The following is a 72,089-nucleotide window of genomic DNA, read 5'->3' on the forward strand; positions in this document are numbered from 1 at the left end:
TGTAGTGCTTCACTGCAGCACAGAACAGGCCTTTCAGAGTACAAAGAGCATTAAAAAAAATTCCTAATGTCATTTTTAATTGAACAAAAGAAATCTGCACCAATTTGTGACAACTTTGGTGGAGAAAGAGAGGGACTTTCAAGTTAAGGAGCAGTTTCTATAATAGCAGTATGGATGGATAGCAGGCTTGTGTTAGGAATTAGCAGTCAATTTAAGAGCAGAATATTACTGAGCTGATTGAAAGGAAAATAATTTCTTTCCATTAAACTAAATGTCAGTGAAGTTTTGAGTGCATGTAGCGCACAACTATTTTGCATAAGGGATGCTGAGCAAGGCACTAAAGGCATGTGATTTATTATCAGACCTTGGAACTCATCCATTTTGGGGTGATATCACAGGAGGCTGTTTAGGTTGCAGTCCTTCTGGTCAAGATGAGCCATAGTTGCATTGCTTTCACTTACATGGTGTTCCATGTTTTTCCTGCAATTAAATATCTGTCTATATGCAAATAAAGTAACTTTTAAGAGGCAGCATGTGTGATAGAACTGGAATATAAGTTAGTATCATCTGGCCTGAGTTTACAGGTTTTACCAAGTCATGTTACAAATGAAATTGCCTGCTAGCTGTTTCCTCTCTGTAATAGAGGGTCCATGCTGCTGATGTGCAAACGAAACTTGAGTCCATACACAGTAGTTAATGATGCTAAGCCAATTACACCTTGTGAGGACACTTTTTTGTGTTACACTGAAATTTTTATTTTATTGAGCAAGAATTCACTGTGATACAAGTTCTACCCAGTGTATCATTTGATCCTAATCCATCTTTAATTACTGATTAGATACTATTCCGGTTGTCCTATAAATGATGAATAGCTATAAAATCCCTACAAATGGTTATGCCTGAAACACTAACTTTTCAAGATTACTGCATAATTCTCTCCAGGTATGCCACCCACTACAACGTTTATCTTTTCTGATTCTTTGTGAGTTTCTTTTAGCCCTTATGCCACTGTCTCAATTTGTTTAAAACATATAAACATCTTTCTTACACTCTGACTTGCCTAAGCCATTGACTACATGATTACAGCTGACAAACTAGTCTCAGATTGTGGGTGAACAATTAGGTCAGCTGATCACCACCTCAGGTACCTTTAATTGCCTTTTGATTATGCTGTTTTGTGCTAGAAAATTAACATAAGATTTAATTGCCTTGTGTTCTCTTAGCAGCTTCTATTACCCTAAAGCTGGGGGTTTTCAACCTGCTTTTGTTCATCTAAACCCCACTTTCTTTGCTTAGGTATCTGCACACAGTCTTTCTCTCATTTTTATGTTTCAAGCCACACAAACCCTGGCATTTTGGCCAAATAAAAGAAGGTAGTAATTACTACTAGGCTCAGGATCCTTGTTTGTGAAAACTGGCCTGGTTCTTCTTAAGTTGCTGGATATCTGGCAATTTTACATGCACTGAAGATCAGCCATTTAATCTGTCAGATGGAATAATGTAGGATAGGTTTGATGGATAGTTTGCAGAACACATATTATCCCTGTTTCAGGGCTAGCTGAGATGTCTGATAATCATACATTATACCATGCTTTGCCTCATTTTTATGTGTTCAGATAGGTAGTTCATTATTTTTAACACTTCTCATCATGCCCGAATGGTGACAATAATAGCTTCAGTATTGCTTTCTATTTGTAAGAATGTGATGCTAAGAACTGGAGTAAGTTACATCTGTCTTGATCCTTTCTTTCCTTGGAAAGCATGACGCCGCTTCCTTTTCTCACCTCTTTAATCATCTGTTGGGCCTTGTTGTCATGAGCTATGTCAACACGCTTCAGAGAAGTGGCATAGCTAAGGCTTGTCTAAACTGTCTTGAGAACTTACTGTGGCCACAAGAGATGAACAAGAGCACTTAACACTGCTCCTCCTGCTGTCCTCTTCTGATCCATTAACAGCACCCTGCACTTCAGGAGCTCTTTGTTTTCTTTTCTTACCTATTCTTTAATTCTGGGGGGTGGTTTGTGGTTTGTTTGGGTTTTTTTTTCCTTTAAGCTAGAAGCTTGCCTGTCTCCTTTTATGAGCTAATAATTCTTGACTTTCCATGTCTTCTATATGGGACATCTAGACCTGTGGTTAACTTTTGTGGCTGGTCTGATTTGATCATAGGTGTTAATCAACTTGCTTTTACCGCAAAGAAAGTTACAGAACCGTACGCAGACACTTCATAAAACCATCTTTCCAGGGCATCTCTACTGATCAGTGACAGTACACATGGATGGAAGACAATCAATGCCAATTACTCTGTGAAAAAGCCTCTACTATTCTCAGATGGTAACTCCTATCACCTCTATAATAAAGGCCTGCTACTAGCTCTGTTACAAATCCCTGTTCTTCCAAAATATATAACAGTTCTCAAAGTATACTCTGAGATAAAGCTTGGTATAATAAACCTAATATCCAAGAGCAAGTGTGAAATTACCCACTCACTTTTCAGTAGGCAATAAAATAGGGCAGTTAAAGCAGTTATGTGCTATATATAAATGACAGGAAATTGTAGGCTAGTACAAATCTATACCTCTGGTCAAACAGGGGATTCAGTTTCTGTCTCCAACAGACAGCCTGCATCCACCTGAGTGCTTTCCCTGCAAAACCTGTCTTGCTTCTGCTTCTTCCTTTTGGACTGTGCATGTAGAAAGGCAGAATGAGTGAAGAGGGTGACCTGCCACTGCCTTGGGCTGGCGGGTGGGAGGTTTGAGCTCTTTCACTCAGCCTTCCACAGCAGGTCTTAACGGGGTTCTTCCACCAGCATCAGCTCAGCCACTTCTCTTAAAGGTCTGCATATCTGCTTATGAAGTTATTTAGTAACTGTCAGGACATAGACATACTGAAGTTATTCAAGGCAGACAACGAGCTTGCAAAAAGCTTTATCTTCTTCATGAACTCTAGTGAAATGCTTTGTGTGTGCGCACATATTTTTTTGTTCTATATTGTGGCCAGCAACTGAGTGCTCACCAGCCACTCGCTCACACCCCCACCCACCTCCATCCCCCAGGACATGGGGGAGAGAATGGGAAGAGCAAAAGTGAGAAAAATTTGTGGTTCAAGATAAAGACGGTTTCATAATCTGTTTCATAATAATGATGAGCTGATGTCTGAAAATGTATTGAATTGAAATGGGAAACAGCTAGCAAGGAAATATTTATAGCTCAGCTCTGCCATTTTGAAGCCATTAACATCAGTGGACATATTTTGGATGAAAATAAAAGCAAAGGTAAAGTAGGATGTAATTGCACCTGATGAACCAATAGCATCTGACTCTTCTTAGCTATATTCATGTTTTTATCAAAAGCTAGGTAGATTAACACATAGAAAACTTGACTTTATTGTAAGTGACATTTTATAAACTCTGCTTCAAGATGAGACTGAAGACTTATTTTGGCATGAGGAAAGTTAAGAATAGGCTGTATTGATGACAGGGAAAAGAACCTGCTACTCTGAGCTTTAATTTGCATTCATGAGATTTTATTGCTCTTGAGTGTTTTTTAACAAAACTATTTATATAACAGGACTAAAACCTTATTTTGTTTGTATGTCATATGGAACAGCAACTAACCAATCTGAGTGCCATCTGCCTGTTACAGACTATTTCCCTGAAAGAAAAGTCATTCTGAAGAGCTTCTTGCTCTGCTTGCACTCAATTCAGAACAATGTGACTCCTCTCTGTAAAAAAAAAAAGATTTTAAAAAAAGATTTCTAATATTTTTTAAATAATAAGCATGTACATCCTTACTAAAGGTAGACATGTTTAAAAGTTCTTTAAAGATACCCTTTTCAAATAAATCAGCTGATGTTCTTGGCCAAGTCTGTAGACTTATTTGAAAGCAACGAAAATGTTATGATGTACAGACATATTTATTTGATGGGGAAGAAAAGGTAAGTAGCTTGCTGCTTCTAAACTAGACAGACAACAAGAGTAACCATCCTATTTGGAATAGCTACAGCTAATGACACAAAACATAATGCAATGCATAACATAGACTGTTCCATATAAAAGAGTGAGTTAGGAACTGGGGCTAATGATCCCCTCAGGTTTCGGTGATGAGATCTTCCCTGGAGAATTATTTCTGATGTCTTGTATTTATGCTTTATTTTTGGTGACTGTATAAGCATTAAATCTATTTCATTGATCTTATACACCGACCTGATTGGTAAAAATATCCTGATTTCCAAAAACATTTCAGACTGGAGGCTTTTTTCAGTCACCAGGTACACTGAGTAAATTGGGACCACCTTCAGCATTAGTATTATCTGAGGATTACATGACCAGGAGTAATCTCCTGAGACATAGTCTCCCATCTCCTCATCCCAGTGTCAATTATGTCATACAACTCTGTTCATAAACTGATTAGGATCCATCTTTTACTGCGGCAGATGATCAGCAGCATCTCCTTTTACCAAAAGTAACAGTAACTGTTCCATTTGCTAGCAACCTTTTCCTAGATTTGAGTGTGATCTTAATTGAGACTAATTTATGAAATCTTGGGTTCCATACCCATTGAAATGATTCTTTTAGTATTTTGAATATTTAAATCATAATTCCATTCAATTTTGAAACAGTGCTAATAATTTTATATGCAACATTTTTCTGTAAATAAATGCCACAATGTAAATGATACCTATAGAAGTCTTGTTTATTCTTGTTCTTCTTTATACTTGTTCTCCTTCATTTCCCGGTACTTTAATTCATAAATATAGGGTTAATACAAAAAATCTGACATTCTTGATGAAAACACAGCCTCAATAATTTTCAGTAAGAAGACTCTAGAATCACCTAATCTTTAGAAACACCTATTCTCTAAGCTGCCAAAAAGCAGAAAAGATTCTTCTAAGACCCTGCTGTTCACTCAGTATATTAAAAGCAAGGACTTGTCCAAGGTTTCAGAACCCTTAATCATGCTAGCTTAGCTTCCGTTGTACATTTTTAGCATGTAGTTAGACCAATATAATTACTACTTTATGCAGCTGTGAGAAAATGTATGTACCATTGTAGCTGCTTAACTGCAGTGTGCCAAAACAACACGTAGTCTTGCAAGGATTGGAGCAACATCTGCTCTCATAAATTTGCTATAATAAGACTCCCTAGGCTGGGGCTGTTGGATGCCTGACCCTAGCTTTGTCAGGATGGTCAAATGCAGTGTAGCATTCAGCCAACTGTCTTGGCTTTGTTGGATGAATGAGTTTACAGGCATGTAGAGTGTTGCTGCACAGAGGTAAGATAAATGGAAAAGGCATTTCAGTAACAGTAATGCAGGTATTAAAATAATGTTATATCAGAATAAAGTAGTAGCTCGGCAAATATTTTTTCTGCAGTACCTGTCACGTCCCAATTTCTCAGGACAATGACTCAGGTTTGCCGATTCCCAGGTCAGGATTAAGGTGAAATGACACCAGGGATCCTTTAACTCAAAAAATTTCAATTTTTATTTGCTCACAACAAGAATTGGCATGCTCACCACCAGGATTGGTATGCTCACAACAAAAATTGGTGTGAAACTATGTCAGTAAACTGTGTAACATGTGCTAACCCTACATCACCAAACGTATACTACAGGCCTTGCTTATTTGGGAATCAGTTCAGGGAAGACAAAAAGGAGAGATCCCTCCTGCTGGGTCAGGAGGTTCAGAGAAGACCTCCTTGTTTTCCAGACTCCTTCTCAGAGAGGAGCCCAGGGGTGGCTGGATCTGCTCCTAGTCCCAGACTTGGTCAACGGTTTATGTCTAAAGGGATGAGGTGTAGGGATTAGGGAAAAGGAAAAGAAAGAGGAAGATTTCACCAGTGCTGGATCCAGCATTGGTTCAGTCAGCCAAGAGGTCCAGTTCCAGTGGACTTACTCACAGGGGGCTTCAGTCCGTGTCCTTTTATCCTCCTTGCCCCTCCTTCGGGCAGGCACTCAAACTCATTAAGCTAATTAGGTAGCCTTTGGGCCGTGGGCTTGGGGGTTGTTTGGGGAGCAGCTTCCCCTTCCCTGCAGATGTGATCTGTCACCATACCTGGTGAGCTGCTCTGCTCAGCACCAGAAGAGCACGCCAGAACTGGGAGCTGTGCACCCTCCAGCACAACCTCACCCTCCTGTTGCTGATGGGTGCTCATGGGCTTCTTTTCACCTGTGGTTCCTTGCTAGGCAGAGTTTGGTTTTATGCAAAGTTAGTCGTTAAGCAGAACTTGCCCCACCACAATGTTTGAGACATTAACTCCTTCAGTCTCTCACAGTACCTCAATTATTTATCTTTATGTGGTATCTTGGACTGCTGCTGTGTGCAGTATCAATTTCTGGACTTTACAATACGTGTCAAAAGTGGGAACTGTTGCTTTGAATTTTCTCATGTGTTTCTCTTAAAACTCTTTGAAAGGAAGCCCACTGAATAAAGCTTTATTTTTAGCAGATTTCTCAAAGTAATTTAATTTTTCTGAAAGGGCAACAGTCAGAATATTGGCTACTCAATACTAAAATACTAGATATTTTAGTGTAAAATATCCAGCATTTTAGAGAAATTCCAAAATGCATAAAGTTAGCTGTTTCTTAAAAGATTTACTCTGTTTCCTATCTTCCTTATTTCTTCGCAAAAGTACCTATTCACCTGTTACTTATTTGATTTTGCATGTTTAAGTAATTAAGTTCTAAGGTTCCACTCCGCCAGCCACTTATTATTTGCTCTTTAGTAAAATTTACAACACTAATTCACTTGTCTTGCTAGTACAAAAGTACCTGTCTCCTGTTGGATGAAAGAATAGGTTGAAGGATGCCTTCTGTTCATCCCTGTCTGATATTATTGAACTCCAGCTGGCAAAAGAGTTGATTTAATCAATGTTTTCCTGGCTTACACTGTGCATATCACACTCTACCCTACACAGCCAGGCTGTCAAGGAGGCCACGCTTTTCCAAGCAACATATACTCTCGTTGCCAAAGAAAAAGCAGATGTTTCATACCTGAGCTGCTTTCACTCCACTTCTTCCAAACTCCTCCAGCACTTTCTCTTCCTGAGAGGCGCTAGTACTACCACAATTTGGAAGGGCTCAGACCTACCTGACCCTATTTGCAAGCCTTTCTGTCCGCCCTTTGCTTTCACTTTTCTTTTACAACTCTAAATGCACTTTTTCTGCTCCCTGACTGAAGAGGCTGGGCCAGCCATCCCTTACTGCCTGCTTTCAGGACCAAGTCGACTTTAGGATTGTGCTGCAGGGTTGGAGAAAACCAGAGTTCCCCAGTCCAGAGCCCTGGGGCCAGTGCCCTTGGCTCAGTGGAGGTTTCCACCTGCTTCCACAACCTAGACTCAAAAATAAAGACAGTGTGGTCTCCCTGATTTCGAGTTTTAGTTTGACACTTACTGTGGCAGCTTTAACATGTTGACTGTTAAGAAGGTGACAGGGAGGGTACCTCTGACTTTATGTTTATTCTGTTTTCTGCTCATTTAGTGTACTGAAGGAGTCTGCACCATTAGACGGGAAGCTGATGCAGTGACAGCACTTTTGGGATCTTCCACGTGCATGTGGAGGAGGACACTGGAAATGTCAACCTCTCATTTAAGGTAAGCTTTTCTATGGCAAATACCTGAGCAGTCCCGCTGTGCTCATCTTGCGTGCAGGCAGGTTTGAATCCGATTTCAGTCTGTGCTTCAGAACCTTATGCTGAAATATAAACAAAGTTTGAGCACTGTACAAAATACCCAGAACATAACAAACATCTGATCAAGTTTTCACCACTCTAGGATGTGTGCCCTGCAGTTTTACTCTATTTTTTTTTTTTCTTACCAGAAATTTTCAGGTGCACATAGAACACCAGGAGTGTGCTCTTGTAAGGCTATGCTTGGGTGAGAGTTAAAATTTTGAGGAATTTGCTTCTCCATGTTGTTCGTTCATGTCGGGGCAATGCTATTCAGCTGCACGAGCAGCGATTTTAGTAAGGAAGAGAACTGAGAGATTCCTCCTGTCGGAAGTTGAATTCCCATTTTACAACATTATATAACTCTAATCCTGGTTTCAGCACTTCAGCAGGATGAAAGTGGCAGGTATTTGGCTCTTTTCCTGTCACATCACCATAGTGTAATGGTGGATTTAGCAGGGTGAAATGAGGATTTTCATCTCTTACTACCTCTTATGTCTCTCTCTGAAGCCAGTAATAGCCATGCTCCCTGTGGGTGTTCAGAACTGCTTTTCAGGGAGTGAAAGACTGTTCCTTCTTCTGGATAGTGAATTGAATTAAAAGTGAAGCTGCAAGTAGTTTGTCCTTGGATGAGGGAGGAAATCTTTGGTTTAGTGCTGAACTTGGTGGTCAGGAAATTGCATATACTGAATACCTAAGTTTCTGGCAGATCCTGTGTTTCTACCAGGTTTGGAGAAGGAATGGGGGTTTGAGAGTATAACTTTGAACCATTGTGCTCAGAATTTAAAGTAGATGCATTGTGGCAGCAGTGCTATCTCAACTCTCTTTGCAACTCTCTCTCACTTTTTACTGCACTTTTAATTTGGCTCGTCATGCACTATGTGTTTCACAAAGGGAGTAAAATACAAACTGATTCATTTGCAGATTTGGCTTCTGAGAATGTCTGCTCTGTAGTAAAAACCAAAGTGTTATGTCAGGTTCTGAAGACAGAAGCAAAAAGAGTTTTAGATATTTTCAGACCATTTATGTCCTGAAACAAAAAGGAGTGATATACTAAGCAAATGACAGAATTAGGGACATATTCCATACTCCTGTTACATTGATCATTAAAACTAAGAAGCTTTAGGTCAAGCATAAAGAGCAACTGGTCTCATAGTAGGCTTCTGCTTTCCAGGAGTCTTTTACACTGAACAACCACTGGATAAAGCATAGCTTAGTAGGTTCTTCTTAAACTAAAAAAAATAAAAATATAGGCAGGAACTAAGATAAAACAGATAAAACTTAACCAGGCTTCTTATTTAAGGATTCTCAACTTGTGAAGTGAAAAAGTAGAGATAGGAAAAGCTTTAAAGATATTTGTTAGCAAAATGATGACATTTTTGTTTCGGTGAATATAGTTGCTGTGGCCAGCTATGTCATTAAGATTGTTAACATAATTGCTCCAAGTCATTTTCTGAGAGGAGAAAAACAATTCCTAAATTAGAAGAAATGTTGAAATCACTCAAAAACCTTCTAATAACTTTGACAGATGAAAAACTGCTGTCTTTTGTTTTGTTATTCTTCGATTCAGTAGATGTAGTTTGTAAAAGAGCATGAGCACGCTGCAGTTGAACTGTTAGATTTTTAGCTCATGCATTAAACAGTCTCTTCAAATGGGTGTTATAAGTGACATATAGCAGCGTTATCATCATTATGTGCCTGAAACTGAGCAGATGTCCAATCAAATTGCCAGAAGTACCAGTGGTTCCCTAAGGTGACTTTTCTGCCAATAGGTAGAAATGCATGAAACCCAGCCTTTCAACACTGTTCTGTGGGAAAGCACGACTGCCTTAAGGCCAGAAGTACAGGCATCTGAAATGCCACCAGTGTCAGCCTTTACAGTCAAACTTTTTGCAGGTAAAATTAAGCTTGTAAGAAGCTAGCTTCCCTTACTCTCAAAGTGCAGTGGCACAGTAATCGAACGTGTAAGGTAGGGTCTCACGCAAGCTTGCAGTACAGTCTCCAGGTGTGTTAAGCCTCTGTCTGTGATTTGGGTTGCACTTCACTTACTTATTAAAATGGCATCCACGATTGATTGGCATCCATCTTAAGGCATTCAATAATTCAAGCAAGGTTATTAGGCAGTACAGACTAGGCAACGTGAATATTCTGTCTGAAAGAAGATCCTCCTTCGTTCCCTTTCTTTGTTGCTACTCTTACCCTCCTTACCGAACTCACAAGCACCATGCAGGCAGTGACATGGGTCAATACACTGTACATTGTTCAGTGGAAGCTGTAGCATCCCTGCAGCAGAAGGCAGCTCTTCTGCACCCCTCCCAAGGACGGAGCGAGTGGAGCGGGAGGGAACCTCATCCCTGAGATGCCAAGGGATAAAGTCAGGTGTCAGATCTGCATGCGCTATTTCTGACCCCGGCATGGTTTCACTGCAGCTCTGAGACAAATCTCTTTCTGTGCTGCAGCTTCTTATCTGAAATACAAGGAAGTGTTTTGTAAAACGTGGACTTTTTACATCACTGATGTGAAATTAAAATGAAAGAAGCTTTCTGTTCTTCTGCTGGTACTGTGTGGAAGACACATTGGTGGCATCAGATAGCACAGCCACAGTGAAGACGCATTCATTAGCGCAAATAGTTGGCCTGCAGTCCAGTGCTTTCATTTTAACGCAGCAAATTACACGCTATGGCTGCCAGATGGTTTAGTATCATCTTATACAGCTGGTCGAAAAAAAAAAACCAGAATTAATTTTCATAAAATTGAGAAGTTTTCTGCTATTTAAAAGTGTACTAAATTGGAAACTGCCCACTAAGTAAAATTTCTGCTAGTTCTTCTAATGGAATGGCACACGCTGAAGTCTTGTAAGCACACTTTGTGATTTTAATCTTTCTCCATAAAAGTTCGGAAGGAGCTAGAAGAAGTTAAAGCCTTGCGGTGTTTAAAAGTATAGTTTCATTTGTTGCACACGGTTTGTTTCCCTCCATTGTACTGGGGGGAGCTTCACTACAAGCCATGGTCCTTAGTAAAGATGCCCTGACTGAGTGACCAGGACATGACTTTCCCGACCCCAGCGCTTTAGAAATCTTCATCACTGATGTGCATTTGCTTTTATTGTCATTGAACTTCTCAGAGTTCTGCTGTAGTTTTTTGCCAGACGTAAGCTATCAAGAGAACAGCTTGCCTGCACGCCCGTAGGGGATCTTACATCTATGTTTACAGTATGGGAACCTACAGCTGCCTGATTGTATTCACTCAGAATTAGAGTAACTTCCACTAGAAAAGGTAATTAAAAAAAAAAAAAGCTTTCTAAATAGGGGGAATATCCTGCTCTCTTAAGTACTTCTGACATATAGATGCAGGCAGAGTTCCTATTTCACTGGAAACTGCAGCGACACCGACTGGCACATAGGTATGTGAGGACGTTACAGAATTGGTATCAAGGCGCGCATCGGCACAATTTTTCCAATGAGTTTTGTAAGGGAAGCGACTGGCCTCGCCTGTTTCTCAGTGCGGGCTGTGTCTGCTTTTGTCCCCATCCTGAGCGGCACTGAAATTTTGGTTGGAGCAACGTACCCGGTGCAGGTGCCCAGGCGCTGGCAGGGGGCTGCAGGGTGGCCCCTGTGAGGAGCGGCCGGGGCTGCCCCCAGCCGGACACAGCCGGTTCCAGCCGGTTCCGGTCGAGCCCCAGAGCCGAGCTTGTGGTGCCTCAGGAAAAACGTGTTGTCATGGTTTAACCCCAGCCAGCAACTAAGCACCACGCAGCCGCTCACTCACTCCCCCCCCATCCAGTGGGATGGGGGAGAGAATCAGAAGGAAAAAAGTGAAACTCGTGGGTTGAGATAAGAACAGTTTAATAGAACAGAAAGAAAGAAACTAGTAACAATGATAATAACAATAATAAAATGAAAATACTAATAAAAGGATTGGAATATACAAAACAAGTGATGCACAATGCAATTGCTCACCACTCGCCGACCGATGCCCAGTTAGGGCCTGAGCAGCGATCCAGCCCCCAGGCCAACTCCCCCCAGTTTATATACTGGGCATGACGTCCCATGGTCTGGAATACCCCTTTGGCCAGTTTGGGTCAGCTGTCCTGGCTGTCTCCCGTCCCAACTCCTTGTGCCCCTCCAGCTTTCTCGCTGGCTGGGCATCAGAAGCTGAAAAATCCTTGACTTTAGTCTAAACACTACTTAGCAACAACTGAAAACATCAGTGTTATCAACATCTCATACCTAACTCAAAACGTAACACCACACCAGCTACAAGAAAGAAAATTAATTCTATCCCAGCCGAACCCAGGACGTATGTGTAAGAAAGGGCAAAATGTTGCACAGTCAGTGAGGAGTGAGAGAGGAGCATGAGAAATGGCCCTGCAGAGACCAAAGTCAGAGGAGGAGGAGGAGGTGAGGACATTCTCCAGGCACTCAAGCAGAGATTATCCTGCAGCCCCTGGAGAAGAGCACGCTGGAGCAGGTATTCCCACTGCAGCCCGTGGATGGGACAACAGTGGAGCAGGTGGACATGCCCTGAAGGAGCTGCAGCCCATGGAGAGCCCACGCTGGAGCAGGTTTATCCTGAAGGACTGCAGCCCATGGGAAGGAGCCACCCTGGAGAAGGGGAAAAGAGTGCAGAGGAAGGAGAGGCAGAGAGGAGCTGTTATGGACTTTATCACAGCCCCCATTCCCCATCCTGCGCTGCTCAGGGGGAGGAGGTAGAGGAGTCAGGAGTGAGAGGGTGAAGTTGAGCATGGAAAACAGGGGGGCTGTGGGGACGGTGTTGTTTTTATTTGTCTTTCTTGCTCAGCATGGTATTCTATTTTAATTGGGAATAAATTAAATTCATTTTCTCCAAGTCAAGTCTGTTTTGCTCATGACAGTAACTCTTAAGCGATCTTCCTGTCTTTATCACAACCCGTGAGCTTTTTCATCTTATTCTCCCCCCCACCCTGCTGAGGAGGTGGAATGAGGGAGAGGCAGCGTGAGCATCTGGCAGCTGGCCACAGTCAACGTGCAACGATCATTTATAACAGAAAATGGTACCCTTTAGGAGTCACTCCTGGTAAGTACAGCTACTCAGCTTGATTATTTCTACCTGTCCATGTTACACATGCTTAGCTGCTATGTTTTGTCTCTGTGGACAAATTGTTACATACATTTGCAGATGTATGATGAACTCAGAAGATAGGACTACAGTACCATTCGGAGAAGCTGCAGCTCACCCTGTCCCTGTTAATAAGCTGCTTTCCTCCAGCTTCTGCGTACTGCTAATTCAATTTATAAAGAGAACAGCTTCCAGACACCTTTAAGGTGAAAGGCAAAGATGAGATATTTTCATGCGAAGTTTGAACTGCTTCCCCATCAAGGACACAAGAAGTATATAGATTTTTATTGGAGATCTTTTTATATTTTGTCCTGTGCTGTCTTGCAGCATCAGGAAAGTTTACGACCTATGCATGTTTACTGGGGGCTTCTGTTACTAGAATATGCCAGCAGTTGGTTGTCCAAAGTGCACATTCACATTCTCTGAGGTTTGTTGCAGCAAAAAACTTCAGTTTTTCACACTTTTCCAGCAACTGATGTACAGAATTAAACAGCCTGTTATGGTTCTTGCAGTAAGCTTAATTTTAGATCAAAGGATTTGACACTCATATTAGTATCAGAGGGCAGGTTTATCAGTTGTCCTGACCTTTTTCTCCAGTACTGCAGACTTCTTATTTTTAAATACTCCAATGTCACCTTTAAGGCAAAGGAGGATAACACAGCTGTGAAAAAGTCATTATTCACCAGCTGATGGTAAAGTGTGCTCATCTAGGGCTTCCACACCCTCCTGAACTTAATTAGTATTCTCTCTCTATTTACTTTTGTTCAGCTGTTCCTTTACAAACTTCTCTTGACTCCTTTTATACACACATATAATACTCACCTCCTGAATGTAAATGCTAATTATTTTTCCTTCTAAATAAGAACAACCAGAGATTCCTCCTGAACAATTAAAGAAGTCAGAATCATGCTGCCTCCAGGTAAAAAGTATTATCTAAAATTCATTTCTATGTCAAGGTGGTGTGCCACTAGATAGGTGTAATTATTCTTCGTGGATGCTACTTTCCTAGGAAAACAGCATTCTTTGATTTATATTCCTGAATTTATTAACAGAAGTATGTTTAATACTCCAGAAAGCCTTCTTAAATAATGTGAAGTAGACAAAAACGTTAAGCCTAATTCAAAAAACCTGAGCACAGCTTTAGCTTTTAGTTATTGTTGCAAAATACTGTGGCAGTCAAGACAATCAAAAGATTAATACAGAAAGAATTTAGTTCACTTAAATGCTTTTTGTGAAATTTTTGGGGTGTTGTGAATACATTCATTGCTTTGATAACAGGCTGGAAAATTTGGTCTCAAACTTATTAGTGCAAAACCAGGGTGGTTATTCTCAAGTAAATCTTCAGCTTTAGAGGAATTGCTCTAGGAGGTGTATTTTGTGTCTTAGACAAATCACATCAACGTGGTAAGAACTGTGAGAGAAGCAATATTAGTCTATTAAAGGTCAGTTTTCCAGGCTCATGCAAATAACACTTGCTGTCAAGAATAGTTCACATATTTCACTGTGATGTGCTTTTCAAGGATGAGGTCTGGTTTAGTAAGTAAATGAACGTGGAGTACTTAGAATATTTTTCCTCTTTTGTATCTGCTACAGAAAAGAATTTGTTAAAATCTTCATGCTTTCTGTTGAATGGTGAACTTGTGATTTTTAAGGAATGAGAATTTTTTTTGTGTCATCTCGTTTCTTCCTGGGACTTTCTACCAGTTCAGTGGATATTGTAGTCTCCAAGGAAATGGAAGTTTGGAACAGATTAGAGATTTTCTTAGAATACCAGCTCATGACGTTGGAAGATCAGTTGAGGTCTCTACTTCCACCTAAGTATAATGGCTGAGAGGAACCTACTTGGTTTCACAAACGGAATATGTAACCTCCACTTCTTAAGCTAGAGAGCACTTCTCTTTTCATGAAATTGAACCTTTAAACAGCTTTGGAACACCAATCACTTTTTTTCCCCTTTTGTTTCTTTTCAAATTTTGATTGCAAGTCTGAATCCAATTGTTCACAGCTAAGAGTTCAAGTGGTTTACTCTTAACAGTGAATGCTGATATGCTAACCTATTACATGATGCCCCAACATAATCTGTAATACATCAGCAAAATTTTCTGGAAACAGTGATCTTTACTTTCTAATCTCTACCAGATTTCCTGTGCGTTTATTTTAATTGCATGTGCTGATTAAGCACATACATTCCTCTTCTAAAAGCACCGAAGTTGTGCCTTCCTACTCATAGAGTGCAACTTCTTAGTGAAGAGTAAATTCTCCAACATGTATTTTCGTCAGTTTTTCAGACTGAAAAACAGAGCAATACTCTTTGTCAATACTCAGTGAAAAAAACCACTTGAATAAATGTTGTGCCTACTGATATTTTTTCATATCTTAACATTTGTCAAGAATTGTAGCAGTCAGGAACTATCTTTGAGATTGCTGTGGTGGTGTGAGACAACTTTGCAGCACAGTCAGTGCTGCATAGCACAGTGGTGATGAAATTCCTCTTGAGGAATATAAAGTCTCAAAAGATTTTCCTACATCTTTCTTTTAAATTAAATTCCATGCTGGTTTTATTTTTGTGTATTGCCTCTCAGGAGATAATACCAAATGCTGATAGTAAGATAAAAAAGATATCAGTTTCCTTTTTGTTTTCTTTGTCCTATTCTATTAACAGATCTTGCTCTCAACTATTTGGGGCCCTTCTGACAGAAAAACAGGAGGGAGAAAACAAAACTTACAAGTTTTTTCAGTCTGACCTCAGTAAGGTAAAAAAAGTGGCATTGTGGCTGTCAACAGGCTGGCAAAGGTTCAGATAAAACTTTTGAGATATGCTATAAAGTAAGTTACTGTAATCAGTCCATTCTGCATCAGTTGCTGTTGACCAGACATGAACCATGGATGTACCTTACAGGCCATTGTTTGTGTGTCCTCTGTCATTAACCATGATGGGTTATTAGCTAGTAATTCTCTACATGCAGATGAATATTTATAGCAGTTCTTAGTAGAAATATATTTTAAAAGGAGTGCAGGGTTGCCTTTATCCAGGATATAAACCAAAACAGTCTCTTTAGATTTGAAAGACTATTTAATTCCATTTAAAAAAAAAAAAAGAGACAAAAATCCTGTCCCTCGCTTGCCGCATCTACAAAGCAGAGTATGCTAGCAAACTGCAGCAAAGCTGTGAGCTGCAAACACAGCTGTTCAATGAAAACTTAGTAGCCTGAGGGGAAAGATGGCAGAATTACTAAAGCGCCTTCACAGGGTAAATTACATTTAAAGTTTTTCTTCTTTTGTTCAATAACTAGAAATATATGGCCTGTCCTGGGCTTCCAGAGTTAGTTGCATGTCCATCTATAAGCATAGATGTATATAGATGGCCATCTATGGATTATTTGTAGCCTGGGAATCATGCCCTGGTGCACTGGAGCTGAATCTGTTCCCATTTCCCACCGAGTCCCTCTGCACCCATGTGCTCAGAGGGAACGTGATTCTTTGTGTGCTATGAATTCCTGTGCCTGTTCACTAATCTTGCTGCTTAGATAATCCCAGACTCTACCCCAGCAAGGACTGACAGATTAGATGCAATTACTACTGTCAAATCAAATTGTGACTTACTTACTAAATGTAAGGTTTCTTTTCAAGGCTAGTGGTGTTAAGCAGGTTATGTATGTTCTTCAACTTCAGGTTGTATAATCACTTTTCAACTATTAATTGTTAAATTGTTTCATTAATACCTTTTGGTGAATTTTATGATATTTAGTATCCTTCTGAAGGAGGAATAACTTTTATTTATCCTATCTCTTTTTCCACTTAAGCTGGGGGGAAGGGGATGGTTGCTTTTTGTTTGTTTGTTCATTTGTTTGGTTTTTAAGATAAAATAGTGTCTGTGTTGTATAAGAGTCCCAGAAAGACAATTATGTCACCTTAATACTTTTATAAAGGGCTTTAGTAGCATTAGAATATTACTTAAGTAATCTTACCAACAATTTAGAAACAACTTAAAAACTAGTTTTAAGAGGCATCTAATAAAGGTTATGAGAACCACCGCAAATTAATTATTAATAATAATAATAAAAACAATAGAAAAGGAAGAATTACAGGTTAATTGCCATCTAGTCATCCCCTCAGTGTAGGCTATCACAATACTTCCTGACTTTTGTTCTCTTATTAGCTGATATCAGTAGAACACTGTTTTGTCCCTATATGCATCATGACTTTGGTACCAGACAGGTTTCTGCATATGTACTGTTTTGTCACTTAGGAAAACAGATATAGGACATAACACAATAATAAGCCACTAATTTACAGGTTTATTACTGTGTATTCAGTTGCATATTTTCACATACAAGCACACTGAGAAGCTTACAGGCAAATTAAAACAGAAATGGTCCTAATAAGGAAGCACTAAGCCTGTGTGAAAAAATGATGGCAAGATGTAAATAAAAACTGTACAGAAAAAATAATTTACATCAATGCTTTTATGATAAATGTGCAAATTACAAATAAACTGGGTTTGTCTGCATTATACCCAGACATCCATCTAAGATGGGACATTCGAAATAGCATCATTTTTTCCAAAATGATTGTTCTTCATTCATTCAGCCTGACCACCAGCTGGATAGAGATAAGCCAATTAGACACTCTTTGGATCACGTCCGGTATATAAAAATAGCTATACTTCACTAGTCAGGTCAAAAGTACTTCTGGTCCACTTTCCTGGCAATAGCCAGGAGCATGTGCCTAGGAAAGAGATACCCCTTAGTCACCCTGTCTGCTGCCAGCAGCATGTGGCCACTCAATCAAATAACAAGTTCAATAAACAGGTTTAATGGGCTTTTTCTCCATGAAATTGTCTAATTGCTTTTTGAACTCGTATTTACTTTTAGCCTCCATCCCACCTTGTGGTAATCAGTTCCACAGTATAATTAGACAAATATTCTTTTTTCTTTTTTAAAGAAATCTGAGTGATCCTTTCTCAAATTATTTTGCAGAAATATTTCAAAGAATTCCAGAAAGGCTATCTTGAGGTTAAAGGAAAATAAGACTTTTTAGTTCGGTGAGCTGCAATTTTTATGGCCACAGTTAAGATTGATGTCCGTCACCTTAGCAAAAGGGTCAGATAAAAATTCTAAACGGCACTGTCTTCCTACGTCCTTAAAGTCCAAGCATCTTATTCCTGTGGATTGCAGAAACTGATGGTGCTAATATATAATGCTGAGAGAGACTTAATGAGAATTTTGCTAGGGGAAAAAAGCTGGGGTCAGAGTTTAGTACCTTGAAGCTTCTCCATAAAATAGCTGTTAATTTCTCTGTCCTGATACTGTTGTCCTCATTGTCTGCAATTTTTATGTTTCAAATGCTTCATTACGTCTTCCCCTATATTTCATAACATCATGCACAGAGAACTTGAAATTTCCTAGTTTATCAGAGCCTCAAGGGCCTTTATTTCATAAGCAGTGTTACTAGCCTTGAGTCACCTCCATTACATACGAAGGTCTAAGTGCAGGTGCCATCTGGTACAGTGCTGAGAGGCTCCTGGTCACCCAGCTTTTTTTTCCAATCGTGTTCAGAGGAAAGTAAGCACATGGTATATATTTGATACGGGCACTACTCAGGCAATAGGTTTCTGTGTACGACTGTTGATGCTGGATTTAAGTCTTTGGAATTAAATTCTGGTTTTCACTCTGATGCACAAGTTCAGCTGCTTCTTTCCAAGCCTCACACTTCTTTTATGGCAGAATTTTATGGGAGTTTTTTCTCATCCTTTCCTGAAGTACCTTACATTCTCACAGTCCTGTCAATGTCTCTGTTATGTGTTTATTTTCCTCTCCTAGCTGCTTTCCCTCCCCTTTATATTATAATGCCTGCAGACCTACAATGCAAGTTCTTCACTACTTCTGCATTCTCTTTCTTTCTACTTCTGGACTTTGCATGTAGGGTCATACACGTGAAGAAATATAATTCCCAACCTGGATGTGCAGATATGATAAGTCTGAGAAAATTGTGCTTTAATTAGAGAAGTCTCTTTTCCTCAGAGTGAAAGCGAGGATGGTATTAAATTGCTAAAAAGAACAGGGTTGCCAGCATAGCCCTTCTAATCTGCCTGTACTTCATCACTATAATCCCCCAGTAAAGCTATCCTAACGGGAATGTGGCCTACAAGAACTCCTTAAAAGCAGCTTCTTCTACTTGCACTTAATTCTAGCTTCCATGTTTCCACTTTATTCTGGGCTAGTGCACTGCTTCTTCAAGTCTTCTCGGTTTTCTCTCTTCTTTCTTTCTTAATTATGACCTTTGCTGATAAGCATGTCACGTTTGTTCATATGCTTATTTTGTCAAATGCTGCAGTGTAAAATTTAAATTTCAGATTCCTCAAATAGATGATTTGGAACAGCTTGATTATTATCTTGAAGAGTTACTTAAATAAAATGTGGATTTCTCTAGCGTTTTAATGTTGTCTTCTGTAAGGACAAAGACAACAGAGTTAGATTCTTCCATGCTGTATGAAAGAAATATGCATGTTTTCAAGGACTGAGATGGCTTAGTCTCTGATACTCACATTTATGCCATCACATTTTTCAGAAGCACATTTGAAAATGAAAATGTACAAAAAATGATTGTAGACTCCTGTATTTACAAAAAAACCTAATTGTCTATGGCTTCTGAAATTTGAAACCTTTGATTTTTTTTTCCTTTGAATGTTGCTGTTATTTCGGGGAGGGGGGCAGGGAGGGAGAAAAAAAGAAAAGGAAGTCTGAGTAATGTTTGAGTTTTAAAACACTTCCTTTTTTTTGTTGAACAAGAAATTTGCTAGGTATACACTTGGAAAATTCTGTGACGGCATTTCCAGTTACTAGCTATTGAAAATTTAGATTTGATGAACAAAGATAAAAGACTGAAGAGTGCTACTTCAAGCTACCTTTCTTTTGCTTGCTGTTCTTGGTTACTGCAAATACAGCATTCTTTGCCTGCTAGTGATGTTTTGAAGTGGAGTATTTCCAAATACCACTTCACATGTTTCAGATTTATTCTGGTTTTATTCAGTATTTTACATAGGTAATCCCTGCTGCTTCTCAGTATTGAAGGCCTTGATCCTCCAACTGACAGCATGCTAGCAGACAGCTATTGTTGCTTTGGGGAGACTGTTAAAAGATGTGCAAGCAAAGACTAGAGATTAGAAAAATCACCTTTTAATGATAGCTACAGTATATGTCGCTATTGAAGTCCTCCAGGCATCCAGCTGCGCTTTTTTTCCCCTTCCTTCCCTCCTCAGCAGCATTGCCCTGACTGGCTGCAGACTCTGTTTTATGCAGTGTAGTTATAAATATATGCTGAAAGCCTGTTCCAATCACAGCCCAGCTTGTTGCAGTCCTGTCACCTTTTACAGTGAAGGCTTATATCTATTTCTGAGAAATATTTTTACAATTCTGATCTTACAGGATTGGTGTGTCCCAGCTCTTTATTTGCCTAAAGAATTAAACAGAGCTCAAAATACTGGATGCCCACGTGAGCCCGTGTGCTGTGACATATAGCCTGCCCTAAACCTTCTGCTGCAGCTTGCCCCAGTTCGGTGACACCACCCTCACTGTGCAACACCAACAGATACCCCACCACCCATCCCTCGTGCCACCTGAAAACCAGGTTGCGTGACGTGTCCAACAGTAGCATTCAGCTTCTTTGCAGTTTTGAGATCAAATCTGTCTCTCGTGGCTGTTGATACCACTTTTGCAAGCCTAAACCTTGGCCCAGAGGAAAATTCAGCTCATGCAGCTGCACAGCGCGCCAGGGGCAGCTGGACTGCGTTCTGCTCTGCAGAGGGAAGCAGAAATGCTGCTCGGGTAGTGCTCACCTCTCCTCTTATGAGACACCACCGGAGTGCCATTGATGGGACAACACCTTTATGGTAGGCTTAAGTGTAAAAATTGTATTTTTACATTCCACCAGTTTAGTCTTTAACTACTGCCTGCCATAGCATATGCTGTAAGGTTTAAAAACTCTAAACTGCTATGTACAGCTATACGGATATTATGACATTACAAGTTTCCACAATTTGAATCAGCAGAAGCAGCAGTCCTGCACCCCCTGTACTGCTGGCCACCCTTTTCCATCCCCACTTAATCTGTTCTCTTGTACAACCCAATGTTTTGTGAGACCAGGCAATGCAAAATTCAAATAACATTGTCTAAAGCTAACTATATTTATTAGTGTTCAATTTTATTGCAAGCTTTTGCCTGCATCTTTTCTTACAGTTGTTCCCAAGTGCAACCACAAACAATCATGGTGACCTAAGGGAAGGGAAAGCATGGGGTTGAATGAGCAGTGGCAGTGGGGGACCAGTTTTTAGGACAATATTGGCTTATGCAAGACCCAGATGCTTGTAGAACTGCTGTCTAAAGAGAAAAGCAAGTTTTTTTGTGCTTAGTGTATAGCTGCTTTCAGTTTTTTCAGGTTATCCAAGTCAAATCATGTTGCAGTTCTGGCCTATAAGATAAGATTTGGGCCACAATATATACAAAAGTAATAAAAATGAAGTCAGTTGCTACAAGGCAGCTGCACAAAAGGTATCCAAATATTAAAATGGGGCTGAAGGTTTAGTTAAAATCCTTGTGAATTATTAAAACAAAGGTTTAGAAACTGCTCTCAAAGTCCCCGTGTGTTGCTTATTCAATATTCATCCAGTTTACATAGCTTTAGCACCACAGATGCCAACGCAAGATGAGAATCAGCATAATCAGTCCTCATGCCCTGCTGAGGCTCTGCAAGCTGACTGCACAAAGACTTTAATCAGCTGATAAAACCATGGTGCACTAAAACTGGTAGCCAGTAATCTTGCTAGGGTGCTATATTTACTTAGTCTATATTGGTAGTGATCTGTAAGAGGTTTAAAGTAGCTCTCAAAGGCAGAGCTGATGTTTGAATGATTGTTGTTGGGAAGCAAGAGTGAACATTTGGATGAAGAAGTACTGAAAAAGGTTACCTGGTATGCTTGATGCTATGGGTGCTGCTGGATCAGCAGATGACATTAATGCTATGGAAATTCACCATTGGTACACAAAATTTATGAAGGAGTGCCCATCTGGACAACTTTGTCTGCATGAATTTAAACACGTCCTGGATCTACACGGACTTACTCCAGAAGCTAACAACTATGTTGAACAAGTATTTCACACATTTGACATGAATAAGGTAAGAATTCATTCTTCCTGGCTTTCTTATGGCTGTATCATCTGATGCACTCAGCAACATGTCTCATAGGGCTGGCAATGCTGACTAGTCAGAGGTAATGGAAGTGATTCAGAGGTGATTCAATAGAAAACTACAGGCAAATAAACATGAGTGGCAGGCAAACAATTTTGAATGCTCTGTTCCCAGTACATTTTGCCATTTTGAAAATTGCATACAGTCATTCTAATACATGTTGAATAATTGCTCACCTTTGAAACCCAGATTTTTATCATTATTTTCAGTGTCTGTTAACAATTGGAAGTTTTATTTATATAACTCTGCTTGAAAAATCTTTTTTAAAGCAGTAAGTGTTTGGCTGGATCCATGAGTATTAATGCTTTAAGAATATGCAACATAGACACATTCCGAGCACCTTCTGTGGCTTACTTTGGTATCAGTCAATCCCCCTTTTCCAAAGATCATCTGTCTGGTTTTGATCCACCTTCCCAATTATACTGCTTAACATCCTAGGTCATCCCAAAGGCATCCTGCGGCTGTTAGTTGCATTGCTGTTTCATGTTCTTCCAACCTGGTGTTCATACAGGTTCCTTCTAGCCATGAGACCCATCCAGAAGACTGTGCCTTGTTATTTTCCCCTTAAACCAAAATAACACTTTCTATCAAATGCTACAAAAGAAGTGGAGAGTCATCTGTAACTCCTACAAAAGAGTTTGTCCTTGACTGAAATAAGGTTTAGGCTGAATTGTCAATATTACACAATCAAAGTCTGCTTCCGGCTAATAGAACAGATGGGCCCATCATGGTATAAAAACTTTTTTTTTTTTTTTTTTTTTTAAAAAGGCATTAGTGTTCTTCATCCATGCCATCGATCTCAATGAATTCAGAGATGTAATGAAAAATGTGTTACTACATTACATGAATTACTTTAGTGGCAGGTTAAAACTGGTCCAAATAGTAGCCAGAACTACTCCAGACAGTTTCAATTTCCAGAAATGGCCTTTCTCTTCTTTATTATGAACTGAATTACATTTGTTTCAGAAAATGCTGAGAGTATAAGGTACCTTGTGTGTTTTTACATCCAATCTTTCTTGTATGGTGTCCAGCAGACTAAGAATTCCCAGAGTCAGTACCTTTGTTACACCATTTTCTTGCTATGTGTATTTCCACACACACCACCACCTCCAATTCAGCTTGCTTTTTTGGTATTATGTAACTCTTTCTTGCGTTATCTTCAAGTACTGTTCCTGTAAAATCATGCTCTTCGCATGCTCTTTTCTTCCCCCTGCCAATTACCAGATGGTTAAATATACTAGAATTTGATTAAGTAGCATCACTTAACTCAATAAATGTGCTAATTACAGATTATGAGCGAATTTCTAGTCCATAAACATGGAATCTGACTGGCAGAGACTGTCAACTTACTGTGTTCTTTTCCATTAATAAATCGAGGCATTATGTTCCCAGTAAAGCATCGTCAATGCTAACTTTCTTGGGTAACACGAACGGACAGTGTATGAGCTCATCTACGAGCTTTTTCAGTTGAGCTTTAATGTGTACTGCAAAAAGTCCTTGACGTTTCAGTGCTCTTGAAAAATATTTGGAAGTATTTCCAAAATTTATTTTAGAAAAATACTTTCAAAGCAACTAGTGACTTGAGGATGTTTCAGAAAGTTGAGCCTGCAGCTAGTTTTAGTTACTTTCAGAAAACTGGAAGGTGAAATAAACACTTACTGAAAATCAGGCTTCTGTCAAGATGATAGTATGCTGGTGCAGGACCAACCACAGGCATAGGGAAATTCAGTGTTTGCCATGAGATAACTGAGGGTGAGGAGAGGGAAGAAGGAAGTACCCTTCAAATAGTTTTGCACCAACAGAAATGCCTAGAACTTGCCACTACTACTGATATTGGTCTATATGTTTGAAAATATCTATTGTACTCAGTAAATGGTGCATCCAGTACAGGCAGACAGTGCAGTATAAATTAAATACAAACTTTCAGGGCACAGTTGCTCTTTACCACCTTACTCCATTCAGGTTTCTCTACTATTTATAGTTTTTGTCATCAAAACTGTAACAGTTTTCTTCATGTGTTTGTATCTCTTATTAGTATTGAGAATGTGCATATAGATGCTAGCATTTGTTTTAATATACTTCAAGCATTACAATCCAACATGTTACAGTTGTGAAGAATACTTTTCTATATCTAAGTTGAGTACCTTTCTGTAAGGAAAAAATATTTTTGAAATGTAGCTAGTCACTCTGTATGAAGGCAAGTCTTAGGTGAACCTGGAACCTGTCTAAATAGGGAAAGAGCTCTAAACCGGGGAGATTTTGGGGGGGTGGGGCTTGGAGTGGGGGGATGACTTTTGGTTGCTTGGTTTTTTACACGTTACTAATTGCAAGGCCTCCTTCCCTGTACAAATAGCTTAGCACCCAGGGAGTAGCTTGCTCAAGTTACCTGATGAATATTAAGACATATGCCTTAAACTTGTCAGGTTTACATGCATCAGAGTTTGACTGTTACATAGTCCTATCCATCAATCTCTGAACCTCTTCCCCTGTTTCCCCATCACTTTTTAATCAATTGGCATATTTCAATGAAATTTCACAGAGCAGGCATTTCAGCTAATTAGTTCCTAAACTTTTCATAAAAATTTGCAGCTGGGTAGCAGGGACACACCCAGAGTGAATGCCCCACTCATGCAGAATTCAGCTTTTATTCATTGTTTAAGGCAACAGCTGGCTGGCAAAATAATCAGGCACTTGTTTCCTTTTGCGTGATGAGGATACAGGGTGGAGCTGGGGTACCAGGATGCAGAGATTTAGGGGACAAAAGACAGAGTCTGTACAAATCTAGGCTTTTGTTTTGCTGTTCCCAAAAGAGCTTGTTTAATTAATGTTCCATGTTAGACTGGAAAGATGTTTCAATGTTTCATCCGTTTGGAAGTCTTCCCCCCATTTTAATGAAATTAAACAATGACTTTGCTTTTAGGGCTTCATAAAATCCACTATAAAACTGCTTATGCTAGGCTTATAACTTCATTATTTAATAATGAGCTCCCACTAAAGATCTGATATTTATTTCCAGTTCTGTTGTAACAATCCTCCATTAGCTACTGTAATCTGAGGCACAGATTTTATTGTATATTTTCTTAATTGAGCTGTTGCAACAATAGACCCAGGAAAAGTTATTTAGAAGGCTGGACTGGAATAGCACATTTAGAATAGTCGTAGAGCTGGGATTGTATGGTCTGCATCCTTTTGCAGCTGGAAATAATATGAAGAACATGGCATCTACTCCCAGGTAAAATGCTGGCAAGTTTTTCTCCTTGTCCAAGCTATTTGTATAATTTAGTGACTGGAAAGGCTTAAACACTTAAAAAAATAAATCAAATTAACCAGAATGTTTTACCTGAATGTTTTGCTTTTTCCTTTTTAATAATAGAAGAAAAGTCTATTTTTTATGAAATAGCAACAGTATAATTTTAATGAAATGGCAACAGTAAAACTACAAGATTCAGATACAACACATAGCATCTAGGTGAGCTGTAGCTCACTCTTATTTTTCTCTTGCCTTGAATAAAGCCTTGTGAGAGCCTCACTGAAAAGCCTGTGGCAAACGAGGACCAGGACCTCTCAAGCCACATGCCAGGATTTCATAAGCTTCCTCTTTGGGATTCACACCATGTCTGTTTAGTTTGATACGATGTGTATATTTATCTGTTGTAACGTATGTTTCCTGTGAAGTCATTCTGTGGGGCTTCAGGCTGGCATAGGGAACCAATTTATGTAAGAAGAAGAATGAGTTGTTGGCATACCAGCTTGCCAAGAGTAATACATATGGGATTTTTATGGCTTGGTACGGGCTTTCTCAGTAACAGTATCCTCATACCGTTCTTGATCACTCTGACTTTATCAACACTTCTCTAACAAGAGCATAACTTATCTGTAGTACAATCAAAAAGCATTTGTCTTCTGCATTCTGGTCTTAATACATAAATCCAGCTCAATACTCCTTTCCATGCTTAGCAGAGCCAAAGGATGTTATTTCAAGATGACTCAGCTCTTCACAAGTTAGATGAACCAAATCACTCTGCCCTCCCTTATACTTCAGTAGAATAACAACCTACCTGATTTGGTCTGTGAAAAGTATTTAACTCATTTTTAACCAATAAGACATTTTTAGTCAGTTTGTGAAAGAAACTATGCATAAGTCAAGGTTCTGAAGTGGCATAACATTTAGAGATGCAAAAAGTCATTATTGTTCAGACTGTCTTGCCCACTGCAGTGCAATTATATTTCGAAGTTGAATATTGCAGGGTAAGTTTTCTTTCTTTTTTTTTTTTTTTTTCCCCTGAAATCTATATGTTATTTTTCTTCTGTTGGAGGATCAGATTTTGTCTATTGCCATGATGGTAAAAATCACCGCCAGACCTTCGACATTACTGGATGAGGAAAAGAATTTGGGATCTAATCTCTTGCAGCACATATTTGGCATTTAGGAAGTGAGATTCCGAGCAAACAAAAGACTGGTGTGTTGCAAGCTTCTCCCTGAACCTGAAATTGCTGAAGGTGCCTCTATCAGCTTCCAGCTTCTACGAAACTGAAAGTGCCATGCTTTAAATATTCAAATTTCTATCACTGTATTATCTGAAAACCAATCACTAAGACTGTGTGAACAGAACGTGTGTGTTAAGTAGATTATGCAAATGAAGCAATATGATTACTTTTTAGTGCCTCCACACACTCTTACTGTTTCATAATGATATACATAAGGACATGTTCCTAGTTCTTTTTACCTTAAGTTTATATGAAAAGTATTTATCACATGTTTGGCTTAGATGGGATGTTAAGTCAAAGTGAAAGTATGTTCTTTTAATTGGAGAGTCATGAAGAGTCTGCCTTCAGTTAAGAAGTTCCCTTCCTGAATTTCACTAGCTCTGATTTATAACCTTTCTTCAGGTTCTGATGTGTGGATTTCACCAGGTTTTGTACTTAAATAACCTGATGTTTCCTGTGAGAGGTTATCAGAACATTTGTTTTCAATGCTAGTATTATGATGCTGTATGGTCTGTCTATGTATTATCTTCCTTCAGCTGAATGAACGCTTACTGGCACACACCAGAGTCACCATACACATCATTAGTATTTTGCAGGATTTATGATTCTCCCTGTTTTCCAAGGGGCTGAATGCAAAGCCTTCCAAACAAAGCACAGCAACTCCACTTCACAGTTTGGGAAGAATTCAAAGCCATCTTAGCCAGGGCATTTTTAGTGCAAAGCACTGTAAGTTTAGCAAGAGTACTGAGGCTGCACACCTGACACAGGATCTTGCACAACACAACCACAAATGTCATGTTTTGTCTTCAAGAGAGCCCCTGCAGAAGCAGGCTGAGCCCTGGGAACACATCGAGGTAGCCACAGAGAAGGACCCACCCATTGACAAGCCTGCTTGCATTCAAACAGGTCACGAAGGATTATCACATGGAATTTCCAATTTTACCTAATCCAGATCTGCAGGGATCTTTAAGAGGTTTATCGTAGTTTTGCAGCTCCTAGTTTGTGGTTGAATTCTAGCTGGAGGTGAGCCAGGGAACAGAGGAGCACTGCGCAAAGGCAAACAGTGCAGTGTGGACGGAGAGGAAGGGCGGACGGTGCTATGGGTGCTGGGGAATCAGCTGATGATTTTGCTGCAATAGAAAACAGTCAGTGGTACAAGAAATTTATGAAGCAATGCCCCTCCGGGCAACTTACTCTCCATGAGTTTAAGAAAATACTGGGTTTACAGGATATGAACCCTCAGGCAAACATGTATGTTGAGCAGGTGTTTCACATCTTTGACATGAATCAGGTAAGAAATTTTCTTGGACTATTTTCATCACGAAATGTATGTGTTAGCATGAACAGTAGAGGACTTTGGCCTAGTGATATCAAATAAGAAACAGTAGGTAAGTGGGAGTTGTTTTTTTCTTCTCATTAATTTTCAGCAGCTGTGCAGCATTACTTAAAGTGAGAAAACTGGATTTGTTGGACTCTTTTCAATGTCATCTAGGTTGTTTAAAAGAAGAGCTCTTCAAAAATCTACTAAAGTTTAATTCCTTGTAAGTGGGGCAGGACGAGAGTCTTAAAACCCTCATGTTCCTCCCCGTTCACTACTGGAAGGTTGTGTGAATATTTTTGTCTTCACTCTCCTTTTTTAAACATTATTTTCCCCATCATTTCCAAAGCAAAGTCTGTTCAGATCTGTTGAGCTGCATTTTTGGACAGTTACAATTAATCTATCCTTTTTTTTCTTTATTTTATTATCACCATTTTTATTCTTATTTGGAAAGTTTGTAAAAGAGTAATATAGATGTTTTATTTCCTTACCCACCCCTTAAAAAAAGCAACTTTTAAAGCTGAGCAGTGGAAGGAAGGTAGACTTGAGTTATTGCATAGATCAGAAATCAGAAGACCATGCTACTACTTCTAAAAGATAAATGGAAAGAATGAAGAAATGCAGTGGAAAAAGTACAGTCAAAAAACAGGAATAGGCAGCAATAAGGTAAGTAGATACCAGCTCTCCAGGAAAGGACAGAAATAAGTGAAATGTAAAACAAACAAATAAAAAATAAAATTCACAAAATTAAGGCACAAGTATAAAGAGATGGAAATAAATGTTCAAAGAGTAGAAGGAGGAAATAGTGTCTCATTCCTTCTTCACATGTTAATTGAAACCCTTGTGGAACTGCAATGCAAGCTGTGGGGAAAAAGTGTTGAAAAGGTAGCTAAAATCTTAGCGAGAGATTCATTCTCCATCAGAAACAGAGCTGATACTTGGACAAAAACAACGTACGGGAATAAATGTGGTTGGTTGCTCAGCTGCAGTAAGAGGTAGAAGAGGCTGGCAATGGCAGCCACAAGATCCAGCCCCTCAGGGTGCCTTTCCACAGGGCCTGTCTTTCCACTGGCCCAGAAAAGCAGAAAAAGGGATTACTAGACAGAAATACTGCCGTGCTCTTTAGCAACTGCAACAAACCCTTGCCTTGCTAACTGGAGCCGCAAGGAGATGCAAGTTGCTCAGTGTCTGCTCGGTTTGGGAAAGACTTCAGACACCAAGAAGGAGAACATCTCCAATCAAAACAACGGTACCTAATTAGGGAAGACAGCCTCTCTTCCTAATTAAATGTTTACTGATGTCTCTTTCTATTGGCTTGGTTCTCCCTTCTCCAAAATGCTTAACTCGGTGGATTTTATTGCTGGTGCAGGGGGAAAAAAAAAAAAAAAGAAAAAAAAAAAAAAAAAAAGAAAAATAGTGCTTTAATATCCAAAGTTCTTCCAAATAGCTGTGCTGCGTAGGCAGATAAAAACAGGAAGCTGGGATTTAGAGTTGTTTAAGGATCTATATGTAACGTTATTAACTGGAAAAAATCCAATTTGTCTAAGACGAAATCCTTCAAGAAAACAGCCTGTGGCATCAAAATGTCATTGGGGTGGGGGTTAATTCAGAGATATTACCCTTAACACAAAGATTTGAGGGACTTGAAACAAGAAGTTATTAACTTAAATTACTTTTTATAAATTTAAACTAATGGGGGTTTTTTGCCCCCCCCCCCCTTCCTCCCCAGATTATCAGCATGCAAAAATTCATGGATTTCTTTTCTTTCTATTTCTCCCAGTTGGAGCCAGGACATTTCATTGGCCTCTCAGATTTCCCCTGGATGAGAGGACTCTTTCCCTTCATTTCTAATAAGACCACTTAAAAGTAACAGCTTAACAGTCATTAACTGCCTCTCTGTCCTTAATCAGAGGTTGTTAGTCCCACTTGCAGTTCCCTGATGCCCACAAGGCAAGGCACAGCCCAAGCTCTTGCCAACCCTAATTTCAGGAAAATCAGTGAATTTGTAATAGCTACAAAAAGAAAGTATTCCTGACTTATCTTCCTGACAAAGGAGGATGCATCTCTTTGGCAACTAGAAAGCTTGATGAAAATAACAGCTTCAGGAGTGGGCCTCCATTGTGTTAAGTCTTTAACTCCAAATGGAAAATGTAAAGTCGGTATCTCAGAGCACTTCCCATAATCATTAAACTGAAAACAACTGCACTACAAATGGTTCTGTGGGAAGTATAAGACTTGTTATTTCATTATGCACGGTCTGCTGGTTATTTATAGATACTGGAGCACCGTAGTACGTGTGGCTAACAACACCCACGAAATCATGTCCGTAAATGGTTAGTTTAATGACCAAAAAAAAAAGCCTAAGCTAGACTGTGTGCAACTAAGATAAGCACAATTGCTTATCTCATCACCAGGACGTGTATCATTGTGCTACACTCATAATCTCCATGAAAGAAATAATGAAGCAGTAGTACAAAAAGGAATCGGACATAATAGGCTTCTATAGATGTATTTTCAAATGGTCACTGCCTTCTGTTTCAGTTTTAAATCCATACACAAACCCAAGGATTTCATTGTTTGTAGAAATATAGTAGCAGGCACACAAGGAATGTGACTGTGAGCTAAGAAAGTTGTGCCTGTGCTTGATCAGTGTTTTCAATGACAGAATAATTAAGCAATTGTGTGTATATTCCCACACACTTTGCTAATAATTAAGCAAATGTGTGCATATACCCACATGCTATGACTAAAATACCATAGAAAGTAGTGATGACCTCTCTTTTCCTCATCCCCATGCTTGAGTTAGCAAGAATTTGGTGAGTACTCTCCTCTCAGGCAGAGAGATTAGAGGTTGTGTCCCACTAGAAACTTGCCTCATCAGGGCAAAAGCTTTCTGGTTTTGAGGAAGAGGAAAACAATCCTTGAAAGTAAGCTACCATTCTGATGAAGATACAGGAGAAGGAAAGGTTAGCTTGGTCCTCCTCCTTGTAACATGCACAGGAGGAGGAAGGCAGAATTTAGAAGCTAAACACTTATTCAAAGAGTCAAAAAAGTGTAGGGTGGGCCATAGGGAGAAGATGGTGATGCTTGGGACCTTACAGTTTGGGACTTCAAAAAAAAAAAAAAAAAAAAAAAAGTTAAAGCCTTCATGGGGTAAATTTTCCGACCAGGATACCAGCCCTTCCTGGAGAGATAACTTTCTCTTTCAACAGTTTTGTATCTTTGTCCTGATGACTCTCATTTGGGCAGCCTAGGTTGTCCCTCTGAAAACACGTCACCCAGCTCTGCTTGAGCTGGGAGGTAGCTTGCATCTACCTTCAGAAATGGGAATGGACTCTGAAGCTGGCTGGAGATGAGGAGTAGCTCTGTGCCTGTGGGGAGCTGGCAATGAAGTTAATAGAGGGAGATGGCAGGGTAGGAGGAAGGAAACGACGCTTTTAAGTCAGCTGGTTAGGCAGGGACGTGGGAATCCCCACAGTAGTGCTTTCTCTGGTCCTGCCCACGCAGCTCCCCCCTGCAACTGAACTGAGCGGTGGCAGATCTCTGTACGCACTCAGCACCGGTAGGATCCAGCATCTGATAGCAGTGGAGTGCAGGGAGGAAAGGGGACGGAAGAAGGGAGAGGTGGGGCAAAATCCCGAAGCACAAGCTGATTCACGCAGGAGAGAGAAATGGCATTTTTTCAGAGAAAATTACTGAGGAAGGAATAAAAGGAGTGGGGCTGGAGTGAGCCAGAGTGGATTCAAAAATCGAGAGGAAAAGACAGAAAGTTAATTGGCAAAGATAACACAAATTTAGATAAAAATCTGTAGATAAGCATTTTATTCAAATGCATTTAAAACTTGGCATTTGCCACTTCAAGCACTAGCAGCTGGGTTTTTTGTCTTACACTTAAAACAGGTACCATTCAGCTGAATCTATCAGAGTTGAAAGATATGTGACCTCCTTGTTTCACAACACAGGGGTTTAGTATCTGCTGCCTACAGCTGAGTTACCGCTGCTTTCACAACACCCAAGAGAAAGAGAATGTCATCTTTATTATTTTACTTTTCTGCCATTTTTTATATCAAGGTAGCTCCTGATCACCCTGCTGTGAAGTTTGGGGTTTTTTTACCAAAAAAAAAAAAAAAAAAAGGCATCAACCTCTATGTTCAAACTCTGGCAAAAGACTACCTCCACTTCACTTGTAAAGAAATCTAAATTACATCATCTTTTCCAAAACTGATGAGGTTTTATATCATTTTCAGAGCAGGACTAATGAACCTGGGTTTTTTTTCTCCTGTTTCCCTGCAGAGACAGTTTGGCTTTACCTGCAGTATGCATTTTCTGTGTGCCCCATGTTCTTGCAGTTTAGCAACAGTCTGTCCTTGAACCAGCAATCTTCTTTATTACAGGACTGTCGTTTTCAGTGCAAGTACATAGTCCCACTGTTGCCTGTTTGTATCTTTTTCTTAATTCCCAGAATATTGTACAGACTCCAGAAAACTTCTTGACATCTCTAATGCAGCTCTCAATAGATACTGTAATTTTATCTTCATCTTTTAGCATCAGTTCAGTTTGCTGCAGATAGCTCATTTGGAATTGCTTCACTGGGCTTCCTATATGCAAACTAGTCTCTATACTTGTTGTTTCAGTGTTCTTTGAAATGGCTTTGCTATATTAATTTCTTCAGTTCAGCTCCATATTGTTATGAATTTTTCTATTTTTATTTATTGAAGTAGAAATGCTGCATTGTCATTGGCTTCTGGAACAGGTGATTTGTGTAGAATTTCTACTATCTCAGCACATGCTTTGTCTGTGAGTTTATTAAGTGTTGTCAAACTATGCAGCGCCTTATAAATTTTAGCCTTTGTGCCCCATAAAACTCGCCTTCCTTTTTTTGTCAGGTGTAATATCAGCTATTATATGCTTTTCCAGTCCCCTACTAGGGGTGAGGGATGCTGTGAGACTGAGCTATAAATCAGATCACTTTTTTCCCAAGCATGTTTGCTGTCTTTTACAGGTATTTTAGTTATTGTTGTTAAACTAAAGGGATCCTGAAAACAGGTTTTACTTTTAAATCATTCCAACTTTAATTTAACATTCTCTTGTAAGTTTTTTACCAGAATGTACAAAATCTGACCAAAATCTGACTTGTAAGGCCCCATCTTTAAGTCAGTGCAGTGTTCTCTCTCAAGCGGCTCAGTCACCATGGGTACACTTCCCCAGGACTTGCTATTTGGAAGCAAGCAGCAGAGGGTGCGGGTTTTGCAGAGGGAGGAATAGGAGGGAGGGGAGAGGGATCGGTAGATGTGAGCAGCTCCCAAGTTCCTGTGCCAAAATGGGATCCTGTGAACAGCGTTTGCACAAGGCCGTGTGAAGAGATGCGAGAGAGCTGTCATTGTCCAAGTGGAAGAGATAAAAAGGGGAAGGATGACTAGCACTGGGTGCGTTACTGATGCTCAGTTCTTAAGCTAATCATATCACGTAAAGTTTGTAACCTCCTTAAGTCGTGTTCCTGGTGCCCTGGCTTTCTCTGGTGTTTGCCACAATGACTGGTCATTGCTTTGAGAGAAGGGCACAACGGCTGAAGAAGAAAATTCAGGATTTTTGTCAGACTCTGCATACCCAAGGGGTTTGTCTGCTTATTTCCTATCACCTCCCTTGCCCTCACCTCCTTTTCACTCACACTCCCCACTGCAGCGGCACTCGCCTGCAGACGCGATGCCCCCACGAGCGGCGTACCTGCTCTCCCTCAGTCACTGGGATCACACAGCAGCTCTAGGGCTCAGAGATGGTCCCCTGGGGAAAGGCAACACACCAACTACCCAGTTTGCTGTATGTTCTTTGCCTACTGAACCAGTTTTGGCTAAACTGATAGCACCGTCTGTATCTTCCTGTTTAATCTTCAAAAGTTCATGGGCACTTGAGGAGTGTTCAAGCTTTCATACTCATATGCTGCATTTTGAAGTGCGTGATATTAAACTTAATGATGTCCTTGTGGAGAGACCTGTAGCATAGTCTGTTAAGAGTATAGGAGTCCTTCTCAAAAATTGACCTGATCCAATAAGATATTGATTGCTTTCTGGCTTAAGTTGGGCTGGAGGGAGGTTGCCATTTTTCATGAGGCACTCGGCACCTCACAGGACTGTGCTCTTCAACTCCACCGTGTGATTATAAATGAAAAGGATGAGTAGGAATGTCTTGTTCCTTCATTTCTAACATCCTATAGTTTTACACCGGTATTTATAGCTCCAAATTTGTCTGTGCTATAGTAATGCTCCTGAGCCACTCAGGTCCTTGTATAGAAGCTAATCAGTACAGAAATATTATTGATACCTAACCCCTTCCCTGATCTTACAGAGGAAGAAGGAATTCATCTCCTGAAAGCTGTAAAATAAAAAAAAAATAAAAGGACTACAGCACTGACCAACAGCAAGGAAACTTGTATTTAATTCACTTATCAGACCAAGTTGATTCTTGTTAAAAAAGTTACTGTAAAAGATTCCTCTTTCACTCAGATTCTGTCACAAGGCTGGTGACCAAAATTGTGTGTTTTATCTGGGTATCCGTGTTGAGAGGGGAGAAATACAGTGTAATTGCACACAAATACAAGATACCACACAGCATATTCATCATACGAAGTGCCTCAAGGAGGAGTCCAAAGGGGTGTGTTCTTTGAAAGGCTTAATCCACCTACAACCGATAGAATGTAATAACGGGCCTGTCTGCACTCTCAACTTTTTCCATCCTTATTTATGGCAAAAATTGTAACTATGCCTTACAGCAAATCCAGGATAAGACTTTTGTGTGTTGCTAATAGTTTGCACATAATTCCAAGTCAACCACTTTGAGGATGTCCTCATTTTTATCTTTCTTATATGCATGTTTGTAGTCAGTGGGAGAGTCTGGATTTTCATGAACTATAATTTGAGCGTGGCTCTCTTTGCTTCTACTTTAGCCACATTCTGCAATCCCATCTGGTTTAGAACTGAGCATTAAAGGTAATGTCACATGAGTACAGACAGTCACTAAATAAAAATAGAAACTTACGTTGTAAGACGTTTACCGTGGCCATTTAAATGCAGTATTTGTCCGAGTTCTGGTCATGAGCAAGACACTGAACCGGAGAGATATAAATGTGAACAGAAAAAAAAGAGACACTTTCTGTGTAATAACATGGAGGGGCCAAAGAATCATTACCAGGTGCTGGCCCTGCCCCAGAGATGCACCGTTATTACAGCAAATTTATGACAGAAAGCCCACCTGGGCAGCTTAGTCTGCACAAATTCAAGAAACTCCTGGGTCTCCAAGGCCTGGATCCACAGGGAGATAATATATGTTAAACGAGTGTTTGATATTTTTGATCTGAACAGGTAAACCTTCTTTTCTGTGTTTCTTTAATCTCATACTATTGCTGTGTTTGAGTTGTAGCCTGCAGGCTCTTTGTGCTCTGCTCACAAAACCGCTGCTGTGGACAAGGTTGCCATCATGGCACACTAGAGGTGAAGAAGTGGGACTATGCTTTGAGTAGGACTCTTGTTAGTACTTTCCAGGGGCACTTAAAAAATGTCAAGAAACAATTCTAAAAATGTGATGTAATTTGCAGTTCCCTGGTTACTCTTCTATCCTTTGCTTATCCTGTGGTTGTATATAAGCATATGAAAATATTGGCATGCTCAAATACAAAGTTAGTAAGTTTTTGCAACAATGTTAGGCAGAGGGGAAAATATGGTCTGCACTTAACTGATGATGAAGTTATGATGATGAAGAACTGATGAACAGATTTGCCCAAAGTACTGTATTGAACCTGTGGCAGAGAGGAAAAAGTAACAACTCAGATGAGGAGATCACACACAGTGCCCAAGTTACAGACTACCGAATGAAAAGGTCAAGCAGCTTCTCTAGGCGATATTTCTAATTTACCCTCCCTGTTACGGCAATAACTGCTTGCGATTGCAATCAGCTCTCCCTAATGTAGCTGGCTCCCAGACAGACAATGTATATTTTCCTTAGGTGTACAGACAAGGCCAAAGCCATGGTCATCTGGTACTTATGTGTAGCACTTTTCACTAGGTGTAGAAGACCTTAGACCATGTGGTTGTGGAGGGAGAGGGCAAAAGACATCAGAGGATCTAATCACTGGCAGACAAGTATGGGCTGTTTTCTAGGTCTCTCTTGAGAAACCTTCAGATTTGTGAGACCTTCAGATTCTGGATTAATATAAAAGTGAGGTGAGTGGAATAAAAGCAGGTTTCAGAAAGAGCATTTGCTCACACTTAACTGCTGTGGCAGTGGCCAAACACACTTAAAACAAAATGGGAACCCTCTGCTAATTTTTACTTCTCTATCTGGTGTTTCAGAGTTGTGTCACCCTGCTCTGCAGGCTGTCATCACTCTCATATATGAAGCGGTCAAGTTGCCAGATAGCAAAGCAACTCTTCCCGTAAGAACTAGAGGGCAGATGTTTGGGGCGGACTTAATACATGTGTTTTAAACATAGAGGGACAGTACGTATAGTGTGGAGGGCAGAGAGGGTGGACGAGCTGCACCAGGATTGTCAGCTGGAGAACACTCTGTCTTTTCAGCGTGGCTTGGAAGATCTCAGCTGCTTCATCTGTGTGACTGAACTCCCTCTTTTACCAGGAACTTTCTTGCTGCATCTTTCTGAACTTTATCATTGTCTTCATTCTCATCTTCCTTAGATGAACCAAGATCAGCCAAGGCTAAAGGATGGAAAAACAGGCTAATGATCAGGAATTCAGTCTCACAGAAAAACTTGTGTCATCACCCATCACACTGCTAACCATCACACATTTCCACAACACATCCTTGGGGGACAGCAGGGTATGGCTGTATAGTCAATATAAGAGAAAGCATTTCCAGTCCCTAGAGACAGCTTTCTTTTTTCAGGTGTTTCATGCCTAGGTTTGCTGAAAATTTTAGCTCTCTGTGTAATGTGGAGTTGGGCTGTGGTTATAGCAAGGAGGTCCCAAACTGTAGATTAGCTTCAAGCTAAAAGAAAAATGGGGGGGGGACGGACCCCAAAACCCACAAAAACCAGAAAAAACAAAGTAGAGGAATAGGTGTTAAACAATACAGAAGCTGGGAATCAAGCTAGAGTGCAGCAAAGCTCAGAAATCTATGCTGATCACTAGCCTGTGAGCGTTTGTAAAGTTATGTCAGGTATTGAGAGGATCAACCTTGCTAGGTAAGGATGCCAGGCAGACAAAGATAAATCTGGCATATTTGAGACCAGCAGAGATTTTTGTTCAGAAAAAAAATGGCAAGAACCCATTTAAGATGTAAGATTTATATCCTGAGCCCACAACAACTTTTTGCAGAGCTTTACAGATTTGTTGTATTTTAATCTCTATTCAGTATAATGATTGCATTTCTGCTGCCATACAGCCGTAGTTTCTTTACCTAGTACCATTACAGCATTCTGTTTTCATAACTTTAATTATAGTTTTTCCTTTATTACCAAGATTAATGTCCACTATTTTTAAGGTATACTTTTAGAAATAACAAGAACCAATCAAACACTTTTCAAGCACATGGCTATGATGCTTTTTAGGTGGTTAAACTGGGAATAGAGTGGCAACAGACCAGCCTCTTGGGGCAGGATAAAGTAATATTGTATGTTATTGATGAGGCAAAATAAGAGGATTTCCTTATTCCATACACTCACTTTTTGTCCTACACCCTTTCTACGGCTTTTTCCCTTCCCCAGGGTCTTTGGCAGAAACGTAGGTTTTGATCTTGAAAAGTGCTTTTAATTAAGTACAGATGTGTGAAGAGTGGTCAATGGATGGCTGACCAGGAGTATCACACTGTGGGCTCTGAAATGGCAGCTATGATTATACAAATAAGGGGTCATTATCCTTCCATGACACTATGAAGAACACTTAGGCACTGTGCAATATTAAACAGCTGATAATCTTCCATCTCCAAGCCACAGAAGTTAATGGACACAAGTAGTTGCGTAACACACAAATTCAGAAATAATTTGGTCATTTGAGGTTTTGCTTACAGTTTCTTTCAGTACTAAAGCAACTTCTCACGTTTGTAGATCAAAATCTTATTTCCTTTGCTGTTATATTCTTGTCTGGTTGTTGCTTTCTAACAGAATTATCCCAGTGAGTGGTGAAGTATACAAAACTTCTTGATAGAAATGATTTTCTTTCTCTTAATAGTACCCTTTATATACAAGTGCTCTTTAGCTAGACAGTTAGCAAAGTTGAACCTTCTCCCATGTTTCCCCCAGCTGACTTTTGTAGATATATGACCTGATTTTTTCTTTACCTAACCTTCTGTGGCCAGAAAATACCATGGTTTAATAGTGGAGCTTTTACAGTTTAAAATTGTTATGACTTCTGTTGCTGAAGCTTATATATAAAAGCACATAGTTTGGGGACTAGTTTGCAGTTGATCTAAATCTAAAGAAACTCATTCTGGAAAACCTGAGTCATTTAATAAGGCCTTCTACTCTCAGCATAAAATATATTTTTCTCATTTAGGCTTCTGGTTTTTTACAAATAGGAATCTGCTCAGAAAGCTGTGGTAAAGTGTTAGGCCTGAGATTAATCTACAATTCCAATTATAGCAGCCTAATGCTCCTTGAGTTAAGTTAGGGTTGTCCATGCTGGGAGGTATTTTATCATAGAATAAGATGATAAAACACTCTTAAAAGTTGCACAGACTTTCTCTTCTGTGTTTCATGTATGCCCAGTTTAAAACCTCTAGCAGATAAGGTGTGGAATATTAACCTCATAGGATGCCAGTGGGACTTGTGGGGAGGCAGGTAATCAAGTTGTGAATTACTTTTCACCTCCTTGTTAGCCTTGCTGCTTCCAGCTGAAGACATCCTTCTCCTACTTAAGATTTCCATTTAAAAAAACCAACTTGCTAGTAAACTGGAAAGAATTAAAAAGGAATTATGGCAGCCTGGTAGGTTTTTTTGACAATCGTGATAGATTGAAAGCCTAGTCAAAGCTTGTTTCACTCAAGTCATCCACACAAATACCAACAGGAATTCAGTTGCAAGCCAAACCCTATTATTCCCTGGATTTCTTTAGGCTGGAGATAATAGAGTAGTTCAGCTCCTCACTCATGGAAATTACTAAGGTCAGTGGATGTATGACAAGGAGGGGTACACCTTCACAGCACAATTCAACGTCATGTAGAGATTGAGGTTACCTCTGGTCTTGGCAGGAGGCAGACCGTGTAAGCTCAGAGCATCGCACTAACTTAACCGTGCCAAAGAGGCAATGCTACTGTGGCTGTATGGCTTCCTGGACTCGGTTATCTTGCGTACTTGTATGTGGTAGAGCATAGTACTGTACAGGTATTGATGTCTCTGGCTTCAATGTATAAAAGCTGTTTCCAGTCAGTGCCTGTTTCTACTGGAGATTAGTGACATAGGCTATGTCCTAAAACTTTTCTTCTCAGGAGCATACTAAATAAATGCTAACCATTTCTGGTGTGTCTCTTGTGCAGACCACCAGCTGTTTCATAATTACATGACCTTATACACCAAGTATGCAGATGTCTTTAATTTTTCCGTGTTTCTTAAAAACAAGGGTTCTATGTCAAGACTTTTCATTCCTTCCTTGACCTCTGTGGGATGCTTTGCTAATAATTAAATAAACAAACAAACAAATAAATAACTATGCTAGTGAAGTTTTGAAAGTTGTTCATCATTCTTAGCTCCAGTGAAAAACAAAGATGCTGAATGTTCAGAACTGTAATTGCAAAGTTAACTTTCCTTGAGATTACCACGAGGAGTGCAGGAGGTAGAATTTAAGCAAACATTTTATTCATGACTCACACATTAATACTTGTAAGCATTATTTATACAATGGCATTGGGAGTATAACAAATGGTGGGTTTATCTTTTGTCACAGCTTTCCAATGAAAACCTTCAAAAATAATGTTTTCATTAAAATACAAGTGCAACAGAGTTCATTTTTTAAAAGATTCCCTTTATGGTCATTTTAGGGAAAAATTACCTCAGTCCTCTTCACCATTAAGCTATTTGTAATACAAAAACGAAAAAGCTGCAATCATATACAAGTAAGCTGAATTCCTCCTGGTTTTTTCCCTCTGCATCTCAGTCCAGACATAGCTGTCATGCAGTCCTAGTTCATGGAGCCTACTGATGAATTTTAGAGAGGAAACAATTATGTTGATCTAAAATACTTCAGCAGTTGCCAAGTATACTGATGTATATATGGTTTTCTGTGAGAATATGTATCATGTTCCAGAGAAATTATATCCTTCAAAATGAGGTTACACCAAAGGAGAGAGCATATCTAGAAAAACAGTGTATGGAGTATTCATAATATATTGGAAGTGTCAGTTTCTCTGAAACAGAACTAAGGAAACATTCTATAGTCATCACTGCTACTATTTAACACTTATTCTAAAAAATCTTATTTCTTTAAATCAGAAACCCAGATCACTGTCATCCACTTCCACTGGCTTGCAGATAGGTTTTGCCACCACTAAAAATAAAAACTGAACACTGTAAGAATTGATTGATTGATTGGTTTCTTATGACCTGTGAAGGACAAAATTTGCATAGCCATTTAACATGTGAAGCAATGTACTGAAAATGGGATGCTGCTATTGTAGTTTTCTTATTGCTTATTTTGGCATTAATCGAAACTAGCTATAGGAATAAGCGTCTGTTGCTTTGTAAGAAAATGGGATTTTAAAAGGTAGGATATACTGTGAAGAGTAAAGAAGATTAATAGGTATGTAGCACCAAAGGAAAACTAAGCAAGTTCAAGGATTTTCTGTTAACATTTTATAAAGCATTGAATAGTCCTCAACAGAGAACAGTATTTTCTGCTACATTTCTTATGCAGAGATAAAGTTGGTAGATGCAGAAAAATGGACACTCCACAGCAAAGGGTTTAAGAAATCGTTAGATAAGGAGCCACCAACTGATGTCAATCTTTAATCATCTTTCTAGTTTGTGCTTTTTCATCTAAAATTTAAAGTAGTTCCGTGATAAACAAGAGTTTATCTGACATCATTATGCAGATTGGAACTATAAAAAAGGATTTTAAAAGGAATCCATTTTAAAATCTAAAGAAGAAAGTTAAACAGGCTGTTTGATGTACAACAGATAATGAGAAATGCAAAAATGTGTTACTTCAATATAACTTTGTTGTGCGTCGAAACGACTACATAGCAACATAAACTAAATCTCAAGCTACAACTTTTTTTTCTTTTTTTCCTGAAGAGTAAGAGTTTCCCTTCACTCCTCATACTTTGCACAATGCTGACAAGTGTTGGGAGGCAGACCACCATTCCTTTTTTCCTCATCCTAGCTTCTTCTGCACTGTCCTGCTGTGTCTTTACAGTTCCAATTTTCAGGTAGTTTTTTCATCATTTGATTCTGTGTTCTGGCTATAAATAGATGTTATCTTCTCTGGTTATAGGGACATGAATGAGATTAGCCAAGTGTATGTTCTCAGGTATTGTAGTAGAAGGAAATGCAAATCATTTGGCCATTAAATTCTCTATGACAGCAGTGGTTGCACCTCATAGTTGCACACCTCACATGAAGTGTGCAAATGTTCACAGAAAGATGTAATACTTTTCAAAGATGTTTTGATGATCAATGTAACTCATTCTTCATTTGACTTTCAGTTGTTTTCTGCCTCCACTTTCCTCCCCTTCTTAAGAATTGTTAGAGACAGAGGAATATTATTTTCATCAATATGAGGCAATTAGTTGCTAGAGATTCTACTGAAGACATTACTTTGTTAAAGATTGACATGGCCCAACTATGCAACGGTTACCTAGCACCATGTGATAGCTGCCTTCTACATTCTTATTGAAGGCATGAGGAGCTCTTAAGAGATGAAATAAAATGGCTGCTAGTAAGCAATACTTTAAACAGTACTTGGAACCTAAATATTAAGTGTTTCCACCTCTTGTGGGATTACTTATAATGGCTCAGGGCATCTTTGCTAACTCTCATTTGCTGGAAAATTTGATCTTCAGTTGGGCGTCCTTTCTCAGATTGTCTTGCTCTGATGTGTCCTCAGGACCAGGAATAGCTGCTGTGATATGAATCATTAGGCTGCCTAAGGAACTGCCTAGACTATTTGCTGCATCCTTACATGTTTGCAGGCATTACCAAAGTTGACACAATAGAATTGGGTGTGATAGTTAATAGTTATCCAAAGCAGGGTGAGAGAGGATGATAATTACAGAAATATTTTCCCAAACTTTCCTGAACAACTGTCCTCTTTTGTATCCTAAGTCTTCAAATAGTTGCGCAAATGTTAAGTTCAGCTGTACACATAATTTTAGGGATGTCTTCAGGCTAAAATGACTCTTTGGACAAGTACACTTTTCTTAGCTGACTCTAACAAGCCAGCTTAACCCAGGCAGTAAGGCTGCAGCAGCAACATCTGCATTACACATACACTATGGGGCCAAGAGCCATATAAGCTGGTATTGTGGTTGGCAAGACATGCTACGTTTTATGCTATTCCTTTTCCATGGTTGTTGTGTTGACTCAGCACACTGGGATGGCACTATCACGTTGCCCAGAGAAGTCTACCTCTTGCTTTTTCTGGTTTTGAACCCTTTTTCACTCTCACAATCGCCTTCAATTAGTCTCCCCAACAACAATACTTAGAAAACTTTTCTTTTCATGACAGTCATAGCGATCACATTATAGAATCAGCAATAAAAGCCTGTGTGTCAAAAAATTAATCAGCTTCTAAACCAAGGGCTAGAAAAAAATAAGAATCAAGATATCTCTTAAGCAGAAAGAATTCTTCTGTTTGAAGTAACAAAAATCTACAGATCTTACTTCCTGAAATATTTGGGCTTTTCAGAGTTGACATGTACATGTACAAATCCATTTCCCATTAGTTTCGGACATAATCCAACAAAAGCAACAAAAACAACAAAGCCAAACCATTTGCTTCTCCTTAATCTGGAGTAATGTAGCATAAAATTATCTCAAATGTAATGTAACTAGCTTGATTACTGTAAATAAAGAGGAGGTTAAATTATGCTTTGCTGTTTTCAAGGCACTGTAGTTATATTGTTTTTGTGAGCATGCTTCAGTGCTTTTGAAAGGTACTGCACCCTTATAAAAAACTCCATGGAACAGAAACTATGTTCTACAGATATTTCACCTGGTTCCATGAAACGCTACTCTCTCTATTTATAGACTGTCTTAAAGAATGTCTTTATTCTACTTCTTAACTACCTCCACAATTTTTTTTAGATACAATTTTATATATTGATTCCAAAAAAGAATCTATTACTTTGTAAGGACTTTCCACAATTATTGGTGCAATTTCACAATCTTAATTTTGTTTTCTAGTGGTTTGGCACAGGACTTACTGATGTGATAGTACTAACTTATGTTACAACAATGTGTCATTACAAGCTAAAAGCCTACGTTAACATTGCCATTAAACTCATAACTTGCTTAATGTCAGTACAGTTGAATTCTTGACTATAGCATTTGATGGTATGAGTTATGATCTCAAGGTTTTAGACCAGAGGTAATTCCCCAGTAGTGGCAGAGCAGCATCAAGCATGGAATGCTGATTCTTTACATGGGATATTGAAGTGAGGTCTGTCTCAGATTTCTGTTACAGCATTGCAGAATTCAGTGGCTTTTTTTTTTTCTTGCATTTCAAGAAAGGTAATCTGAATGTCCAAGAAATTTTCTCTTTAAAAACAAAATTTCAAAATAATCATGAAGGCAAGGGCTATTAACTAATATTCCAGTTGAATTTGCAGTCTTGCTGCTTAGCTGGATTGGATTAAGCTATGTGATGGGGCAGCACACACCATGGAGTGTCCCCACCTCATCGAAGAGCCCCTTCCTTGCCATCTGTGCACACCACGTCCAGGCTCACTGCATTTGCAATAGAGATTTCATGCACTTGGGCAGTAGGTCCATCACACTGTAGAGCATGCCCCGACCAAAGACAGGGTTTGTGTGTGGCGCAAGGCCAGAGGTACTACATCCACCAATGCTTGGCAGGTGGCTGTCAGGAGTCCCCTTTCACACTAGGACCCAGCACCTGAGATCCACAGGTTGAGACAGCCCAACCCGTAGGTCCTGTATGAAGCTGTAATGCCAGCTACGTTGCACAAGAGACCCAGAGAAAATTAATCACTGCATTGCATACAGAGCAATTAGTTGCAAAAAGTGCTGACAATAAAAATTAAGCACTTAGAGGTTTGGTCAAGTGATTCTTTGGCTTAAGTTTTTTCTTTGTTTTTTTCTTTAACATGGATTAAATTTGTATCACGCACATTTTTACTGAATGTCCTGCAGAAACAAATGTAGCAAAACTCAATGTGAGTCAGTATAGAAAGGGAGGAATGTGAAAGAATGATGAAGTTCAATTTTATTTAAAAATAATAAAATAATCTTCATGTCTGCAGTCTCCCATTGAGTTGTGCTACCTGATTTCCTACATTCCTTGACTGTTTTTAAAACAAAAGAAAGGGTTTAGAGTCATTTCCTCTGCAGTTACTCAGTGACCAAAATTACACATCAAACTGAAGCAATTTCACTTTTCTAACAACATGTGTAGGGTGTCTTTGAAAATTTCATTTAAGTGTAAACAAATTAGCATGTACTCTGTAGCTTTCACTGAGCTTAAGAAGCGCTTGGAACATATTACTACCGTTACTAGCTATCACTGTAATTTTGTCACATTACATGAATAGGCAATGAAGATTAACTTTACAATTAATCATAATTACTTTTAAATACTACTTGTTAAATTATGATGTAGACAAAGGGGAAAGTAATTTTAATGAGAAACAGTTCAGGAATCTGCTTCTTTTATTTAAAGAAATTTTAAGTATTTTTTAAAAGTGCAACTGTCTTTTTTTCTATTTATTTCCATATTAATTATGAATAGAGAAGTTAAAGGCTACTCCAGGTTTACATTTTCTTCTTTTCCCCTTTTATCATTTAAGTGTTGCTTTGAAACATCCGAAAATATGCAGTCATGATTCACACATTTGTTGGCGACAATGATGTTGGTGAACCACACTTTGGAAATAATAATTGCAGAAAAAATGCAGCATAAATTGGATGATCTGTTTTAACTAACTTGGCCGCAAACCCATGCAATGACAATAAATTGGTAGCTGCTTTCTTGTGGCAAAACATGATCTATAATCTCCCATTTTTTACAGAAATAAAAAAATGCCTACTAGGTGAAGAAGGTCGAGATTATGAACTTCTTCCTTCCCTGAGGTCCTTTATCTGATCATACTGAGCAGTTTAGGGAATTATAGTATATGTGTTTAACTTTTAAGAGCCTTCTTGCATACATCCCTTGAGACATTAATTCATAAAAACATTACCTAGGAGCACCTGAGATAATCTGCCAAATAGAGCATCTTTGCCAGTATAAGACATGGATGTCTTCACAGTGCTTTTCCTGGAGGTTTGTCTTGCTACATTCTTGGGTTTGTCAAACAAGAAAAATGTGCTTGAATTGTCAGCAAGAAATTTGCTGAAAAATGCATTATGTGGTCATGGCTGCGTTTTTTAGTTTTCTTTCTCTTGCCTACTGCTTTGTTTTAAGTTGGGGAAGTTGCTCCCAAAAGCACAGGCAGAGGCTTAAAATTAGAGGTGCAGAAAGCTGAATGCCACCATCCAGGAGACGATGGCAGAGGACTAGGTCCTTGTGCACATATTTTCCTTCAGTACAGCCCTCCTGGGCACTGCTGTGCCATGCTGCAGGCTGAGCACAGCACCCAGCCCGATGCCTTGGTCATTTCCCTGTCTCTCTGCTTCTCCAGTAATCTTGAAAGAAAATCATGAGTGATGTCAGGGAGTTGGGGGGTAGTTGTTAATTTTAAAGAAATTAAATTGTTTGTCACCTTAACGTTTTGGATTTCGCCAGGTTTCACCAGGGTAGCCTGCAAGCCTGAGAGCCAGGACACATAGCTGGCTCTGCATTTCCAAGTCCTCTAACACAAAGGTCCTGGTATTTTCCAAGTCCCCAAATCTCACAGGTCCTCTTCTTCTGGGCAAAGCAGAACCTTCTGTAACAATCTGGTCAATACAACCTCATCTCTTTATGTAACAGTGGGTATGCAGCTATCACAAAACCACTTAACGATCTGCAGCTCCTAATTCCCCGCTTCGTTCTTCATCCTTATCTAATGGCCTTTGCTTGCCCAGAGTCTCCCCCACCCCATGACAAATGCCAGCTTTGTTTACTTGGGAAACTGGTGATTCTGGCCATAGTCTGTAGGGGATCTGGAGCTCTCTCCAAGCCCCAGGCTCCAATATCAGACCTTAGGGACGTGTCAAAGTAACAGAGTCACAAGTAGCTCTGTATTTCTTCAGTAATGTGTATGCAACCTTTGAGGAACAGCTAAAAGTCTTCAGAAGCAAAAAGCAAGCAAGGAAATGGGGGAAGATGAAACGGAGCGAAATGAATCTTCCTTTTGGTTTCTGAGGGCAGAGAAAGCAGTGCTATATTTGAAATGGGGTCCAGAGAGAAAGAGAGAAGCACATAGGATTAGCTATAAATTTCACAGTTATTCTGAGCTGTTGTAATCTGCTGTTTGACCTGTGTCTCCTCCCCCTGCTTTATGAGGTTTAAGTAGTGCTCTGAAAGACAGGGAGTGGGGAGGGAAGGTGGCTTAATGTCCTAAGCCCTACGTTTGAAATAGCTAGACCATCTATATTTGCACATTTGTTAATCCCGATAAAGCCTATTGAGCTATTCTCCTGGTGTCAGGTTGAATTTAGAGCTTTTTCAGGAGCAAATTTTGGAGACGAGCCATTGGTTGTTGTGTATAGACTCTTGGTAGAGTGCTCAGTGCTCCGAGTAAGACAAGGAGTTCACTCATCGTGGGGTTTTGCAGGGACAGAAATTGTCCCTTTCGGCATGCATAGCCATGGTGTGTGGTGGGAGATGGCCAGCTATCCCAGTAGCACTGCATCAACCCTGCTAGGAAATCACTCCCAGGTAAGATCTAGGCAGCCAAAATGCCGCGTTCCGATCATTCTGGCCCAACCTTGAATTACCGTGCCGTTTAAGATCAGCTGTGTATTCATAGCTGACAAGTCCATTATTTTTAATCTGTATTCAAATAGTTTGAAGCTGTGAGAGTTTTTTAAGGACCTGTGAAGATTAGCAACACTATTCTGGGATCTGAATGATAATGCCCTCCTACCGCTCCCCGGCTGGAGTATTAATTGCTGTTGTGTAACGCTACGGTCCCTCGGTGCCCGGCTTTGTGGGGACTGACGTGACTGACTGACTCACAGGACGCACATCCCCGTCCTCGCCGAACAAAAGTGAGCAGGCCTCCAGCAACTGCACACAGGCTGACGTTCTGAAGCAAAAACATCTCTTAAAAAGACAAAATTAAACTGCTTTCTCCTCAGGAGATCCAGTAACTAATGAACAACTGAAATGGGGCCTGGGCCCTGGGCAGTCGGGGCTGGTGGTGCCCTCAGGGCCATGAGGACCAATTTTATATCATCAGCAAATTTGCCTTCCAGTTTTGGAGCCTTCTTTTGTCTTTGTTTTGTGAATCAAACTGTCCCAGGCAGCTTAAAAAAATCACTCATCAGTGAAAGCAAAACAAGTTACAAAAACACAGCATCAAAGGGCACAAACACATGCACAACCATAAGGCATCCTTAAGCTTATAGTTCATCTGGTCAAGCTGTTAAGAGACTAAAAAAAAAAGTATATATTTTTATTTTATCTACTATGCTAAGCAGAAAGCCCAGAAGACTTTGAGGCATGTAAAGGAAGTTCTGAACCCATTTGTTTGGTGTGTCTCTGGCCCACTCCTCAGAACGGCATTAGGAGATTTCTGCCCCGCTGTTTTACACCGTATCCAGAGGGGATACCCTGGGAGCTTTCCCCAGCTGGCTCTGCCCATTCGGCCAGGGAAGGGAGCTGCACTTCACCATCCTTCCAGATGCCCGGAGTATCCCATGTAATGTGCTGCAGTGAGGAAGGCAGGGCAAGCGCCGTGCAGACATGGAAAATAAGCCTTCACACACAAGCAGTGCATCCATCACCCGAATCTGTCCAGTATCCTAAGCAGCCAGACAAGCAGGCTTCACCAGCATTAACTCCATTTAATAAAAATATTAGAAAGTTGCCCTTTGGAATAACAGAGTAAACCACCAGAAGTAAATTATTTATAACTTCCACCACTGGTAATCATCTCTGCTTATTATGTTGTTGGGTTTTGGGTTTGGGGGGTTTTTTTCATTTTATTTTATTATTTTTACAGTAGCCCTTTGCTTGTGATTTACTGACTTCCTAATGAGCAGCAGATGCTTTACTGTGTGTGCTGCACAGAGTGAAGTTTTACAGAGCCCGGAGACATGTAAGAACCTACCTGGATACTTGCATTGTGAATGGTTATAAAGCAGCAGATGGGTAAATCAGCACAGCAGTATTCTTTTAATAACATCATAACACATTTATTGTATTATTTGTTGTACTCACAGAACCACAGGATGATCTCCATAGGTTACTCTTACAATTTTTTCATTATTTAATGTACTATTCTGAGGCTCTTGGATGCTACTGCAAAAAGCATAGTATTTCTCTTTATCTGATAAAGCTCTGCATATGTGTAACAAGATCACCATAGCCTTCTGCATCACATAAACATTTGTGTTTCTACCTACAATGTATGGGTTTTGGTGTAGAAAGGAAAACCAGTATATTTCTCATCATTGTTTCTGTGCAATGCTTCTGGGTACCACATCATGTAGATAAACATGTCTGCTTTCTCAGTATTTCTATTCCTGGTGCACTGGCTGCTGAGGTTAATATGTCACCGGTGGTCTTTGCATGTGTACAGAATGTGGCTGGGGCTTTCCTGGCAACTACAATTTCTCTCAGGTGTTTTTCAGAGGTGGGATTTTTCTGACTTTGGCCTTCAGCTGGACAGCCAATCGATCCACCAGATCAGAATTACATAGCCAGACACATTAAGGTGATTATTATGTTGTCCAAACTTCTGATACTTTGTCAGAGCAACAACAGCGACACCAAGACACAGGAAGAAAGCAAACAAAATACTATTTTCCAAAATCCAAAGTGAAATGTAAGGGAGAAAGAAGAAAATTAATCTGGTCATGGACATCCACCAAACCTAAAATTAATCTGTAGTTTCATAAGGAGTATGAAAAGCAATAACAAGGCAGCAATGTGAAATGCATCTAACCACATTCTTAGTAGATCTATCAAATCAGATGATGGAAATGTAATCAGCAAAATAAACCTTGCCCTCCAGTAAAACACTTGATCAGACGCTTCTTGAAATAATATTTGCAAAATTGAAATTCAAGCTGGTGTGCCAAAAAGGAGCGTAAAGTTTGCAGTACACGGTGTGTCATTTTTTGGTAAAGCATCTGCTTTTAATACTGGGCCTAATCTTGTTTGAAAACTACATGCAGTTACTGCCAAATTTTATTTAATCCCAAACAGTGGTTGAATAGTGCCTTTGCCTTTGCTGTGTTTGCAATTAGAGTAAATCCAGCAATCACAGCAGAACCTGCACAGAGAGTCTGTGAAGCAGTGGTCAGTCTGCACAAGTTATGCAGGCACCATTTCTGTATGTATCCAGTGTGTTTGAAACATTTGATTTACCTTTTAGGTGCTACCCTGCTGAACAGCCTCGCACAGAAATCAAAACAAGCAGTACAAGTATGGCAATGAGTCGCACCACACCTTGAAAGGACTTCTTTTCCTTTAGCCTAGTACAGTCTCAAGGACAGATTAATGCCTGCTGATTGCAAAACCTTAACTGGCAAGACGTGCGTTGATATATGACAATAAAAATAAGTAACACGCTAAATCTACTAGATACTCATCCAACCTTCTCTTCTCAATCACAGGCCATCTGAAACTGGTGACGCTTTCCAACGTTTTCCAAGCAATTGCATTCTGACCAATGTAAAGATCACAAGATTAAATTTACCAGCTGTTAATTCTTTTTATATGCACATGAAAAACAGTTGGAGCAAGTACTCTCCAAATTCAGCAACTGTTTCTTCCATCCTCACCACATTTTTGCAGAAACAGAAGAACTGTCACAGTAGCTTGGACCACCTGACCATGGAGGCCTGTCCTTGACAGGTTTCCATCAGTAGCTTCAGAGAAGGAAGCAGAAAATAGGGAATTAGATCAATCTGAAATGCTCTTTCCCTATGAATATTCCCCCAGTCCTCACTATTTAGAAACTAGTTTATGACTTGAAGGCTTTATATCCCATGCAAAATGCATTTAGTCAAGAGAGACCTGATGTTTATATGGATAAACCACAGTACCTGGGGTTCATGCCAGGTTATTGGTTACCATGTACAACACTTAGTACATGATCTCTCAGATGAGTAACACCTGGAACAGCTCCGTTGCACTGGAAATCATCCGTCATTCTGCAGTACCCATATGAATATAAGAAACTCTGCTTAGACATCTCATTGGTACCAAACCAGATATCCCAGACTCCCCTTTTCTGCATGTGGAAGTCTACTACAAAACTCTTTCTCTTATCCTCAAAAAGTGTCAATAACAATCACTCGGAACAGATTTGCCCCCCACCCTCGCTGCCCCCAGCTTTCAGGGGAGAACAAAAGTGTCTGTGCTAACACCCCTTCCTATAGTACTTCCAGTTGAGCTCATCCTTTTTAAACACCACAGGAGAATTCTGTGTTAAGGTGCTTTATAAATCAGTGTGGATTATAGTGAATTTGGTGACCTGTTTCTGTGAAATTGCCAGAATTAACAGAAAACCAATGTTGTTAAATATGTTTTTTTCTCTCTCTCTCTTAGGATGGATTTATAGACTTCTTGGAGTTCATAGCTGCAATAAATTTGGTTATACGAGGGAAAATTGACCAAAAATTGAAGTGGTATTTTAAGTTATACGATGCTGATGGAAACGGATGTATTGACAAAAAAGAACTATTAAGCATATTCACGGTAAGCAAGTTAGGACCAATAGCAAGAGCATTTGACGCAGTGCATTGCCCCTGAAACAGTGGTTCATCATGTGTTGTAAATGGATTGTCTGTACTTTACCTATGTTTTACAGTTGTAAAACCAGAATTGTTCTGGCTAGTGACATTCCTGTCGTTATTTTCTTGCTTATTGAAGTAAATGTATCTAAGTAGTATTTTACTTTAAAACATAGTTCTACAGATATAATGCTTTACTGAAAGTGAAAAACTGTAGAAACAGTAGAGACATTATTGTGATAAACTATAGTATAAGGCAGGGTAGAACTGAAGCGGCATAATGAATAAAACAGCTGTTTACAAGTGTTTGTGCCAGTCTGTTGTGGAAGACTGGCTTCTCAAAGTGATCTTGCTTCAAGAAACAATACACGTCATCAACATATTCCAATATTATTGTTTTTTGAAAGGCTTTTAGATTTGTTTACTACAAATGCCATTACTCCTATTTTAAAATTAAATTGGGGTAATTTAATTTTACCATGAAATCATGCAGTGACATCCAAATACAAATATTGTATAAAATTTTGCAGAAAATGGGTCCATTTCAAACCCATAAAACCAGAGCGGTGCAATTCTTTCTTTAAAATGATTTAAGTATTTTTCAACTTGCTCTAGTGAAATAGTATTTTGCACTTCAGTAGCTGCTTTCATGTAAAAGGTATTACAGGGTTCCTTGCAAATATGAATGACTTAATACTGCTCCCTAAATGCACAGGACTCGTTACAGATCAAGGTTTTGCTGCAAGGAGCATAAAATCGAAATAGGGATTTAATGTCATAATAAACAAGGAACATACTTTTCCTGGATTCTGTGCTGGTGCCTGGCTAGTCATTGTTAGAGACTTTCAAGAGCTGCTGCCCAAATTAAAAGGAACTGGAGCCAGATGGAGCCACGGGGTCAAACAAATACAGTTGATGTGTCACCTTCTAAAGAGCAGTTTTCTAAAGGTAGACGGAGAGGCTGCATCTCCCATGTTTCTCCTCATTTAAGACTAATGACATCTTTCTTTTGCAGATATTCTGCACCTTTTTTCACCCAGAGGCAATGAGGCAACTGTGTTTTGTCTTGGGCTTTATCCGAAAAGAGAATTAAAATCCTTTTAATGTAAAGAAGATTTCTTTTTCAACTTACCTGGTTTTAAAACCAGTTTAAACCTCTGTGTGTTTTCTTCTCTTTTGGAGTATGGGAACTTTAATTTAAACCTGCTTAAGTCATTTGACGTAGGCTAGATTAAAATCAGTGGGCTCTAAACAAAAATAAAAATAAAGGCTCACAGCCATTAGGGGCCCTACTTATACTAAGCATCAGTAAACAAGGGTTTGTCCAAAAAGATATGATGTCATATCTGAGACATTAATTTAAATTACAGAAGTCCTATTAAAACTTCATATGTCCCTACAGCTATGCAAACTTTGGACCAGCAGATCATTATCAATGATTAAAATTCCTTCCAGACAACCATGCACCCTCTCAATGCCTTTTAACAGCCCAATTATTTTATTATTTAAGGTCACTCTGTGGTAGTCAGTGATTCAAGTACTTCAGGAACCACTGCTTTGCTCTTAGCACTACAACAAATTTAACTGTGGCAGGGGTACAACTTTCTTCTGAAGACTGCATGAGGGTCAGACATATGGAACACCAAAAGTAGCTAAAGTATGAATTAGTACTACAAACAAGTTTACGTACCTATTTTTGTAAAATTCTTGCTGCCCTTTTGGAACTCATTTGTGCAAAGTCAGATAAAGACAGTAATGGTCAAAATTCCACATCCGTGGTGAATAAGTTTAACTTAACATTTTATTTAAATATAATGAGTTCTAATATAATATCAGGAATACTGAAAGAAACAACTGGCATATATGGTGAATTATCTTACACAACACAGTTCATCTCAAGATAATTCAGGTGTAGAAAAACAAATTTTATAGTATGCATGCCCATTATAGAACATATATGCATGTGTATTTATAAACATATATGCATGTATTTTCCCAGTCAATTACTAATTGGGATATTGAGTTTGAATCCAACTCTTTAAACACACGCTCGTTGCATCTGAACCACTGGCTATTAACATACAGGCTCCTATTTTATTAACCTGAATGACCACCAAATGCAAAAATTACTGTCTCAGTGAATGGGATACAACTTTGCAAAAATATTCATTTATACCTTATACCTTTACTCCAAATATTGGGTCCTTTTTGCCACAGAAAAAGTAGAGGGGAAACTTCTGGTTTTCTTAATTTCTATGGAGGACAAGTAAATTACGCCAGCTTCCAGGACTGCTGGTCTGACTTTATTTGTGACTACTAAATTAAGCATGTCTTAATAGAAAAATGACTTGGGCTTTCTCCTCATGTGCTTTCAGCTGTGAAAAATAATACTCTATTTAAATCACTCAGACCATAGGGCACTCTCTAAAGACGCAGAACTCTCTAGGGCAAGATAAGAATGCTGGTGTGGAATCTAAAGTGTATTGCAGAGCAGAGGTGCCACATGGTTTCAGAAGACCTTCAGAGATATGTAAATTAGCCTGTAATCTTCAGGCTGTGTTATGTTAATTAAATTTCCAATCCTCATTACTGAAGATTTACTTGAAATAGCTATTTATTTAGCAATTTTTGAAAGGGTTGGTGAACTAAAGAGCTGCATCGCAATTACTGCAGTTGCCAGCGTATTGTTTTCACAACTTGATGGAAAAATGTCTGAAAGAACTTTCTGCATTTCTGCTTTTAGGCTATCCAGGCTATTAATGGCCACACCAACATGTCTGCTGAAGAGTTCACAAACATGATATTTCAGAAGATAGATGTGAACAATGACGGTAAGAATCTAGGTTTTCTTGGCATTGGCAGGGATTTTCCCCCATAATCAAGTATGGGATCAAGAGGGGAGCTGAAGGCACTACTGCAGGACTGACTGTTTTAGACAAACTGAAAGCCTGAATCTGCTCTTTTTTACCCACATATTACTTCAGCTTTACAGTGAAGTGTTAGTCAACTGACTCAAGCTGACAGAGGAATTACATGCAGCAGGGGCTAAAACATGGAGGTCTTGCACTGTTCATCCAAAATGCCAGTACCCTGGTTGCACAGCAAAATTAAAGTGTGATTGAGATATTTTTTTAGTATATTTGTGTTGGCTTAATCTAAAATGGATAAGAAAACCAATTAAGATGCACAGTTGCACAGGGTCTAGCACGTTCTAAAGACTGGACAGCATATTGGATGTTCCTTGAAGGCTGATCGTTAACACATGCTAAGACACATGCTTCTGTTTTTTCTCAAGATAGCTAGATTAAGCCAATTGGACTTGCATTTGGAAACTAAAACTTTAATTCACTGCTTCAAAGTTGTTTCTAATAGAAAACCTGCCGCATGTGAGTGTCTTCCCCCATACTTCTAATCATGAAGATCTTCCCTCCACTGGCAATTATGTTTTACATCAATTACTGCAATCATTGACAAATTAGGAATATTAGGAAAGCATTGCAGAGCAAAATCAGATCCCAGCCAGCAATGTGGGGCATTTTTTCTGTTCATTTTTCTGGTCTTATTTGGTGTATTAAGGTTACTTTAAAAAAAAACTGTTTGTGATATATAATCAAAGTATAAACAGTGATCTTGTGATGCATATGAATAACTCATGCAGGACTTTTTCCCCACCTGCTTGGCCCACCTTTTGGGTGAAGGCAAATTACCAAAGGACTCCAAATAACATACAGTCATATTCTAGAATCTAACCCAAATTCTATGATTATTTGTACCTTGGCCACTGCTTCGACCATATGTTTACTGCAAGTAATAATTTTATCTGAGCTAGACCATCAGCTGAAAAAATGACTCCTGTGTCTTACATTTTAGCAGTGAAATGCCAGAACATGAATTATTCAGAATTCTCTTCATAATACTCCCATTTCAAACTGCTTTCCACAGTTAGTTATTTTTCAAATAGCTGCAAAGCAGCAGGACTAACTTCACCTGAGGAATGGGACAAATTTTACCAAGTTTGGCTTAAACTATGCTGCCTCCTTGTAGCTTCTTATTAAAGAAAAGGGCAAATAGACAAGTTGCAATGTCCTTCCTCACATTTAAATACAAGAAATAACCCCATGGTTGTAAGAAGCAATTCTTAAACCAAATCTGATGGCTTCGCAATTTATTTTCATTAGCTCAAGGAAACCTGAGACCCATCACAGTCGCAGTGAGTCTGGGCATGCCAGTGTAACCACATCTCACTGGGAACTGCAGTGGTTTTTGTCTGCTTGTATGCTGGTACTGGTACCTTGAAATATATAGCCTGGGATCAAGAGGAGGGAATTCAAGATCAGTTGACCTGCATAAGCAGGAAAATGATGCAGCAAGTCCATCTGACAAGTCTAGGAACCCCATCCACCCAAAGACCTCAGCCAAAGGCGATAGAGAGGGAAGGAGATGGGAAGTAAGAGGAGTGCCTGGGATAGGAGGAGAGATCGGAGGAAGTGAGTGGATGAATGGCAACGCAGGACAACGCAGGCAGGCGTACAGAGACGGCTTGTTCTGTCTCTGCTCCTGGGATGATTGTATAAGGGCACTGGTGTCGGAAGAGGAGGCACGAACATTCTCAGGGCACTGCACGCCAGACCCTGGAGAGGGTCTTACTCCGCTCACTGAAGTGTAAGAGCCAGCACTTCATTCAAATGACATCTTTCCACTTTAATAGTGTGTATATGAGCCTGCTCACCAGTGCAGTGAGGACCCATATGCCTAAAGAGGAAGCAGCCTTTACTGCCCATGGGTAGAAAGTGGTTTTCACATTTTTCAAATGCTGATCATTTTTCTTTTTCACATCAGATGAACTTTCCAAGGTTGCCATGCACAAAAACCAAAACACAAAAAAACTCCGGGGAGTACTTAAATCCAAAAATAGCAAGAAGTCATCCAGCTAAACATTCACCAGAAGGGCATGCGATTTGAATCACTGCTCCCCTGCACCCTGGGGCCCTAAGACATCCAGCTATCTTCCTCTTTGTCTGGCCTCTTGTAATTTCTTATTGCAGTGAGAAATCATTCATTGTTGTGATTTTCACAAGAAACTTTGAACCGTTCTCTGAAAAAAAGGATCAAGCTCATCCTATTAAACCAAGTTCTGTTTCCTCACTCAGAGAAAAACAGTATCACTGGAATAACTTCTAACCACAGAATTGTGTACACTTCTGTGCACCATGCAAGCACACACATGCCTAGGACTGGCCTTTGCTTTTGCTGACAAGTGAGCAGGAAAAGAGGAAGAATGCTAAATGATATTCCTGCTCCTCAATAAAAGAGATTTTATAGTTGTCTTGCAACTTCCAAGGTATTACCTGATTTTGACATAAGACCAAAAAATCACGCTCTAAATGACCATTTCAGTTGCTTGGAAGAATTTATCTAATCAAACCACTTAACCAATTTTTTTACTACGTCTTATTGTGGCTCCAAATAATCCTAGCAGTCAACACAGGGAGTATGCCTGGTAATCCTCAGCAAATCACACCCTAATCTGTTAAAACCAGCTGTAAGATAAATTCCAGTTAGCTCAGTGAGACCTGGTCCATACATCTAAACTCAGCCTTGATAGAAGCTTCATTAGTACCGATTTTTACACATTTCTGTCACCATAGATGCTAACCACTCACAATGGTCTTAGACTTCTGTGAAAGGTTTGTTTGATCTCTTTTAACAGAAAAAAGCAAGTATGAGTTCTAGTATCTGATGCAAAGTGGGAAAAGATTAGAAAATATTTTGCCTGCATTTGCCTATCAGCAGAGAACAGGGGATCTTCCTGAGGGATTCAATCCAGTATGAATGGCCTCGTGTTGGGCTGAGAGTGATTGCTGGGTTTCACGGTTCCTAAGGAGTATCTGACTTCCTTTTAGGGGAACTGACTTTAGAAGAATTCATCAATGGTGTGGAAAAAGACAAGGACCTAATGGAATTGATTACGAAAAGTTTTGACCTTTCCAACGTACTCAAAGTCATACAGAATGGCAGGAGACACAGCATCTGAAGGATCCAGTGACGGATGTGGCATCTGTGTCATCATTTCAAGGAAGATAATATTGATGCATTCAGAGAGCTTAATGTCGCCAAAGCCTGCTCAGGCAATACTGAGCAGCCTGCTCCAGGAGTAACAATTTTCACTCTTGACTCCATCTCCCTCCTTCTCTTTTCTTTATTCTTTACAATAACTGTGGCAGCCACAGAACACAAACCTTTGCCCACATATAACAGAAAAGCTATCTGATGCAGTACAAATAACTTCTTTGGTCTCTATGAACACTGTTCAGAGTAATCAATAAAACAACGAAAATATCGCAAAATGCAACCTTTCCAGAAGACACAGAGTTAATAAATTTATTCTTTTAAGCACAGGCTCTTTAACCTACTAGCTAAAGTGTGGATATAAACTTCTTGGTAGGACTGGGTTCTATCCGGATCAATTAAGAATGAAGCCTGGTTTGCATTAACTTAACCTTTGCTCTAACCAGTACTCAAAATTGGAGTAGGTTCTCTGGGAGACAACTCAGTCAGCTTAATATTCCCGAGATATGCATTCTCCTCAACAAACTGTCTACCACTCTTGATTTTATTACAACTGTAAATTAAAATAATGTGATGTTTTGATGGTTTTGGCAGGGTTCAGCTACTGTTCTTTCAAATTAACCTTTTACAGAAGCACTGGAATGAAATTTTGTTATCTTTGTAGAGTAAAATTAGATGTTCAAAGAATAGCTAAAACCAAATCATTTTGTAAGCACTCTGTTTTCCCAGAGATTTGTGTCCTTTGACTTGTATGTCCTCCTTTTCAAAACAATTCGGTTTCACTGGGCTCTTTGCCATGGCTGCATGAGACAAAAGGTAAGAGGTATCGTGACTAGTTCCTTCCTGCTCGTGGAACTGCTGGCTTCTGCCAAACAGGCTGTTCAACAGCTGAATTCTTCCTGCCTTTGCCTGAGAAGGAGTACTAATTTAGGTATCTTTGCCCTGCCCAGATACCTGGGTGAAAGCTTTTAGCAATTTAGTCTCTCTGAGACTTCTACCTTCTTTCAAGTTGGGTTGCAATTGTCTCTGAACACGGTAGCTGTTAGGAGTGCAGGGATTCACAGATGGCATGATCACATATGCCTCATTTTCTTAGGAAACCAGACTGAAAACAACTCAACCTTACTTTATAAATAACATGATTAATTCTATGAGCTGAAATGGAACTGCATGAACTGTCTGCAAAGGGAAAATTATAGTTCTCTCTGGCTCTGTTGGGATTGATACTCTCTCAAGTCTCCAACAAGTTTTATCAAATTACTACATTATATCAGAAGAATAAGTTCTCCTTGGCTGACAGTGCCCTGCAGGCATCACACTCATATTAGTTATTGTTAGAAGCATCAGCTTTATGCAAAATAATTTGTGCATGGATTGGTGCAGGTTGAATGAAACAATTATTAAGATTTCAATATGAAAATGTTTTTCTTCCAAATTCATTTCAAACCCATGTCCATTTGCACATGAAATATGCTCCATCATCTGCACTTATCCCAGGTTTTGTTTGATCAATGGAATATACTAAAAGTATGCAACATGCATCACTTGACATTATAAACAGTTCTGACATTATAGTTCTGACATTTGAATCTTTTATATCCTTTCAAAAAAAAAATTATGTATGAGATTGCTGGTGGTTCAAATTTTAAGTTCTTGTATTTATTCATCATTGGCACATTAATATGTCATTGTCAGCATCAGTTTTCTCACACCCAGGCTTCAAAAAAACCACTTTTCTCAATCTAATGCTTTTGCATTTAGATCCTATGAGGGTGGTGTCCTTCAGAATTGGCTTTAAAATATTTAAAATAAAATGGTCCAATCTAAGCAATTTGGGTGTATGGGAACAGCTGTGTTTTGGATTTTTGCTTTTAAACTAATGAAGTTACGGACTTTGAAAAATGACTATTATCTATGTACACAGACTTTTTTTTATAAAGGGATTTTAAAGAGAGTATTTCCATTTAAATTTGTCTAATTTTTCCATGTAACTGTAATTATATGAAGTGAATTACCAATCCAGGAGGAGTGTTGTGTCGTATTAAAAGGGTTTTTTAATAAGTCGATTAACATAAATTTCCTTTAATTACTTAAGCACAATTTGATACACAGCTGCTTAAGATAAATGCATTATGGCCACAATGTTCTATCGGTCTCATTCTTCTAAATTTGTCAGCTGCTCATCAAGTGTATCAGTGAAATCAGGTGGGACATGGAAACCTGTCAAGTGTGACTGCCCCCCCAAAGTCTTGTTCTGAAACATGAAGCTGCAATTCATCTCGGTGCAGGTGCTCTGCAGTCATGAAGGAATATTGTAAGTTGACCTGACTATCAAAATGTTTATTGCTAGTTGAATAGACAGCAGAAAAGGAAGAAGAAAGCTCAGTGTTAGCTCATGTTATGTACACACTTTTGCAAATACTGAAGTGGTTAAGGGGCAGTGTTGAGCCACTGATCCTGAGGGCTGCCAGAGCCCACAGGAATGCTTTTGCTTCAAAGCCCTGCATGGGAGAGAAAAAACATTATAGCACATGCTCTCAAGAAGTGTCTGTGTCAACAAGATTGATGCAGATGCCAGCTGTGAGCGTCTAGAGAAGCTGGGCTGCCTATAGCATCATCACAGGGGGGTAGTTTTTAATTAAGATAGATGTGCACTGAGAATGGCTAATCATTTTGTCACCATATTCACCTTGGAAAGAATCACAGGTTTCAAATTCACTCTGTGCAGCTGGGTGAGCTTTGCCAATCAACAGGGTAATTGGTAGTTTCTTTTCTAATATAAGCTCTTTTACTGTTAAGAAATCTTTATGACTTTATGTTCTTTCTATTGCATCCAAACAACTAAAGGTAATTAGTGGTGACAGTCCCCTTTTTTGAACAATTCTTAATCGTCCTAAAATTATCTCGTTTTCTTTTCTGGCAGCTCAGTATGCTAGGAAAATAAATAGGTACTTTTTCTTCTGAGAATTCAAAGCCACAAGCAAACTGCCTTTCGTTGTAGATATGAAACTGCTTAAGCATTAACAGGTATGATCAAACCTTATGCCATAGTTATGCGTCCCTGACAAAGTGGGAGGATAGCTTGCTGTGGTGTGGAAAAGATCTCACAGCTGCATTTAATTTTTTACCTTATGTAAGATTAGCTGTACCATACAAACCGTAACAGCTAAATATTTGATTAAATATTCAAAACTTGGGTTCCCCTGTGTGCAAGGACGTATGTCCCTTTACTAGATACTAGATCAAGATTTTCCACATGGAAAGATTTCTCCAAGTCTTGCATGATTATAGAAATTGCTGAAGATATCAGAGAGGGATTTTTAAGCACCGTTTTTAAAACTTCTGTTAAATACAGTAGAATATTCCAAAAATAGGAAATGTATGTAGCTTTACACTGTACTTTTTGACCTGCACTTATTAGAAAGCTGAGGCAGAAAACGCCCTAAATATGTGATTTTAACATGGCAAAATCTAGATGACTTTAGGCTGTAAGAGCTCTGTCTAACAAGCATAATGGCCCATCTCTTGCTGGAACAGGCTCTTCTCTCCAGTCCCTGCCCAAATCGTTTGCATCATTGGCGTTTCTGTTAACCCTTGCTTTATTCTCCAGTGACCTAACAACTTCTTCTGACCTAAAGATCAGGAAAGGAGCCGCTGCTCAGGTGGTACATGTAGCAGGCAGGGAACCTTTCACTTCTACAGCCTGAGCTGAAGACAAAGCTCTGGGTTTCAATGAAGGTAGAGGGATTGACTTGAAAAATGATGTCTTATGCTTAGGCTTGCACTGTTTTTTGCCTTACAGCAGCCATGTGAGAGGAGGTTCAGCCGTCAAAAGTAACCTAACTGCCAAAGACAGTTATTCTAAAAGATCTCCTGTATAACTGCTTAATTTTTATTTTCACCTCCTCTGTAGTAGAACTGTAAGAGAATTTAAGACAGCTTGCTACACAGTTGTTACTGCACTTACAAACAACACTATAATGAAATACTAAATTCTGAGTTGCTAAATCATCAAATGCTACTGGCTCCGGTTTGAATGTCTAGTTGCTTTTAGTAAGGACTGAACTTCTGGTCTCATTTAAAGCTGTACTGTTTACAAAAAATGTAGATTAACCCATGTCCCGTGCAGAATACTGGAGAGACTGGGAGGGTAGAAGGGAGGGAGTCCCAGAACACTCAAAAAGGGAAAAAGAAGCAGGGGAAGAAACCTATAGAGGCAGAGGAGGTAGAGGGTATCAGGCCCCATGAAAGGGACATCATGGTGTGACAACCTCTGGCCCTAAGGGACACACTCTAGAAGAAAGTCCAAATGTCAAAGTATGGAAAAGAGGAAAAGGAGGAGAGATTAAAGCTATGAAGAACCATGTTCATGTTGTGACTGTTCTGTGCCTCAGACGATACTTGACAACTCAATGGCTTCTACGAGTGCTCAACAAAACCTTAAACAGAAAGTATATAGTATTTCACCTGGGACTGTGTCTGAGATTTGGCTTTCCTTGCTTCCCTAATGGAATTGCAAAACTCTTCCAACAATGCGCTGCTGAAGAGCCCAAAAGAGGTCATACACACTATCCTGTATATGCCTACCTCCTGCACAAAGGTACAAACCAAAATTGCCTTCTGAGACTGTCTAGCAATCAGGTTAGTAAAATTACAAACAAGGAATCTGAAATAGTGATAATCTGCACCAGCAGTTTTTTCTACCCGAGGATAGTGCTGGGGCACTACTGCTACTGCACCTGATTTCTCAAATACCAAGGTCAAACCTCTCAAGATGTCTTCTGGTTCTTTGCAGAGGATGTTCAAGACCCTGGCAAAACAAATGTACCTTTTGTTGTTCCTCTCTAGATTATTTTCATTAGCTGTCCAAGTTAGCAAGGTAGCAACAGGTGTGTTGGCATGTAGAATTTTGTATGCTGTGGAAAACTACTTATTTAGGAAACGCAGTCATTTCTTCCCTCACAGGTCACTAAACACCCTCTGAATGGCAATGGTACTCAAGCACTGTTTTTCACAGCTGAGTCTGAGCAACTGATCTAAAGAGAAAATGGTTGGTATTCCAGTCTCCTATCCCATGAGCCATCTATTCTTCCAGCTTTTTTAATATACATAGCAATTACAGGTCTTTTAAACTCCACCTTTCTTGGAAAACTCAAAAGTACACTCAGAATGATAAATGAATGTGTACTTATGGACCATTTGCGGTCCCGTATAAGTCAATGATCCCATTGATTCCAAACCAGAACAGAATTTCGTCATGCTAACATCTAAAGAATATATCAAATTCTTGATTTATTCAGAATCTTACTAACCTTTTATGCAGCACAGTATTTCTGTGGGCTACTGCAGAAGGGTGCAGGGAAGGAATGAAATAAGTATTTTGAAAACACTTTAAAAAAAAATAAAATATATATTAATGCCATGACCATTTTCCTTTTAAAAACCAATGAAATATTCATGGAAGGGGCTGACACAGTTTTGAGTGTATCAAAAGAAATTAAACTCCCATCAGGCTTCAGGCACAGCTTTTCATTCTTAGCATCCGTTCACATGTTCCTTCCATTGCTGTCCCCAAAGCAGTAAAAATGATGTGGGTTTTTTTACACCGGCAGCATACCTCTGGCACATAGCTTTAATGGTTCAGGACAATATGGAAAGAGTTTGCACTTTTCCTCCTCTTTTTATTTAAATTACAAATATTTGACAAACTGCTTCTATCCTGGAGGATTTCAAATCCCTTCAGATTTAAAACACAGCTCAATTTTAAAGACCTGCTAAGAGGTAGAGGAAAAAGTTGAACATTTGCAATGAAACAGGTTTTTATTGTTCTTTCATTGTTCCTTTATTATACTAAAGGTGCTTATATCAAAAGAGGATCTTTATTCCCATGCCCTCATTTATTTTTTAATTAGGTCAGTCTTTCCTTTGATATCCTGTGCACCAGCTCAGCCTCTAAAGGCAGTGTCAGCTAGCCATCAACTTCTGGTGAAGATCATAATAATTTAGTCATCTTCTAAGCAACACAATGACTTCTAATAACATTCCATAAATAGTGAACACCAAACAGCTTGCAAAACACAAACTATATTTTATGACCAGAACTACCTCCAAACAGAATACTTTTTGAGTTTTCCAAGAAAGTTTGGGCTCTTCCCTAGAACTTCAAAATGAACAGGGAAAACAAATACACAAAAAATCCAAGCTTTTTAATTATCAGTCAGTTTTTTTCTAAGTATTTAAGCTGGTGAGATTCCCAAGCACCCAAGTTAGGAGCTGACTTTCCTTAGATAGTCAGTGGAAAGAGGAGGGTCTTGTAGTGGTAGGTCAGCACATCAGACCTACCATCTAAAGAAGCTGATATGAATAATCAAGGAAAATAAAGGCATCGCACTGCTCCCCAAAAAGGGAAGCTCCAAAAATGATGTGTACTGCCTGCCAGGGCTAGCAAATGCCTCTGGAGAACACAATTACAAATCTTAATTTAGTACTTCCTGGTGGGTTTGATTGTCGCAGAAAGCGCATTTGTGCCCACTCAGATACAGGACAGGTTCTGCTGTCACCTTCTCTGCCTCCTGTCTAGAAAAGTGCCAAATGCTGCCGGCTCTCTGAAGAGAAGCCAAATGTGCACAATAGGCAAGAAGCTATTCCTAGGACTAAAGGGAAGTGCTGATCAATGAGCTTAAGACAACCCAAAGTGAGGGTGGGTACATAAGAAATGACTGTCCTGCAGGTACAAAACTTAGGGGGAAATAGTTCAACAAATAAACTAAATCATTGTTTCAGAGGGAAGAGAAATCCTCAAAGCAAAATCTTTCTAGCCCCCCAGAGTTTCTCCTGAAAGTTGCAATGGCAAAGTATGTTTGTGGAAAGACAGTCTGCTGCTGGCAGGAAGGAATATTTTATGTGACAAACAAGCAAATCAGATATGAAGGGAATATGATGGGTTGTTCGTTCACACCTTTTTTCCTATTCCCACTGTTTTGGTCTGCTTATGGCTGAGGGGGTTTTCCCCTTCCAAATTCCTTCTGCTTTTTTCTACCTGTCCAATGTCCTGCTAGAAGCTCAAGGGAGAGAGAGTCAGACCCTGAGAAAAAAACAGGAGAGGACAGATAAAAATGGCTTTCCAGCATCTGGGGAATAGCTTTGTGCTGGAGAAAACTGTTTACTCACAGATGTGCTACTCCTGCTGCTTATTTTGATTTCTTTCATTTCTGCTTTGCATTGACATTCAAGGCGCACTGAAAAGATGAACCTTCCTGTTTACTGGAAGATATAATAAAGCATCTTTTCCTATGTATGTAAAACAGAGACATCTGGAAATGAGAGCCATGGTGCAAGGAGGCCTTGTGACACTATTCCCATGACAAGGCTCTGCTTATCAGACTGAGAGAAGCATTTCACATGTTGTGGTAATTTGCAGTAAAAATTGCCACAGATGGTGTTAGTTAGTGTTTGTGGAGTTTATGAATTAGTATTTGGCTACAGATCTATCTCCACATGTTTCTGTGATACCAAAAAGAATGCAGAGATAGAGAAGCCCAAATAAACACAAGTTTTTCTTAAAGGAGGTTTTGTTGAGAATCAATTTCACAATAACCTCTGTAGCATTATAGTGACCTGATACACTGAGCTATATAAATCCAGCTCTAATTTCCACTCTAAAACTAATCCTAATCTATACCTGTAAATGATACCTGATCAGCTTTTGTTTTCTCACATGCTGTTAATCTATGTATGGTATCGTCTTTAAAACATGTAAGAGACACAACTCCTTGACTAGCAGCTCCTGCCCAGCACCCATCATCTCCTTGTTGAAATCTTATCCCCCACCACACAGTATAGGTCTGTGTCTACCTTACCAGGCCTTCTCTAAACAGAAACGTCCAAGCAAATGTTAACCTTGTGCATCATAAGAGTAAGGCAGAAGAAAAGTGCAAAGCAATGCTTTCTTTTTCTTTCTATATTATTTGGGTGTATTTTGCCAAAAAGCAGACCTATTTTTTCAGTTTAACTGAGCGTGGTGATGTGTGACACTCTAAATACTGGGTTAAGTGATGAGGAGCACAGCGTTCAGCTTGTCAAAGCAGCATGACGAACACACATACAGCTCAGAGCCACGCAATAAGCACAGGTAGCTAGGGGTGCTGGATGATATGTGAAGGACCAGGGTATAACAGTGTACACTGGGAACATATCTTCAAATGGGGCATTTTTAAGCATAGGTGCCATTAGGAAGCACTGTTCTGGCTTGCGTAGCAGGTGTACAGCTGGAAGTAGGGGTACTCTACTACGAATTTCCATGAGTGTTAGATGCCAAAACGGACAAGCTGATGTAGGCAAGGTGCCTCAGGACACAACAGCTCTGCAGAGCCCTATGCTCTGGACTTGTCACTTCGACTGTTTCCCTCCCAGATAAATTGGAAGAGGAGTTGGTCTAAATCTTCCTGTTGTATTTTTTCTTTTCAAGTAGGGGGATGTAGTTCCTCCTCATTGCCTCAAGAAAGGGCCTCCAAGCGCTGTGTGCATCTGTTGATGGTTCAAGGAAGTTTTCGAGGTTTTCCCTGTTCCTCTTGGCCCTGCTCCTATTTGTATCCACCTCCACCCAAGCTATGGCCACCAATGCGTTATTTTCTACCCTAGCACTTGCTACTAGGTCTTTATTCATCCCCTTTGATTTTATTTTTTTTCTGCAATCCAATCCTTAAGCCAACTTCACACAGACCCTACCTTAATTTTAAAGCCTTCTTCACGTATGAAATTTCTTCCCACTTCCTTGAAGAGATCTCACAAAAGGCAGCAATTGAAGGGTGGGGGGCAAGAAAGAGGAAGGTCAGAAATTCAGAACTCCATGCACCAACGCAACTGTCCTTTGCACCTCAGAAGGGAGAAGCCAGACAAAGAAAATTGAAGCCTACATGTCCAGATGGGTTTAACTCCTCGCTTTGTGGTCCTCGCACAGTGGTCAGAAGTGAGAGGCCTGAGGCAAGCAAGATGTGTCTGTAAAGATATGCCGCCCACTGACCCTGTTTACAGCCATTAATTCTTCTGAGCTTTGCAGTGGGGGAAGGACACCCAGCACACCTTATTTCGGGTAGGATATAAGTCAATTTTACAACACATGGGAGTACATGCCACATAACTCTGATTTAGCCAGGTGCCTGCTACACAAAAATCCTTGAGAATACCTCCGTGTGTTTGAGGGTTCCCAGGTGTGTACAGGGGGTGTCCATGACCTGCGCAACCCTACTGCCCCTGCTAATGCTACAGTCCCAGATATGTGGAAGCCAGCAACACTTGACTTCCATAAAGCTTGCCACAGATGTAAGAGAAGCAGAGGGTTGAAAAAGGAAAGAAATAATAGCTCAGACATAGCTCTATTTTCTTTTTGTTCTCCACAGCAGCAAGTCTAGCTTAGAAAGGTGTGAATCTTCACAACTGCAGCCCAGAGAAACCATCTCCCGTTTTCTCCTGGCAAGCACTAACTTCTCCTGTGCTCTTAAACCACATACAGCTTCTATAACCAGACACTGCCACAGCACTTGTGCCAAAATATGCCGTCCTGAAAATGGCCTTTCACTCTCTGCATACAGTAGTTCTCTCTGGCAACTGGTAATGTTTATGAGCGGTTTTCTAATAAGGACATGGATACATCCTTTTAATGAAACTAATCTTTTCTAGCTGAGGAATTGTTATAATTTCATCTGGTTTGAATGACCAGACATATGTTGTTGAACCATGCAGACCAAATATTTATTTTGACCACTTCAAAAATACCTTGCAGGCTAAGTCTGGTTTGCCCAGCTCTTTGTTAAACAATTGCAAATGAGAAACATTCAAAAAAATCACAGCTTGTTTATGCATAATTTGTACGCTCACAGTAGAAAGGGCTATGTATCTCAGCTAAATCATTTGCAATGAATAATTCCACCATTCGGTACAGATGCAAAGCGTTGGAAGTTACAGAACATTATGGAAATGCATCTTCTGTCCTCAGGAGATGGGAGAATTTTAATTCCTGGCACTGAAGGCAGGCTTGAATGAGAATATGATTAAACTTTTATAACTGCTTGATGTTTTCTTGGCTCAATCAATATTCTTTTCAATAAGCCCTTGGCCTGTTTCAGAAGCGCTGCCAATATTTGTTGTTGAGTAAATGTGGTTTTATTTTTCACTCCCACTGATCTGATCAACAGAATGACTGATCACAATGAGTGCTGTGTTCAAACATTTTAAAACAATTTACTCTGCTCATGCAGGACAGAGGTTAGGTAGCGGTGCTGATTACAGCACATCTTTTAGTGGCCTCTGTTACAGACAAATATGCTTTGATATCACATCCAATGTATCCGACTGCATTCGTTCATTTGTGCAAGCTGGTAGGAACAGATGGGGTCATGCAGAATGGTTGCTTCCTTTCTTTCAAAGGAAGACCTAAAGGGACACAACAGGTAGTCATGCATTCCTCAGGAGGACTAGCATACTGGGGTTAGACCCTGAGCCTTCCATCCTGCTGTGTGTGAAAGTGCTCAGGGGAATTGGCTACAATTATTTAGATGTTAATCCTGTCAAGCAGAGGGATGCTAGACTAGAACTTAGGATGTGCCTATAGCCTATTCACCAATCTGCCAACGGCATGTGCATAACCTTGGGCAAATCACTTAGCTCTGTGCCTTAGGTTTTCCATCTATCAAGCAAGGTTAGTAATTCTTACTATGTTTTGTGTAACAGTTTGACGTCTACGCAAATGAGGCGTGATGCAACTGTTGCGTCGTGGCACTTATTCAGCACATTGGTGACACTCATTTTTTTGCCAATCTAGGCAGGAGCTACTTCTACAAAATGCAAGTGAGAGTGAAGGGTTTGGAGCAAAAGTCAATGCAGACAGTTTCAGCTGATGCTGAGAAACTAGGGAAAGTGGTGAGCAGTGAAAGGGGCAAGAATTGCTCATTCCTTTTCAAATTCTCATTCTTTCCTTCAATAGTAGTACAATCTTACTAGGTCTGATTCCTGAGCTTTGTGCCTTGAGTCCTCAATGATAAAAAGTGACTTTTGTTCTCATTTTTCAATTTCCACATGTGATGGAAAAGAGGATTGACCATTTCAAGGTAATACTTATCCTAGTGATTCTTTGTCCCTCTATTCGCAGATATGGTGGTTGAACTTGGGACCTGCCTTTATAACTGAGCTTAGTGGGACATATTTCAGTGATCAGAAGGCTTCAGAAGTAACCAGGTGCTGTGGGTTGAGCCCTGCCAGCAGCCAAGCACCCACACGCACCCCAGTGGGACAGGGAGACAATAGGAAGAGCAAATGCAAGAAAACTCATGAGTCAAGATAAACACAGTTGAGCAGGTGAAGAAAAGAGGGGAAAAAACTCTAGTAAGGCCTTTGACACTGTCTCTCACAGCGTACTCCTTGAGAAGCTGGCGGCAAGTGCATTCTTCGCTGAGTAAAAAACTGGCTGGATGGACAAGCCCAGAGAGTTGTGGTGAATGGAGTTAAATCCAATTGGCAGCTGGTCACAAGTGGTGTTCCCCAGGGCTCAGTTTTGGGGCCAATTCTCTTTAATGTCTTTATCAATGATCTGGACAAGGGGGGATTGAGTGCAGCCTCAGCAAGTTTGCAGATGACACCAAGTTGGGAGGGAGGGTTGATCTGCTCAAGGGTAGGAAGGCTCTACACATTCTGGACAGGCTGGATCGATGGGCCGAGGCCAATGGCATGAAGTTCAACAAGGCCAAGTGCTGGGTCCTGCACTTGGGTCACGGCAACCCCATGGAGCGCTACAGGCTTGGGGAAGAGTGGCTGGAAAGCTGCCCAGCAGAGAAAGACCTGGGGGTGCTGGTTGACAGCTGGCTGAAGATGAGCCAGCAGTGTGCCCAGGTGGCCAAGGGGGCCAACAGCATCCTGGCCTGCATCAGAAATAGTGTGGCCAGCAGGAGCAGGGAGGTGATCGTCCCCCTGTACTGGGCACTGGTGAGGCCGCACCTCGAGTACTGTGTTCAGTTTTGGGCCCCTCACTACAGGAAAGACATTGGGGTGCTGGAGTGTGTCCAGGGAAGGGCAACCAAGTTGGTGAGGGGCCTGGAGCACAAGTCTTATGAGGAGCGGCTGAGGGAGCTGGGGTTGTTTAGTCTGGAGAAGAGGAGGCTGAGGGGAGACCTTATCACTCTCTACAACTACTTGAAAGGAGGTTGTAGTGAGGAGGGTACTGGTGTCTTCTATCAAGTAACTAGTGACAGGATGAGAGGAAATGGCCTCAAGTTGCACCAGGGAAGGTTTAGATTGAATATTAGAAAAAATGTCTTTACTGAAAGGGTTGTCAGGCATTGGAACAGGCTGCCTAGGGAAGTGGTGGAGTCACCATCCCTGGAGATGTTCAAAAAAATGCGTAGATGTGGCACTTCAGGACATGGTTGAGTGGGCACACTAGTGTTGGGTTGATGGTCGGACTTGATGATCCTAGCGGTCTTTTCCAAACTTAATGATTCTATTCTATTCTGTTCTAAAAACCCTAAAAAAGCCAACTGATGCAAAGGCTCATTACCTCCCACAAGCAAAGGTATCTGAGCAATGGCCAATATGGAAGAAAAAAACCCTCACCACCTTCTTCCTCTACCCCAGTTTTTATTGCTGAGCATGACGTTATATGGCATGGAATATCCCTTTGGTCAACTCAGGTCAGCTGTCCTGCTGCATCCCCTCCGAACTTCTGGCACAGCCCCAACCTACTCATACTCACTGGGCAGTGGCGGGGAGCTTACTGGGAAAACGAGAAAGCCTCATGCTTGCAAGCACTGTTCAGCAATAGCCACATAATTAATGTGTTACCAGCACTGGTTTAGCCACAAACCTAAAATATAGCACCACAGGGCTGCTATGAAGGAAGGTAGCTCTAGCCCAGCCAGACCCAGTACACCAGGAAAGAAATGAAAATAACAAAGTTCCATTCTGGCAGAGGACTGATTAGACTGGAACTGATTAAATCACTCCCCCACAAAATTAAATATGCTCTTGAACAACTTAGGGCAGTAAACAACCTTCAGAGAACGAGCGACCCAGCAAGGGCAGCTTAGAGCCTGCTCCAATTCCCTTCCAGCAAGCCTGCACACAATGTTCAGAAGTAGGGAGCTAAATAGTGTTACTCAGCCCAGTACTGTGCTTGGGAGCTCAGCAAATAATTTGGCCTGATGGGCAAGATTTTTGATGGCTTCCTGATGGCCAACTGTGGGGGTTTTTTTGTTTTTGTTTTCTTTTAAGTTTTATACAAGCAGAGTTATGGAGTGGTTGTATGTGTTTAATTATGGTAAGGTTTGGAAAAAGCTGTCTGTTTTAATGGAGACACTCATGCAGGGACTGCCTTATGTGAAGGAACTAATTTGTGACTTCGGATACGGTTTTCTGTCCTACCTCTAGGAGAGCAGGGAAGGCAGGGCTCCTCGCAGAAGCCTTGGTACACAGCGCCTGCTGCAGCACCTGGCCTGTGCTAACTAATTTACTGTGGTGTTTTCCCGGGATGCTCGATGCTCCCTTTTCCACAAGCAGACAGCTCTTCTGCACGCTTACAGCTACTTCCCCCTCCACACTTCTCAGTGGTTTTTCACAGCCTCTGAATCTCCAATTATATTCACTGACTTGACACAAGCTGAGTTGTGCAAGGGTTTCTGGAAAAGAGCAGTTATTTTATGCTTTCATACTCCCTTGTACAAAGAATGAGAGCAGCATGCAATCCGGAAGAAATATACTGAAGAGAGATGAGTTTGTCATTTCAATAGTCAATGTGCTGTTTTGGCTGTGTCTGAAGATCAACATTTACAGAGAATAGATGTGTAAATCACTTTTTATATGGTTCTTCAGAGGTTGCTTTCAGAAAATGATTTACTATTCCAGATGCCTACATACTCAAAGATCTTGACTGACTGGAGAGAGTTCAGAGCCAAATAGTAAAAAATGATCACTTAATGCAGATGTTTTGATTTATAAAAAAGTGATAAAAACATTAAAGGGATAAAATACAGCTTGAGGCTGGGCTAACTGATGAGCTAGAGAGGACACAGTACTCTGCAAATATAAATTAACACCATGAATAAAACAATTACATATGGCAGCGTACCACGGGGTAAGCAACGGCACACACAACTCAGTTCCACAAATTATTCTTCTATAAGCCAAACTAATCAAGGAGAAGTTGAAGTTAAATCTTCTGTCAAACATTTCTGCTTAGACCTACTCAATAGAATTGCAGAAGATGTGGAGCTTGGACAGAACAGAGGACATGCTTCAAGCATATAGAGGCACTAATGAAGTTTCCTTGAAATGTCTGTGTTTCTGCAGTATATTAATTAACAATATTCTCTTTTATTGCAAAAAAATGGCATAATGTTCATTGTTAACAACTCCATGCAACGCTACAGGCTTGGGGAAGAGTGGCTGGAAAGCTGCCTGGTGGAAAAGGACCAGGGGGGTGTTGGTCAACAGTTGGTTGAACATGAGCCAGCAGTGTGCCCAGGTGGCCAAGAAGGCCAACAGCATCCTGGCCTGTATCAGAAATAGTGTGGCCAGCAGGACTAGGGAGGTGATCGTCCCCCTGCACTCTCGGCACTGGTGAGGCTGCACCTCAAGTCCTGTGTTCAGTTTTGGGCCCCTCACTACAGGAAAGACATTGAGGTGCTGGAGCGTGTCCAAAGAGCAGCAACGAAGCTGGTGAAGAGTCTAGAGAACAAGTCTTACAAGGAGCGGCTGAGGGAAATGGGGTTGTTTAGACTGGAGAAAAGGAGGCTGAGGGGAGACCTTATCGCTCTCTACAACTACCTGAAAGGAGGCTGTAGCGAGGTGGGTGTTGGTCTCTTCTATCAAGTAACAAGCGACAGGACAGAGAAAATGGCCTCAAGTTACACCAGGGGAGGTTTAGATTGGATATTAGGAAAAATTTCTTCACCAAAAGGGTTGTCAGGCATTGGAACAGGCTGCCCAGGGAAGTGGTTGAGTCACCATCCCCGGAGATCTTTAAAAGACGTGTAGATGTGGTGCCTGGGACATGGTTTAGTGGTGGACTTGGCAGCATTAGGTTAATGGTTGGACTCAATGACCTTAAAGTTCCTTTCCAACCTAAATGATTCTATGATTCTATGTTTACTTAATCATAAGATTAAAAAAATGCTGGCTGTCTTCGTACCACAGGAAATTTCCTGCTGACATGAAGTA

The 72,089-nt window shown here is 40.0% G+C and overlaps 1 protein-coding gene across 1 annotated transcript; it reads left to right on the top strand.

Moving 5' to 3' along the window:
• Positions 1-27,592: 27,592 nt before the first annotated feature.
• Positions 27,593-56,850, top strand: GUCA1C (guanylate cyclase activator 1C). Its single transcript, XM_010567304.1, has 4 exons — positions 27,593-27,784; positions 50,632-50,781; positions 53,560-53,647; positions 56,720-56,850. The coding sequence occupies exons 1-4, from the start codon at positions 27,593-27,595 to the stop codon at positions 56,848-56,850; spliced, it is 561 nt and encodes a 186-aa protein (XP_010565606.1).
• Positions 56,851-72,089: the final 15,239 nt, after the last annotated feature.

Source organism: Haliaeetus leucocephalus, unplaced genomic scaffold (assembly GCF_000737465.1).
Source record: "Haliaeetus leucocephalus isolate CR32 unplaced genomic scaffold, Haliaeetus_leucocephalus-4.0 Scaffold228, whole genome shotgun sequence".
In the NCBI taxonomy this organism is placed as follows: Eukaryota; Metazoa; Chordata; class Aves; order Accipitriformes; family Accipitridae; genus Haliaeetus; species Haliaeetus leucocephalus.

What these genes read in the sequence shown, in the direction of transcription:
- GUCA1C (XM_010567304.1), top strand. Translation starts at nt 27,593, where the DNA reads ATGGGTGCTGGGGAATCAGCTGATGATTTTGCTGCAATAGAAAACAGT. An exon ending in AACTATTAAGCATATTCACG is followed by an intron (nt 50,782 to 53,559) that starts GTAAGCAAGTTA and finishes TTCTGCTTTTAG; the next exon opens with GCTATCCAGGCTATTAATGG. An exon ending in GATAGATGTGAACAATGACG is followed by an intron (nt 53,648 to 56,719) that starts GTAAGAATCTAG and finishes ACTTCCTTTTAG; the next exon opens with GGGAACTGACTTTAGAAGAA.